Source organism: Pongo abelii, chromosome 11 (genome assembly GCF_028885655.2).
Source record: "Pongo abelii isolate AG06213 chromosome 11, NHGRI_mPonAbe1-v2.0_pri, whole genome shotgun sequence".
Taxonomy (NCBI): Eukaryota; Metazoa; Chordata; class Mammalia; order Primates; family Hominidae; genus Pongo; species Pongo abelii.
This window is the reverse complement of record NC_071996.2, coordinates 6,104,823-6,176,911: the sequence shown is the minus strand read 5'-3', so window position 1 is coordinate 6,176,911 and position 72,089 is coordinate 6,104,823.

Sequence of the window (72,089 nt, the reverse complement as noted above, 5' to 3'; positions counted from 1 at the left end):
TTCCATTCCACATTACATTCCACTCCATTCCACATTCAATTCCACATTACAATTCAAATATCATTCCATTCCATTCCATATTCCATTCCACGTTCCATTCCATTCCATTCAATATACCATTCCAATCGATTCCATTCCACATTCCATTCCTTTCCGTTCCACATTCCATTCCACATTCCATTCCATTCCATTCCACATTGCATTCCAATCCATTCCACATTCCTTTCCATTCAATTTCACATTCCATTCCATTACATTTCAAATTCAATTCCATTCCATTCCACATTCCATTACACTTTCCGTTCCATTCCACTGCGTTCCATTCCCTTCCACATTCCATTCCATTCCATTCCACATTCCATTGCACGTTCCGTTTCAGTTTCTATTCCACGTTAAATTCCACATTCCATTCCACGTTCCATTTCATTCCATTCAACATTCCATTCCATTCCATTCTATATTCAATTCCATTCCATTCCACATTCCATTCCAAATTCTATTCTATTCCATTCCACATTCCATTCCATTCCATTCCACATTCCATTCCACATTCCATTCCATTCCATTCCACATTCCATGCCATTTCATTCCACTTTCCATTCCACATTCCTTGCCATTCCATTCCATTCCACATTCCATTCCTCAGCATTTAACATTCAATTCCATCGCATTCCACATTCCATTCCATTCCTTTACACTTTGCGTTCTATTCCTTTCCAAGTTCCACTCCATTCCATTCCACGTTCCATTCCATTCCATATTCCATTACACCCCATTCTGTTCCACAGTCCATTCCATTGCATTCAAGTCCACATTCCAATCCATTCCATTCCATTTCATATTCCATTACTTTCCATTCTAATCTACAGTCCATTCCATTGCATTCCATTCCACATTCCATTCTATTCCTTTCAATTCCATGTTCCATTCCGCATTCCATTCCACCTTCCTTTCCATTCCATTCCACGTTCCATTCCTCATTCCATTCCATTACATTCCACATTCTATTCCACTTTCCATTACACATTGCATTGCACGTTCCACTCAACGTTCCATTCCACATTCCATTAAACGTTCCATTCAATTCCATTACATGTTGAATTCCACATTCCATTCCATTCCATTCCACCTTCCTTTCCGCACTCCATTCCTCATCACGTTACATTCCACTTTCTATTCCATGTTCCATTCCACGTTCCAATCCATTACATTCCGCGTTCCATTTCACATTACATTCCATTCCATTGCTCATTCCATTACAGGTTCCATTCCATTCCATTCCATGTTCCATTCCCTTCCATTCCACATTCCGTTCCACATTCTATTCCACATTCCTTTCCGCGTTCCATTCCACGTTCCACTTCACATTCCATTGCACGTTCCATTCCACTTTCTGTTCCACATTCCTTTCCATTCCATTCCACTTTCCATTCCACGTTACATTCCATTCCATTACACGTTCCGTTCCACATTCCTTTCTATTTCATTCCACATTCCATTCAGTTCCATTCCACATTCCATTCCACATTCCATTCCATTCCATTCCATTCCACTTTCCATTCCATTCCATTCCATTCCACATTCCATTCCATTCTGTTACCTTCCATTCCACATTCCATTCAACTTTCCGTTCCATTCCAATCCATTCCATATTCCATTCCATTCCCTTGCATTCCACGTTTCATTCCTCATTCCATTCCATTACATTCCACTTTCCATTCCACGTTCTATTACACATTGCATTCCACGTTCCACTCCACGTTCCATTCCACATTCCATTAAACGTTCCATTCAATTCCATTACACGTTGAATTCCACGTTCCATTCCATTCCATTCCAGCTTCCTTTCCGCACTCCATTCCACTTCACGTTACCTTCCACTTTCTATTCCACGTTCCATTCCACGTTCCAATCCATTATATTCCGCGTTCCATTTCACATTACATTCCGCGTTCCATTTCACTTTCCATTGCATTCCATTACTCATTCCATTACAGGTTCCATTCCATTCCATTACACCTTCCATTACACTTTCCATTACATTACACTCCACGTTCCTTTCCACATTCTATTGTCCATGCCCTACCAACTTCCATGCCAGATTCCTTTTCACGTTCCATTCCACGGTCCATTCCAAGTTGCATTCCATTCCATTCCACCTTCCATTCCGTTCCATTCCACGTTCCATTCCACAATCCATTGCACATTCCATTTCGTTCCATTACATATTCCATTCTACATTCTATTTCACTCCATTAAACATTCCATTCCACTTTCCATTCCATTCCATTCCATTACATTCCACTTTCCATTCCTCGTCACATTCCATGCTGCTTTCCACATTCCATTCCACGTTCCATTCCACTTTACATTCCAAGTTCCCTTCCACTTTCCATTCCAATCCATTTCACGTTCCTTTACACATTCCATTCCATTCCATTCCACTTTCTGTTCCACTTTCCTTTCCTCATTCCATTCCTCATTCCATTCCCTTCCATTACACATTCCTTTGCATTCCATTCCACATTCCATTCCACATTCCACTAGTTTGCATTCCACATTCCATTTGACATTCCATTCCATAGCATTCCACATTCCATTCTACATTCCATTCTATAGTATTCCACATTCCATTCTACATTGCCTTGCATTCCATTTCACATTGCATTCAACATTCCATTCCAAATTCCTTTTTAATACATTCCACGTTCCATTTAATGTTGCATTCCACAGTCCATTCCACATTCCATTCCACGTTGCATTCCATTCCATTCCGTGTTCCACTCCAATTTCCATTCCTTTCCATTCCACGTTCTGTTCCACTTTCCATTACACATTCCATTCCACGTTGCATTCTACATTCCATCTCACTTTGCATTCCATGTTCCGTTTCACGTTCCTTTCCAATCCATTCCAAGTTCCATTCCACATTCCATTCCATTCCATTCTGCTTTCCATTCCACATTCCATTCCACATTCCATTCCTTTCCATTCCTCTTACTATTCCTCATTCTACTCCATTCCTTTCCACATTCCATTCCACAATCAATTCCATTCCAACCACATTCCATTCCATTCCATTTCACATTCCATTCCACATTCCATTCCACGTTCCATTCCAAGTTCTATTCCCCGTTCCATTCCATTACATTCCACTTTCCATAGTTCATTCCATTCCACTCCATTCCACTTTCTATTCCACATTCCATTCCACATTCCATTCAGTTCCATTCCACATTCCAATGCATTCCATTCCAAATTCCATTCCACATTCCATTCCGTTCCATTCCACATTCAATTCCACATTCAATTCCACATTCCATTCCACATTCCAATTCATTGCATTCCACATTCCAATCCATTCCATTGCACATTCCATTCCACTTTCCTTTCCACGCTGCATCTCCCCATTCCATTCCACGTTCCATTCCACCATCCATTCCACGTTCCTTTCCGCATTCCACTGCACATTGCATTCCCTTCCATTCTACTTTCTATTCCACAGTACATTCCACATTTCATTCCCTTCCATTGCACATTCCGTTTCTTTCTCTTCCACATCCCATTACACATTCCATTACATTCCATTTTACACTTTGTGTTCCATTCCTTTCTAAGTTCCACTCCATTCCATTCCACGTTCCATTCCATTCCATATTCCATTACACTCCATTCTGTTCCACAGTCTATTCCATTGCATTCAAGTCCACATTCCAATCCATTCCATTCCATTTCATATTCCATTACATTCCATTCTATTCCAAAGTCCATTCCATCGCATTCAATTCCACATTCCATTCCATTCCTTTCAGTTCCATGTTCCATTCCGCATTCCATTCCACCTTCCTTTCCATTCCATTCCACGTTCCATTCCTCATTCCATTCCATTACATTCGACATTCCATTCCACGTTCCATTACACATTGCATTCCACGTTCCACTCCACGTTCCATTCCACATTCCATTAAACGTTCCATTCAATTCCATTACACGTTGAATTCCACATTCCATTCCATTCCATTCCACCTTCCTTTCCGCACTCCATTCCACATCACGTTACATTCCACTTTCTATTCCATGTTCCATTCCACGTTCCAATCCACTACATTCCGCGTTCCATTTCACATTACATTCCATTCCATTGCTCATTCCATTACAGGTTCCATTCCATTCCATTCCATGTTCCATTCCCTTCCATTCCACATTCCGTTCCACATTCTATTCCACATTCCTTTCCGCGTTCCATTCCACGTTCCACTTCACATTCCATTGCACGTTCCATTCCACTTTCCGTTCCACGTTCCTTTCCATTCCATTCCACTTTCTATTCCACATTCCATTCCATTCCATTACACGTTCCGTTCCACATTCCTTTCCATTTCATTCCACATTCCATTCAGTTCCATTCCACATTCAATTCCACATTCCATTCCATTCCATTCCATTCCACTTTCCATTCCATTCCATTCCATTCCACTTTCCATTCCATTCCATTCCATTCCACATTCCATTCCATTCCATTACCTTCCATTCCACATTCCATTCAACTTTCCGTTCCATTCCAATCCATTCCATATTCCATTCCATTCCCTTGCATTCCACGTTCCATTCCTCATTCCATTCCATTACATTCCACATTCCATTCCACGTTCTATTACACATTGCATTCCACGTTCCACTCCACATTCCATTCCACATTCCATTAAACGTTCCATTCAATTCCATTACACGTTGAATTCCACATTCCATTCCATTCCATTCCAGCTTCCTTTCCACACTCCATTACACTTCATGTTACATTCCACTTTCTATTCCACGTTCCATTCCACGTTCCAATCCATTACATTCCGCGTTCCATTTCACATTACATTCCGCTTTCCATTTCACATTCCATTCCATTCCATTACTCATTCCATTAGAGGTTCCATTCCATTCCATTACACCTTCCATTACACTTTCCATTACATTACATTCCACGTTCCTTTCCACATTCTATTGTCCATGCCCTACCAACTTCCATGCCAGATTCCTTTTCACATTCCATTCCACGGTCCATTTCAAGTTGCATTCCATTCCATTCCACCTTCCATTCCACATTCCATTCCATTCCTTTCCATGTTCCATTCCACAATCCATTGCACATTCCATTTCGTTCCATTCCACATTCTATTCTACATTCTATTTCACTCCATTAAACATTCCATTCCACTTTCCATTCCATTCCATTCCACTTTAAATTCCACGTCGCATTCCATGCTGCTTTCCACATTCCATTCCACGTTCCATTCCACCTTACATTCCAAGTTCCCTTCCACATTCCATTCCAATCCATTTCACTTTCCTTTACACATTCCATTCCATTCCATTCCACTTTCTGTTCCACTTTCCTTTCCTCATTCCATTCCTTATTCCATTCCGTTCCATTACACATTCCTTTGCATTCCATTGCACATTCCTTTCCACATTCCACTAGTTTGCATTCCACATTCCATTTGACATTCCATTCCATAGCATTCCACATTCCATTCTAAATTGCCTTGCATTCCATTTCACATTGCATTCAACATTCCATTCCAAATTCCATTTGAATACATTCCACGTTCCATTTCATGTTCCATTCCACAGTCCATTCCACATTCCATTCCATGTTCCATTCCATTCCATTCCGTGTTCCACTCCAATTTCCATTCCTTTCCATTCCACATTCTGTTCTACTTTCCGTTACACATTCCATTCCACGTTGCATTCTACATTCCATCTCACTTTGCATTCCATGTTCCATTGCACGTTCCTTTCCAATACCTTCCAAGGTCCATTCCACATTCCATTCCATTCCATTCTGCTTTCCATTCCACATTCCATTCCTTTCCATTCCTCTTACTATTCCTCATTCTACTCCATTCCTTTCCACATTCCATTCCACAATCGATTCCATTCCAACCACATTCCATTCCATTCCATTTCACATTCCATTCCACATTCCATTCCAGGCTGCATTCCCCATTCCATTCCACATTCCATTCCACTTTCCATTCCAAGTTCTATACCCCGTTCCATTCCATTACATTCCACTTTCCATAGTTCATTCCATTCCACTCCATTCCACTTTCTATTCCACATTCCTTTCTGTTCCATTCAACATTCCAATGCATTCCATTCCCAATTCCATTCCACATTCCATTCCATTCCATTCCACATTCAATTCCACATTCCATTCCACATTCCATTCCATTCAATTCCACATTCAATTCCACATTCCATTCCACATTCCAATTCATTGCATTCCACATTCAAATCCATTCCATTGCACATTCCATTCCACTTTCCTTTCCATGCTGCATCTCCCCATTCCATTCCACGTTCCATTCCACCTTCCATTCCAAGTTCCATTCCGCATTCCATGGCACATTGCATTCCCTTCCATTCTACTTTCTATTCCACAATACATTCCACATTCCATTCCCTTCCATTGCACATTCCGTTTCTTTCTCTTCCACATTCCATTACACATTCCATTTCATTCCATTCCACAGTTCATTTCAGATTTCATTCCATTCCATTCCACTTTACTTTCCACATGGCCTTGCATTCCATTCCACATTCCATTCCACATTCCATTCCATATTCCATTTTCATCCATTCCAGGTTCCATTTCACTTTCCATTCCACTGTCCTTTGCACTTTCCTTTCCACCTTCCATTCCATTCCATTCCATGTTCCACTCCACTTTTCTTTCCTTTCCTTACCACGTTCCATTCCACATTCCTTTCCACCTTACATTTCGTGTTCCATTCCACATTCCATTCCATTCCATTCCACGTTGCACTCCACATTCCATGCTATCGCATTCCAGGTTCTGTTCCATTGCATTCCACGTTCCATTCCACTTTCCATTCCACAATGCTTTCCACAATACATTCCATTGCATTCCATTCCGTTCCAGGTTCCATTCCACTTTCCTTTCCACATTTCTTTCCACATTCCATTCCATTCCATTCCGTTCCATTCCACTTTCCATTCTGCCTTCCATTCCACATTGCATTCCACCTTCCATTGCATTCCATTCCATGTTCTATTCAACATTGCATTACACATTCCATTCCATGTTCCTTTAAATTCCATTCCACGTTCCATTCCACTTTCCATTCCATTCTATTACACGTTTCGTTCCACATTCCATTCCACGTTCCATTCCACTTTCCATTCCATGATCCACTCCACATTCCATTCCATTCCATTCCACGTTCCATTACACATTCCATTGCACATTCCATTCCACGTTCCATTCCATTCCATTCCACGATCCATTCCACATTCCATTCCATTCCATTCCACTTACCATTCCACGTTCCATTCCACGTTCCATTCCATTCCAATGCATGTTCCATTCCACATTGCATTCCATTCCACTTTCCATTTCATATTCCATTCCACATTCCATTTCACATTGCACTCCATTCCATTCAACGTGCTTCTCCACATTCCATTCCACATTCAATTCCACATTCCATTCCATTCCATTTCATATTCCATTCCATTCCATTCCACATTCCATTCCACTTTCCATTCCACGTTCCGTTCCACGTTCCACTCCATTCCATTCCATTCTGAATTCCTCTCTAATCCATACCAAATTTTATTCGATATTCCATTCCATTGCATTCAACATTCCATTCCATTCCAATCGACATTCCATTCCATTCCATTCCATTCCACATTCCATTCCTTTCCGTCCCACATTCCATTGCCCATGCCATTCAACGTTCCATGTCACATTCCATTTCACGTTCCATTCCATGTTCCATTCCAAATTCGAATCCATTCCATTCCACATTCCATTCCACACTGCATTCCGTTCCACGCTGCATTCCATTCCTTTCCACGTTCCATTCCACATTGCTTTCCACATTCCATTCCATTACATTCCACATTCTATTCCACATTCCGCTCCATTCCATTCCACATTCTATCCAACATTCCATTCTACTCCATTCCACATTCTATTCCACATTCCATTCCATTCCATTCCATTTTCCATTCTACATTCCATTCCAAGCTGCATTCCACATTCCATTCCACGTTCCATTCCACGTTCCATTCCAAGTTCCATTCTCCGTTCCATTCCACGTTGCATTCCACATTCCATTTCACGTTCCATTTAATTCCATTCCATGTTCCATTGCACATTCTATTCCATTTCATTTCACTTTCTATTCCACATTCCATTCCTTTCTATTCCACATTCCATTCCATGCTACATTCCATTACACATTCCATTCCATTCCTTTCCATATTCCATTGCACATGGCTTGCATTCCATTCCACATTCCATTGCACATTCTGTTGCTCATTACATTCCAATCCATTGCACTCTCCTTTTCACGTTCCATCCCACAGTTCATTCCACATTTCTTTCCACGTTCCATTCCATTCCATTCCACATTGCATTCAGCATTCCAATGCACATTCCCTTCCATACACCATTACATACCATTACACTTTCCATTCCACGTTCCATGCCACATTCAATTCCACATTCCATTCCACATTCCATTTCATTCCATTCCATTCCATTACACGTTCCATTCCACATTTTTTTCCATTGCATTCCACTTTCCATTCCACATTCCATTCCACGTTCCATTCCACATTCCATTCCACGTTCCATTCCACATTGCATTCCACGTTATATTCCACGTTCCATTCCATTCCATTCCACGTTCCGTTTCACTTTCCTTTCCATTCCATTCTACGTTCTATTAGATATTCTGTTGTACATTCCATTTCAAGTACCATTCCACATGCCATTCCACGTTGCATTCCACGTTCTATTCCACGTTGCATTCCACATTCCATTCAATTCCATTCCACGTTCCATTCCACATTGCATTCCACATTGCATTCCACGTTACATTCCACATTCCATTGCACATTCCATTCCACGTGCCATTGCACATTCCATTTCAGTTTCCATTCCACGTTCCATTACATGTTCCATTCCATTCCATTCCACGTTCCATTCCACCTTCCATTCCATTCCATTCCACTTTCCATTCCACGTGCCATTGCACATTCCATTTCAGTTTCCATTCCACGTTCCATTACATGTTCCATTCCATTCCATTCCACGTTCCATTCCACATTCCATTCCATTCCATTCCTCTTTCCATTCCACATTCCATTCCACTTTCCATTCCACATTTCATTACATTCCATTGCACATTCCATTCCAAATTCAATTCCATTCCATTCCACATTTCATTCCACTTTCCATTCCATTCCATTCCACATTCCATTCCATTCCATTCCACATTCCATTCCACTTTCCATTCCGCATTCCATTCCACTTTCCATTCCACATTCCCTTTCACGTTCTATTCCACATTCCATACCACATTCCATTCAACATTCCATACCATTCCATTCCACAATCCATACCACATTGCATTCCATTCCATTCTACTTTACATTCCATTCTATTCCACCTTCCATTCCATTCCATTCCACGTTTCATTCTACTTTCCATTAGATTTTGCTTTCCATTCCATTCCACCTTCTATTCTACGTTCCATTAGAGGTATCATTCCGCATTCTATTGCACATTACATTCCACATTCCATTCCATGTTCCATTAGAAGTTCTATTCCACGTTCTATTCCAGTCTATTCCACGTTATATTGCATATTCCATTCCTTTCCATTCCACAATCCATTCCATTCTATTCAACATTCCATTCTGTTTCACATTCTATTCCACCTTCCATTCCACTCCATTCCATTCCACTTTCCAATCCACTCCATTTCACATTACATTTCATTCAATTCCACATTCCCTTCCATTCTATTTCGTTCCATTCCACTTTCCATTCCATACAATTTTGGATTCAATTCCATTCCATTACACTCCACATTCGATTCGATTCCATTCCAGATTCCATTCCATTACATTCCACATTTCATTTCATTCCATTCCATTCCAAATTCCATACCATTCCATTGCATTCCACATTCCATTCCACATTCCATTCCACATTCCTTTCCATTCCATTCCTAATTCCATTCCACTGCGTTCCATTCCATTACACATTCCATTCCACATTCCCTTACATTACATTCCACGTTCCATTCCATTCCATTCCGCATTCCAATCCACGTTCCATTCTATGTTCCATTCTAAGTTCCATTCCATTACATTCCGTTACATTCCAATCTGGATTCCTTTCCATTCAATTCCTTTCCACATTCCATCCCATTTCACATTGCATTGTATTCCTTTCCACATTCCTTTCCTTTCCATTCAATGTTACATTCCACTTTCGTTTGCACATTCAATTCCACATTCCAGTCTAAGTTCCACTCCATTCCATTTCACTTTCCATTCCACAATCCGTTCCACATTCCATTCCATGCTTCATTCCTTGTTCCATTCCATTCCGTTCCACGTTCCATTCCACATTCCATTCCATGACTTTCCACATTCCATTCCACATTCCATTCCATTCCATTCTATTCCAAATTTCATTCCATTCCACATTCCACTCCATTCCATTCCACACACCATTCCACATACCCTTCCATTCCATTCCACATTCTTTTTCATTCCATTCCACATTCCATTAGATTCCATTCAACTTTCCATTCCACGTACATTCCATGTTGCATTCCGCATTCCTTTCCATTCCATTCCACGTTCATTTCCACATTGCATACCACCTTCCATTCCGTTTCATTCCACTTTCCATTCCCCATTCCATTCCACATTCCATTCCATTCCATTCCACATTCCATTCCACGTTCCAATCCATTCTTTTCCACGTTCCATTCCACGTTCCATTCCATTCCATTCCACATTCCATTCCATTCCATTCCACATTCCATTCCACAATCCATTCCATTCCATTCCACATTCCATTCCATTCTATTCCACATTCCATTCCAAGTTATATCCCTCGTTCCATTCCACATTCAATTCCACGCTGCATTCCAATACATTCCTTGTTCCATTCCACGTTGCATTCCACATTCCATTCCATTCCATTCCACTTTCAATTCAACGGTCTATTCCATTCCATTACACGTTCCATTCCGCATTCCTTTCCATTACATTCTACATTGCATGCCACATTCAATTCCACATTCCATTTCACATTCCATTCCACTGCATTCAACATTGCATTCTCATTCCATTCCACATTCCCTTCCATTCCATTCCATTCCACTTTCCATTGCACATCCCCATCCACGTTCCATTCCATGTTCCATTCCACCTTCCAATACAGGTTCCATTCCACGTTCGATTCCACCTTCCATTTCATTACATTCCTGTTTCTATTCCACATTCCATTCCACATTCCATTCCAAATTACGTTGCGTTCTATTCCACTTTCCATTTCACTTTCCATTCCACATTCGATTGCATTCCATTCCACATTCCATTCCACATTCCATTCACATTCCATTCCACTTTCCATTCCACATTCCATTCCATTGCTTTCCACATTCCATTGCAGTTTCCATTCCACATTCCATTCTCTTTCCCTTGCATTTCATTCCACATTTCATTACACTTTCCACTGCATTCCAATTCACTTTCCATTCCACATTCCATTCCATTCCATTCCATTCCATTGCACCTTCAGTTCCACATTCCATTCCACATTCCATTCCGCAGTACATTCCACATTCCATTCCACATTCCATTCCGAATTCGATTCTCATTTCATTGCATTTCATTCCTCATTCCATTCCACATTCATTGCATTCCAGTTCACATGCCATTCCACATTGCATTCCATTCCATTCCACGTTCCATTCCATATTCCATTTCACATTCCATTCCACAGTCCATAACATTCTATTACACATTTCATTCCATTCCAATCCACATTCCTTTCAACATTTCATTCTATTCCATTCCATGTTCCATTAAAAATTCCATTCTTCATTCCATTCCATTCCATTCCACATTCCATTCCTTTCCATTTAATTCTATTCCGCATTCCATTCCACTTTCCATTAAATCCTATTCCGCTTTCCATTCCTTTACATTCCACATTCCATTCCATTCCAATCCATGTGTCATTCCACATTTCATTCCATTCCATTCCACAATCAATTCCACATTCCATTTCATTCTATTAAACATTCCATTCCATTCCATTACACATTCCATTCCATTCCATTCCTTTCCTTTCCCCGTTCCATTCCACATTCCATTCCTTTACATTGCACGTTCCATTCCACACTGAAATCCACATTCCATTCAACATCCATTCTGTTCCATTCCTCATTCCATTCCACATTGCATCCCACTTTCTATTCCACATTCCATTCCACGTTACATTCGAAATTTCATTCCTTTCCATTTCACTTTCCATTCCACATTCCATTCCATTCCATTCCAAGTTCCATTCCACATTCCATTTCTTTGCATTCCAAGTTGATTTCCACACTCCATTCCGCATTCCATTACACATTCCATTCCTTCCTATTCCACATATCATTCCACAATCAATTCCACATTCCATTCCACTTTCCATTCCACATTCCATTAAATTCCATTCCAGCTTCCATTCAATTCCACACTCCATTCCACATTCCATTCCACTTTCCATTCCATTTCTTTCCTCATCCCATTACTTTCCACATTCCATTCCACATTCCATTCAACATTCCATTCCACTTTCCATTCCATGTTCCATTCCATTTCTTTCCATGGTCGATTCCACATTCCTTTCTCATTCCATTGCATTCCATTCCACATTTCATGCCACATTCCATTCCATTCCATTCCACATTCCATTCCACTTTGCATTCAACGTTCCATTCCATGTTCAATTCCACGTTCCATTCCATGTTAAATTCCATTCCATTTTACCTTCCATTCCTTTCCATTCCACGTTCCATTTCGTTCCATTCCATATTCCATTCCTCCTTCCATTTCACATTATTTTTCATAATCTATTTCTCTTTCCATTTCCATTCCATACCATTCCATTACACATTCCATTCCATTCCATTCCACATTCCGTTCCATTCCATTCTACGTTCCATTCCATTCCACATTCCATTCGATTTCATTCCACATTCCATTCTAATCCAGTCCACATTCCATTCCATTCAATTCCAAATTCCGTTCCGCATTGCATTCCATTCCTTTCCACATTACTTACCACATTCCATTCCATTCCATTCCACGTTACATTCCATTACATTCCACATTCCATTCCACATTCCATTCCACGTTCCATTCCATTCAATTCCACGTTCCATTTCACTTTTCATTAGAAGTTCCATTCCATTCCATTCCACGTTCCATTCTACTTTCCATTAGTGGTTCCATTCCACGTTCCACTCCACGTTCCATTTCTTTCCATTCCACGTTACATTCCACAATCCATTCCATTCCATTCCACATTCCATTCCATTCCATTCTACATTCCATTCCATTCCACGTTCCATTCCACATTCCCTTCCACATTTCATTCCATTCCATTCCACCTTCCATTCCACATTCCATACCAGATTCCATTCCAATCGATTCCACATTCCATTCCATTCCATTCCATATTCCAATCCACATTCCATTAAACTCCATTCCACATCCCATACCACATTCCATTCCACGTTCCATTTGATTCCGTTCCACTTTCCAATCCACTTTCCATTGGACGTTGCATTCCACTTTCCATTCCACCTTCCATTCCATGGTCCATTCCACGTTCCTTTCCCTGTTCCATTCCTTTCCATTCCATGTTCCATTCCATTCCATTCCACTTTCCATTTCATTCCATTGCACGTTACATTCCACATTCCATTTTACATTCCATTCCACCTTCCATTGCATTCCTTTCCTTTCCATTCCACATTCCGTTCCATTCCATTCCACTTCCCATTCCATTCAATTCCATATTCCATTCTATTCCTTTACTTTCCATTCCTCTACTTTCCATTCCTCTACTTTCCATTCCACATTCCATTCCAAATGATTCCGCATTCCATTCCATTCCATTCCTTTCCATATTCCATTCCATTCCATTCCATTCCATATTTCATTGCTTTCCATGCCACATTCCATTCCATTCGATTCCATTCCACATTCCAGTCTACTCCATTCCATTCCATTGCACATTCCATACCTTTCCATTCCATTCCACATTCCATTCCACATTACATACCACATTCTATTCCCTTCCATCCCACATTCCATTACATTCCATTGCACAATCCATTCCACATTCAATTCCACTTCCCATTCCACGTTCTATTCCATTCCATTATATTCCGCAATCCATGACATTCCATTCCATTCCATTCCTGATTCCTTTCCATTCTATTTCACATTCTATTCCACATTGCCTTCCATTCCATTCCACTTTCCATTCCACATTCCATTCCACATTCCGTTCCGTTCCATTCCATATTCCATAATTTTCCAATCCACATTTCATTCCACAATCCACGCCGCCTTGCATTACATTCCATTCCACGTTCCATTCCACTTTCTATTCCACATTCCCTTTCATTCCATTCAACGTTCAATTCCACATACCTTTCCATTCCATTCCAGGTTCTCTTCCAGTTTCCATTCCACATTGTTCTCCACACTCCATTCCTCATTCCATTCCACGTTCTTTTCCACGTTCCATTCCACTTTCCATTCCACATTCCATTCCACGCTCCATTCCGCATTCCATTCCACGTTCCATTCCAGATTCCATTCCAAGTTCCATTCCACATTCCATTCCACATTCTTTTCCACATTCCCTTACGTTCCATTACACATCCTATTCCACGTTCCATTCCACATTCCATTACACATTCCATTCCATTTCATTCCACCTTCCTTTCCACATTCCGTTCCACATTCAATTCGATTCCATTCCACATTACATTCCACATTGCATTCCATTTCAGTCCGCATTCTAATCGTCATAATATTCCTTTCCTTTCCATATTCCATTCCATTCCAGTGCACATTCCATTACACATTCCATTCGATGTTCCATTACACATTCCATTCCAGAATCGATTCCACATTCCATTCCATTATATTCCACATTCCTTTCCAGATTGCATTCCATTCCAGTCCACATTCCATTCCATTCCATTCCACTTTCCATTCCACATACATTTCCAGATTTCCTTTCGCTTTCCATTCCTTTCCGTTCCACATTCCATTCCACATTCCATTCCACATTCCGTTCCATTCCATTCCACATTCCATTCAACATTCCGTTCCATTCCATTCCACATTCCATTCCACATTCCATTCTTCTCCGTTCCACACTCCATTCCACGTTCTATTCCATTCCATTCCACATTCCATTCTATTCTATTTCACTTTCCATTCGTTTCAATTCCTTATTTCTTTCCATTCCAGTTCCAATCCATTCCATTCCATTCCATTCCACATTCCATTGCAAATTCTATTCCACATTTCACTCCACATTCTATTCCACATTCCCTTCCATTGCATTCCATATGCCATTCCGTTGGATTCCACATTCCTTTCCACATTCCATTCCACATTCCATTCCGCATTGCATTCCATTCCATTCCACGTTGCGTACCACATTCCATTCCATTCCATTCCACTTTCGTTTAAACATTCCATTCCACATTATATTCCTTTCCATTCCACATTCCATTCCAAATTCCATTCCACATTCCATTCCATTCCATTCCACATTCCATTTCATTCCTTTTCACACTTCATTCCACATTCCATTCCGTTCCATTCAACTTTCCATTCCACATTCCATTCCATTCCATTCCTCATTCCATTGCATTCCATTCTCCATTCCTTTCCACATTCTACTCCATTCCATTCCACATTTCGTTCCATTCCATTCCACATTATATTCCACATTATATTCCACATTCCATTCCACCTTCCATTCCATGCCATTTCAGGTTCCTTTCCACATTCCATTCCATTGCATTACACATCCCATTCAATGTTCCATTCAATTTCATTCCACGTTCCATTCTACGTTCCATTCCATTCCATGCCACTTACATTTGCACATTCCATTCTTCCGTCCATTCCACATTACATTCCGTTTCATTCCACATTCCATTCCACATTCCATTCCTTTCCATTCCACTTTCCATGAAACATTCCATTCCATTCCATTCCACAATCCATTCCACTTTCCATTCCATTAGATACCACATTCCTCTCCACATTCAATTCCATTCCATTCAATTTCATTCCACATTCTTATCCATTTCGTTCCACATTCCATTCAATTCCATTTCAGATCCCATTCCATTACATTCCACATTCCAATCTATGTTCCATTCCATTCCATTCCACATTCCATTCCATTCCATTCCAACTTACATTCCATTCCATTCCGTTCCATTCCATTCCATTCCACATTCCATACCCCATTCCATTCCACTCCACTCCACTTTCCAGTCTATTCCATTCCTCATTCCATTCCATTCCATTCCAGGTTCCATTCCATTCCATTCCATTCCACCTTCCATTCAAGTTTCCATTCCATTCCATTCCAATTCCATTCTATTCCACATTCCATTCCAGAGGGCATTCGAATCCATTCCACATCCCTTTCCACATTTCACTCCATTCCATTCCACATTCCATTACATTCAACATTCCAGTCCATTCCATTACACATTCCTTTCCATTCCATCCCCCATTCCACATACCATTCCATGTTCCATTCAACGTTCCTTTCCACGTTCCATTCCACGTTCCATTCTATTCCATTCCACATTCCTTTCCTCATTCCATTCCATTCCCTTCCATATTCCATTCCATTCAATTCTGCATTGCATTCCATTGCACATTCAGTTCCATTCCTTTCCTATCCACATTCAATCCATTCCATATTCCATTCCATTCCATTCTGTTTCCCACTCCATTCCATTCCGTTCCACATCCATTCCATTCCATTTCACATTCCATTCCATTCCATTCCTTTCCATTCCACTTTCCTTTGCATATACCTTTCCATATTCAATTTCACTTTCCATTCCTTTCCTTTCCCCATTCCATTCCACTCCATTCCACATTCTATTCCATTCCATTCCATATTCCAAATTCCATTCTAATTTCCATTCCACGTTCCATTCCATGTTATATTCCATTCCATTCCGAGTTCCATTCCATAGTCCATTCCATTCCTTTTCATTCCACATTCCATTCCGTTACATTCCATTATCCATTCCATTCCACATTCCATTCCACATTTCATTCCTATCCATTCTACATTCCGTCGCATTTTCCATTCCATTCCATTGCACGTTCCATTCCGTTCCATTCCACGTTCCTTTCCATTCCATTCCAGGTTCCATTGCACTTTCCATGCCAGGTTCCATTCCACGTTCTATTCCACTTTCCATTCCACGTTTCATTGCATTCCATTCCACTTTCCACTGCACGTTCCATTCCACGTTCCATTCAACGTTCCAATACATTCTATTCCACATTCAATTCCATGCCATTCCACATTCCATTCCACATTCCATTCCTTTCCATTCCACATTCCATTTCATTCGATTCCACAGTCCATTCCATTCCATATTCAATCCCACATTCCATTCCATTCCATTCCATTCCATTCCACTTTCCATTCCACATTCCATGCCATGCCATTCCAGTTTGCATTCAACAATCCATTCCATTCCACTCCACTTTCCATTTCATTCAATTACATTCCAGTCCACATTCCATTCCATTCAATTCCACTCCATATTCCATTCCATTCCATTCCACATTCCATTCCGCATTCCATTCCATTCCATTCCACTTTCAATTCCATTCGTTTCTTCATTCCATTCCATTCAATTCCATAGCAGACCTCATTCAATTCCATTCCATTCCATTCCACTTTCCTTTCCATTCCTTTCCACATTTCATTCCATTTCATTTCTCCTTCCATTCCATTGCATTCCACGTTCCATTCCGTGTTCCATTCCATTACATTCTACGTTCCATTCCACATTCCTTTATATGTTCCATTACATCCCATTCTACTTTCCAATGCACGTTCCATTCTACTTTCTATTCCACTTTCTATCCCATTATATTCCACGTACCATTCCACTTTCCTTTCCATTCCATTCCACATTCCTTTCCACAATACATTCCATTCCATACCATTCCACATTCCATTCCATTCCATTCTGCATTCCTTTACTTTCCAATCCACATTCCATTCCATTCCATTCCACATTCCATTACATTCCATTGTGTTCCACTTTCCATTCTATTGAATTCCATTGTACATATCATTCCAAAGCATTCCATATTCCATTCCAATACATACCATTGCATTCCATTCCATTCCTTTACACAATCCTTTCCAGTCCATTCCGTTCCAGATTTCACGCCATTCCATTCCATTCCACATTCAGTTCCATGCCACATTCCATTCCATTCCATTCCACATTCAATTCCACTACACATTCCATTCCATTCCACATTCCATTAATAATTCCGTTCCATTCCATTTAATTCTCATCCACATTCCATTCTATTCCACATACCATTCCATTCCATTCCACATTCCACTCCATTCCTCATTCCATTCCATTCCATTTCACTGGAATGTGGAATGGATTGTGTAATGGAATGGAATGGAATGTGGAATGGAATGGAATGGAATGGAATGTGGAGTGGAATGGAATGGAATGTGGAGTGGAATAGAATGGAAACTGGAATGGAATGGAATGGAATGTGGAATGGAATGGAATATAATGAGGAATGGAATGTGGAATGGAATGTTGATAGGAATGAGGAAAGTAATTGAATGGAATGTGGAATGGAATGTGGAAAGGAATGTGAAATGGAATGTGGAATGGAATGAAATGGAAAGTGGAATGGAGTGCAATGGAATGTAACCTGGAATAGAAAGTGGAATGGAATGTGGAATGGAATGGAATGGAATGTTGAATGGAACGTAGAATTGAAGGTGGATTGGAAGGTGGAATGGAATGGAATGGAAAGTGGAATGGAATATGCATTGTAATGGTATGGAACGTGTAATTCAATGGAATGGAATGTGGAATGGAATGTGGAATATAATGGAGTGGAATGGGGAAAGGAATGGAATGGAAAGTGGAATGTAATGCAATGGAATGTGGAAAGGAAAGGATGGGATAGTTAAATGCAATGGAAAGGAATGTGAAATTGAATGTGGGATAGATAAGAAAAAATGTGGAATGGAATGTGGAATGGAATGGAATGCAGTGGAATGGAATGTGGAATGTATTGGAATGGAATGTGGAATGGAATGCAATGCACTGTAAAGTAAAATGGAATGGAATTGATTGCAGAAATGAATGTAATGGAATACGGAATGGAACGGAATGGGATGTGGAACGGAATGGAATGGAAGGTGGAATGAAATTGATTGGAATGTGGAATGCAATGTGGAATGGATTGGAATGGAAAGTGGAATGGAATGTGGAATGGAATGGAATGGAATGTGGAACCGAATGGAAAGGAAAGTGGAATGGAATGGAATGGAATGTGGAATGGAATGGAATGGAATGGAATGTCAAATGGAATAGGCAATGGAATGGACTGGAATTTCATGATATGAGGAATGTAAAGGAATGGAATGAGGAATGCAAAGTGGAATGGAATGGAATGGAATGTGGAATGGAATGTGCAATGGACTGCATTGGAATGTGGAATGGATTGTGGAATGGAATGGAATGGAACGTGGAATGCACTGTGAAATGGAATGGAATGGAATATGGAATGGAATGCCGAATGGAATATGTGATGGAATGTGGAATGGAATGGAATGTGGAGTGGAATGTTGAACGCAAAGGAATGGAATGTGGAATGGAATGTTGAAAAGAATGTGGAATGGAATGTGGAATGGAAGGGAATGGAATGTGGAATGGAACATGGAATGGAACATCGAATGGAACTTGGATTGGAACTTGGATTGGAACATGGAAAGTAATGTGGAATGGAATGCGGAATGGAACATGGAATGGAACGTGGAATGGAATCTGGAATGGAATCGAATGGAATGGAAGATGGAATGGAAGCTGGAATGGAAGGGAGTGGAATGTGGAAAGGAAACTGGAATTCGATGAGAAATCGTACGTGGAATGGAACGTGGAACGGACTGGAATGGAACGTGGGATGGAATGTGGACTGGAATTTGGAATGGAACGTTAAATGGAATGTGGAATGGAACGTGGAATGGAAAGGAATGGAATGTGGAATGGAATGGAATGGAATGGAATTTGAAATGGAATGGAATGGAATGGAATTTGAAATGGAATGGAATGGAATGGAATTTGGAATGGAACTTTAAATGGAAGGTGGAATGGAATGTGGAATGGAAAGGAATGGAATGTGGAATGGAATGGAATGGAATGGAATTTGAAATGGAATGGAATGGAATGGAATTTGGAACGGAATGGTATGTAATGGTATGGAGTGTGGAATGGCATGGAGTGGAACATGGAATAGTACATGGAATGGAAAGTGCAATGGAATGTGGAAAGTAACGTGGAATGAAATGTGGAGTGGATTGGAATTGAACGTGGAATGGAATGGAATGGAATGGGGAATGGAAAGGAATGGAATTTGGAATGGAATGGAATAGAATTTAATGAGTAATGGAATGGAATGGAATGCTCTGGAATGTGGAATGGAATGGAATGGAACATGGAATGGAAAGTGGAATGGAAAATGCAATGGAATGTGGAAAGGCAGGTGGAATTGAATGTGGAATGGATTTGAATGGAATGTGGAACAGAATGAATGGAATGTGGAATGGATAGGAAAGGAATGTGGAATATAGTGGAATGGTATGGAATGAAGAATAGTATTAAAAGGAATGGAATGGAATGTGGAATGAAATGGAATGGATTGTGGAATGGAATGGAATGGAATGTTGAATGGAATGGAATGGAATGCTGAATGGAATGGAATGGAATGTTGAATGGAATTGAATGGCCTGGAATTTGGAATGCAATGGAATGGAATGGAATGTGGAATGGAATGAAATGGAAGGGAATGGATGGTAGAATACAGTGGAATGGATTGTGGAAAGGAATGGAATAGAATGTGGAATGGAATGGGATGGAATGGAATGGAATGGAATTTCGAATGGAAGGCAATGCAATGCGGAAAGTAATGGAATGGAATTTGGAATGTAATGTAATGGAAAAGAATGTGGAATTGAATGGAATGGAACGTGGAATGGAATGGAAAGTAATGTGAAATGAAATGGAATGGAACGTAGAATGGAATGTGGAATGGAATTCGGAATGGAATGGAATGGAATGGAATGTGGAATTGAATAGAATGGAATGGGCAATGGAATGGAATGGAATGTGGAATGGAATAGAAAGGAACGTGGTATGGAATGTGGAATGGAATCAGGAAAGCAATGTGGAATGTAATGGAATGGAATATGGAATGGAATGGAATGGAATGTGGAATGGAATGTAACGTGGAATGGAAAGGAATAGAATGTGGATTCGAAAGAAATGGAATGTGGATGGAAATGGAAAGTAATGGAATGGAGTGTGAAATGGAATTTGGAATGGAATGTGGAACGGAATGTGGAATGCAATGTGGAATGGAATCAAATGCAAAGTGGAATGGTATGGAAAGTAACATGGAATGAAATGGAATGCAACATGTAATGAAACTTAGAATGGAATATGGAATGGAATGTGGACTGGAACGTGGAATGGAATGTGGAATCGAATGGAATGGAACGTGTACTGGAATGGAATGAAACGTGGAATGGAATACGGAATGGAACGTGGTGTGCAATGTGGCACGGAATGTCGTTTGGAATGGAATTGAATGTGGAATGGAATGTGGAATGGAATGTAGAACGGAAAGGAATGGAATGTGGAATAGAATGGAATGGAATGGAATGTGGAAAGGAATGGAATGGAATGGAATGCAATGTGAAATGGAATGTGGAATGGAATGCAATATGAAATGGAATGTGGAATGGAATGTGAAGTGGAATGTGGAATGGAATGGAATGGAATGTGGAATGGAATGTGGAATGGAATGTGGAATGGAATGGAATGTGGAATAGAATGTTAAATGGAATGGAAAGGAAAGTGGAATGGAATGTGGAATGGAACGTGGAATGGAATGAAATGGAACGTGGAATGGAATGGAAAGGAACGTGGAATGGAATGCGGTATGGAATTCTGAATGGAACGTTAAATGGAATGTCGAAAGGAATGTGTAGTGGAAAGGAATGGAATGTGGAATGGAATGGAATTGAACGTGAAACGGAATGTGGAATGGAAAGTGCAATGGAATGTGGTAAGCAAGGTGGAATGGAATGTGGAGTGAATTGCAATGCAAAGTGGAATGGAATGGAATGGAATATGGAATGGAAAGCAATGGAATGTGGAATGAAATGGAATGGGATAGAATGTAGAATAGAATTAATAGGAATGGAATGGAATGTGGAATGAACTGCAGTATGGAATGGAATGGAATGGATTGTAAAATGGAATGGAATGGAGTTTGGAATTGAATGGAATTTGGAATGGAATCGAATGGAAAGGAAAGGAATGTGGAAATGAATGGATTGGAATGTGGAATGGAATGGAAGGGAATGGAATTTGGAATGTAAAGGAATACAATGCGGAATCGAATGGAATGAAATGTGGAATGGAATGGAATGGAATGGAAAGGAATGTGGAATTGAATGTAATGGAATGTGGAATGGAATGTAATGGAATGTGGAATGAAATGGAATGGAAAATGGAATGCAATGTGCAATGGAATTCGGAATGGAATGGAATGGAAATGTATCTGGAATTGAAAAGAATGCAATGTGGAATGGATTGGAATGGAATATGGATTGGAATGTGGAAAGGAATGTGCAATGTAAAGGAATGGAATGTGGAAAGAAATTGAATGGAATGTGGAATGGAATGTAACGTGGAATGGAATGGAAGGGAATGTGGATTCGCATTAAATGGAATGTGGATAGGAATGCAATGTAACGGAATGGAATGTGAAATGGAATTTGGATTGCAAAGTGAAGCGGAATGTGGAATGCAATCTGGAATCAAATGAAATGAAACATGGAATGGAATGGAATGGAACGTGAAATGGAATGGAATGCAATGTGTAATGGTACATAGAATGGAAAGTGGAATGGAATGTGGAAGGGAACGTGGAATGGAACGTGGAATGGAATGTGGAATGGAATGGAATGTAAAATGAAATGGAATGTGTAATGGAATGGAATGGAATCGAATACGAAATGGAAGGTGGAAAGGAATGTGAAGTGGAATGTGGAATGGAATGGGTAATGGAATGGAATGGAATGTGAAATGGAATGTGGAAAGGAATTTGAAATGGAATGTGGATTGGAATGAAGTGGAAAGTGGAATGGAATGGAACGGAATGGAATATAATTTGGAAAGGAACGTGGAATGGAATGTGGAATGCAATGGAATGCAATGTTGAAAGGATTGGGGAATGCAATGGAATTGAATGTAGAATGGAATGTGGAACGGAATGGTATGGCATGAGGAATGGAATTGAATGGAATGTGAAATGGAATGTGGAATGGAATGGAATGGAATGAGGAATGGAATATGGAGTGGAAAGGAACGGAATGTGGAATGGAATGTGGAATGGAATGAAATGGAATGTAAAATGGAATGTGGAAAGGGAGAGGGAATGGAATGTGGAAAGGAATGGAATGGAATGTGGAATGGACTATGGAATGGAATGGTATGGAATATGTAGTGGAAAGGAATGGAATGTTGAATGGAATGGTATGGAATGTGGAATGGATTGGAATTGAAAGGAATGTTGTTTGGAATAGAGTGGAACGAGGAATGAAATGGAATGGAATGTGAAATGGAACGTGTAATGCAATGGAATGGAACATGGAATGGAATGGAAAGATACGTGGATTGGAATGTGAAATGGAATGTGGAATGGAATGTAAAATGGAATGTGGAATGGAATGTGCAATGCAATGAAATGGAACAAGGAATGGAATGGAATGGAACGTGAAATGGAATGGAATGGAATGTGGAATGGAATGGAATGGAATTTAATTTGGAATAGAAAGGAACGGAATGTGGAATGGAATGTGGAATGGAAAGTGGAATGGAATGCAATGGAATGTACAATGGAATATGGAAATGAATGCAATGGAAAGTGCAGTGGAATGTGGAATGGAATATGGAATACAATGTGGAAAGGAATGGAATGGAAGGTGGAATAGAATGCAGATTGGAATGGAATGTAATGTGGAATGGAAAGGAATGGAATGTGGAATTGAATGTGGAATTGAACGTGGAATGCAAAGGAAAGGAATGTGGAATGGAACGTGGAATAGAATGGAATGGAACGGGGAATGGAAAGTGGAATGAAAGGGAATGGATCGTTGAATGGAATGTCGAATGGAATGTGGTATGGAAAGATGAATGGAAAGTAGAATGGATTGGAATGGAAAGTGGAATAGAATGTGGATTGGAATGTGGCATGGAATTTGGAATGGAATGTGGAATGGAATGGAATGGAATGTGGATTTCAATGGATAGGAATGGAAGGTGGAATGGAATGGAAAGAAATGGCAGGGAATTTAATGCGGAATGGAGTGCAAAGGAAAGTGGAAGGGAATATGGAATGGAATGGGATGCAATGTGGAATGGAATGTGGAATAGAATGGAATGGAATGTGGAATGGAATGTGGAATGGAATGGAAAGTGGAATGGAATCGATTGGAATCTGGAATGCAATGGAATGGAACCAAATGTGGAATTGAAGAGAATGGACTGGAATGGAATGTGGAATATAATGGAATGGAATGGAATGGAAAGTGGAATGGAGTGGAATGGAATGTGGAATTGAATGGGATGGAATGTGGAATGGAAAGGAATGTGGAATGGATTGTGGAATGGAATGAGAAATGGAGTGCAATGGAATGTGGAATGGAATGTGGAACGGAAAGTATTGGAATATGGAATGGAATGTGGAATGGAATTGAATGAAATGGAATGTGGAATGGAATTGAATGTGGCATGTTTTTGAATGGAATGGAATGTTTAACGGAATGGAATGGAATATGGAATGGAATTTGGAATGGATTTTGGAATGCAATGTTGAATGGAATGGAAAGAGGAATGGAATGGAATGGAAGGGGTAATAGAATGGAATGAAGTGTGGAATAGAAAGTAATGGAGTGTGGAATGGAATGGAATGTGGAATGGATTGTGGAATGGAATGAGAAATGCAAGGGAATGGAATGTGGAACAGAATGTGGAATGTAATGGATTGAAATGTGGAATGGAATGAGGAATGGAATGGAATGTGGAATGGAATGGAATGGAACGTGAAATGGAAAGTGGAATGGAAAGTGGAACGGAAAGTGGAATGGAAAGTTTAATGTGGAATGGAATGGAATGGAAAGTGGAATGAAATGGAATGAAATGTGGAATGGAATGGAATGGATATCGGAATGGAATGGAATGGAATGTGGAATGGAATGGAATGGATTGCAAAGTGGAATGAAATGCATTTTACAGCGGAATGGAATGGAATGTGGAATGGAACGGATATGAATGGAATTTGGAATGGAGTGGAATGGAATGGAATGTGGAATGGAATGGAATGGAATGAGGAATGTAATATGGAATGGAATGTGATGCAATGTTGAATGGAATATGAAAGGGAATGGAATGGAATGAGGAAAGGAATGGAAGGTAGAATGGAATGTAATGGAAGGAGGAATGTAATATGGAATGGAAGGTGATGCAATGTTGAATGGAATATGAAAGTGAATGGAATGGAATGAGGAATGGAATGGAATGTATAATGGAATGGAATTGAATGTGGAATGGAATGGTATGCAATGTAATATGGAATGGAATGGAACGAAATGAAATGGAAAGTGGAATGGAATAGAATGGAATGGAATGGAATGTTGAATTGAGGGGAATGGAATGTGAAAGATAATGGGATGTAATGTGCAATGGAATCTGGAATTTGATGGAATTTAATGGAATGTGGAATGGAATGGAATGGAGTGGAATGGATTGTTGAACGGAATGGAAAGGAATTTGTAACGGAATTTATTTGAATGTGGAATGGAATGGAATCTGGAATCAAATGTGGAATGGAATGGAATGGAAAGTGGAATGGAATGTGAAATGGAATGGGATGGAATATGGAATGGAATGTGGAAAGCGATTTAATTGATTGGAATGTGGAATGGAATGGAATGGAATGGAATATGAAATGGAAAGTAATGGAATGTGGAACGGAATGGAATAGAATGTGGAATGAAATGTAGAATGTATTGGAATGGAATTTGGAACGCAATCGAATTGAATGTGGAATGGAATGGAACGGAATTTGGAATGCATTGTAGACAGTATTAAAATGGAATGTTGAATGTAATGTGGAATGGAATGGAATGGAATGTGGAATGCAATGAAATGGAATGTGGTATGGTACTGAATGGAATGGTTTGGAATGGAATGTGGAATGGAATGGAATGGAATATGGAATAGGATTGAATGGATTGCAATGTGGAATGGAATGAAATGTGCAATGGAATGGAACGGAATGTTGAATGGAAAGGAATGGATTGTGGAATGGAATGGAATGGAACGGAATGCGGAATGGAATGGTATGGAAAGGAATGGAATGTGCAATGGAATGGAACGGAATGTGGAATGGAATGTGGAATGGAATTGAAAGGAATGTGGAATTGAATATGGAGTGGAATGGAATGGAATGTAATATGGAATGGAATGGAATGGAGTGGAATGTAATGTGGAACGGAATGCAATGGAATGTGTAATGGAATAGAATGTGGAATGGAATGTGGAAAGGAATGGAATGCGATGTGGAATGGAGTGCGGAATGGAAGAGGATGTAATGAGGAACTGAATTTCGAATGGAATGGAATGGAATGGAATGTGGAATGGAATGGATAGTAATGGAATGTGGAATGCAATGGAATGGAATGTGGAACGAAATGGAATTGAATGTGGAATGGATGGAAGAAGATATTGGAATAGAATGCGAAATGGAAAGGAAAGTGAAATGGAATGGAATGGAATGTGGAATGTGAAATGTAATGTGGAATGGAATGTGCAATTGAATGTGGAATGGAATGTGGAATGTAATATGAAACGGAATGTGGAATTGAATGAGAAATGCAATGTAGAATGGAATGTGGAATGGAATGGAATGGAATACGGAATGGAATGTGTAATGGAATGGAATGGAAAATGGAATGCAACGTGGAATGGAACGTGCCATTGAATGTGCAATCTAACGTGGAATGGAAAGTGGAAAAGAATGAGAAATGGAATAGAATGGAATGTGAAATGGAAGGGAATGCAGAATGGAATGTGGAATGGAATGTGTTAAGGAATGTGGAATGGAATGCGGAATGAAATGTGTAATGGAATGGACTGGAACGTGAAATGGAATAGAATCGAACATGTAATGGAAAGGAATGCAATGGAATGTGGAATGGAAGGAAAAGGAATATGGAATTGAATGGAATGCAATGTAGAATGGAAAGGAATTTGGAATTTAATGGATTTGAATGCGGAATGGAATATAATGGAAATTGCAATGGAATGGAATTGAATAGAATGTGGACTGGAACGGAATGAAATGAAATTGAATGTGGAATGGAATATGGAATGGAATTGCATGGATTGTGGAAAGGAATACAATGGAATGTAAAATGAGATGTGGAATGGAATGGAATGGAATGTGGTGTGGAAAGTGGAATGGAATGGAATGGAATGTGGAATGTAATGTGGAATTGAATGTTATATGGAATCTGGAATGGAAAGTGGAATTGAACTTAATGGAATGTGGAATCGAAGGGCACGGAATGAGGAATGGAATGGAATGGAATGTGGAATTGAATGTGGTATGGAATGGCTAGGAATGTGGAATGGAATGGAATGTGGAATGGAAAGGAAAGGAATGGAATGTGAAATGGAATGGAATTTAATGTGGCATGGAATGGAATTTAAACTGGAATAAAATGGAATGGAATGTTTAATGGAATGGAATGTGGAGTGGAATGGAGTGTAATATGCAATCAAACGTGGAATGGAATGGAATGGAATGGAATGGAATGTGGAATGCAACGGAATGGAATATGGAAAGGAATGGAATGGAGTGGTATGTGGAATGGAAAGGTATTGAATGTGGAATGAAATGAAATGGAATGTGCAATGGAAGGAAATGGAATGGAATGTGGAATGGAATGCAATGGAATGCAATGTGGAATTGAATGGAATGGAATGCAATGTGGAATGGAAAGGAATGTAATGTGTAACGGAATGGAATGGAGTGTGGATTGTAATGCAATGTAATGGAATGGAATGTGAAATGGAATGTGAAATGGAATTTGGAATGGAATGTGAAATGGAATGTGGAATGCAATGTGAAATGGAATGTCACGCAACGAGGAATGGAATGGATTGGAAAGTGGAATGGAATGGAAAGCAACGTGTAATAGAACGTAGAATGGAAACTGGAATGGAATGTGGAATGGAATGGAATGGAATGGAATGTGAAAAGAAATGTGGAAAAGAATGTGAAATGGAATTAAATGGAGAGTGTAATGGAATGGAATGGAATGGAATTAATCGGGGAATGGATCATGAAATGGAAAGTGGAGTGGAATGGAAAGCAAAGTGAAATGGAATGTGAAAAGTAATGTGAAATGGAATGTGGACTGGAATGTAGAATGGAATGAAATGGAAAGTGGAATGGAACGGAAAGAAATGGAATTTAGTGTGGAACTGAACGTGGAATGTAATGTGGAATCGAATGGAATGGAATGTGGAATGGAATGTGGAATGGAATGGAATGGAATGTGGAATGCAATGGGGAATGGAAAAGAACGGAATGTGGAATGGAATGTGGAATGGAATGTGGAAGGGAATCTGGAATGGAATCTGGACTGGAATGGAATGGCATGTGGAAAGGAATGAAATGGATTGTGGAATGGAATGGAATGGAATGGAATGTGTAATGGAATGAATGGGATAGTGAAATAAAATGGAATGGAATGTGGAATGGAGTGTGGAATTGATTGGGTTGGAATGTGGAATGGAATGTGGAATGGAATGGAATGGAATGTGGAAGGGAAGGTGGAATGGAATGTGGAATGGAATGTGGAATATAATGTAGAATGGATTGGAAAGTAAAGTGGAATGGAATGTGGAATTGAACGGAATGCAGTGGAATGGAATGTGGAATGGAATGGAATGGAATAGAATATGGAATGGATTGGAATTGAATGCAATGCAAAGTGGAATTTAAAGGAATGGACTGCAGAATTGAATGGAATGGTATACAGAATGTAATGTAATGGAATGTGGAATGGAATGTGAAATGAAACGGAATGGAAGGTTTAATGAAATTGAATGGAATGTGGAATGAAATGTGGAACGGATTGGAATGGAATGTGGAATGGAATGTGGAATGTAATGTAGAATGGAATGGAGTGAAATATGGAATGGAATGCGGAATGGAATGGAATGGAATGTGGAAGGGAATGTGGAATTCAATGTGGAAGAGAATGTGGAATGGAATGGAATGGAACGGAATGTGGAATGTATTGTGAATTGGAACGTCGAATGGAATGGAATGGAATGTGTATTGGAAAGTGGAATGGAATGGAATGGAATGTGGAAAGGAATGTGGAATTGTCTGTGAAATGGAATGGAATCGAATGTGCATTGGAATGTGTAATGGAATGAAACAGAATGTGGAAGGGAATGTGCAATGGAAAGTTGAGTGGAATGGAAGGAAATGTGGAATGCAATGTGGAATTGAATGGAATAGAACGTGGAAGGGAATGTGTAATGGAAAGTTCAGTGGAATGGAAGGAAATGTGGAATGCAATGTGGAATGGAATGGGCAATGCAATGTGGAATGTAATGTGGAATGTAATGCAATGGAATGTGGAATGGAACGTGGAATGGAATGGAATGGAACGTGGAATGGAACATGGAATGGATTGTGGAATGGAATCTGGAATGAAACGTGGATTGGAAAGGAATGGAATATGGAATGTAATGTGGAATGGAATGGAATGGCATACGGAATGAAATCTGGAATGGAATGTGTAAGGGAATGGAACGGAATGTCAAATGTGATGTGGACTGGAATGGAAGGCAAAGTGGAATGGAATGTGGAATGGAATGGAAAGAATGTGAAATGGAATGTGCAATGGAATGGTATGGAATACGGAATGGAATGCAATGGAATGTAGAATGGAATGTGGAATGGAATGTGGAATGGGAATTAATGGAATGTGTAATGTAATGTGGAATGGAAAGTGAAATGGAAAGGAACGGAAAGTCGAATGGAACGTGGAATGCAACGGAATGGAATGTGGTGTGGATTGTGGAATGGAATATGGAAAGGAAAGCAGAATGTAATGGAATGGAATGTCGAATGGAATGTTGAATGGAATTGAAAGGAACGTGTAATGGAACTTGCAATGAAACGTGGGATGGAACATGGAATGCAAAGTGGAATGCAGCGTGGAATGTAATGTGGAATGGAATGTTTAATGGAATGTGGAAGTGAATGGAATGGAATGTGGAAAGAAACGTTTATTGGAAAGGAATGGAATGGAATGTGGAACGGAAGGTCGAATGGATTGTGGAATGGTAAGTGAAAAGGAACGTGGAATGGAATGGAATGGAACTTGGAATGGAACTTGGAATGGAACGTGGAACGAAACATGGAATGCAATGTGGAAAGTAATGTGGAAAGGAAAGGAATGGAATGTGGAACGGAATTGAAAGGAATGTGGAATGTAATGTGGAATGGAATGGAATGGCACGTGGAATTGAATGGAATGGAAGGTGTAATGAAATGGATCAGAAAATGGAATACAATATGGAATGAAATATGAAATGGAATATGGAATGCAATGGAATGGAATGTGGAATGGAATGGATTGGAATGTGGAATAAAGTGGAATGGAATTGAATGGAATAGGAATGGAACGGAATGTGGAATGCAAAGGAATGTAAAGAAATGAGGAATTGAATGGAAAGGAATGTGGAATAGAATGCAATGGAATGGAAAGTAGAATGGAATGTTGAATGGATTGGAATAGAATGTGGAATGAAATGGAATGGAATGTGGAATAGAATGTGGAATGAAACGTGGAATGGAATGTGGAATGGAATGGAATGGAATGTGGAATGGATTGTAATAGAATGTTGAATAGAATGGAATGGAATGGAAAGGAATGCGTTGTGGAATGGAGTGGAATGGTGAATGCAATGCAATGGAATGAAATTTGGAATTGAATGGAATGGAAGGGAATGGAATTTGGAATGGAAAGGAACATGGAATGGAATGTGGAATGGAATGTGGAATGGAATTAAATGGAATGTTGAATGGAATGGAATGGAATGTGGAAAGGAATGGCATGGAATGTGGAATAGAATGGAATGGAATGTAATTTGCAATGGAATGTGGAATGGAAACTGGAATGGAATGGAATTTAATGTGGAATGGAATGTTGAATGGAATGTGGAATGGAATGAAAAGGAAGGTGGAATGGAATGAAATGGAATGTGGATTGGAATGGAAGTTAACGTGGAATGGAATGGAAAGAGAGGTGCAATGTGGACTGGAATGTGAAATGTAATGGGGAATGGAATGTGGACAGGAATGTGGAATGGAGTGTAATGAAAGGGGGAAAGGAATGGAATGGAACGTGCAATGGAATAGAATGGAACATGAAATGCAACATGGAATGGAAAGTGGAGTGGAAAGTTATAGTGAAAGTAGAATGGAATGGAAGGCAAAGAGGAATGGAATGTGGAATGGAATGGAAAGAAAGTGAAATGGAATGTGCAATGGAATGGTACGGAATATGGAATGGAATGCAATGGAATGTAGAATGGAATGTGGAATGGGAATTAATGGAAAGTGTAATGTAATGTGGAATGGAAAGTGAAAGGGAAAGGAATGGAAAGTCGAATGGAATGGAATGGAAATTGGAATGGAATGTGGAATGAAATGGAAGGAATGTGTAAAGGAATGTGGTATGGAATGTGGAATGGAATGGAATGGAACGTGGAGTGCAAGCAAAAGGAATATGGAATGGTATGGAATGGAATGTGGAATAGAATATGGAATGGAATGTGGAATGCAACGTGGAATGGAAAGGAAAGTAATGTGGGAAGGAATGTGGAATGGAAAGGGCAATGAAAACTGGAATGTAATGGAAAGGAATGTGGAATGCAACGTGGAATTGAATGGAATGGAACGTGGAATGGGAAGTGGAATGGAACGTGCAATCGGAATTCGAATGTAAATTTTAATGGAAAGTGGAATGGAATGTGGAAAAAAATGGAATGGAATGTGGAATTGAATAGAATCGAATGTGGAATGGAATGTGAAATGGAATGTGGAATGGAATGTGGAATGGAAGGGAATGGAATGTGGAATGGAATGTGGAATGGAAGGTGGACGGGAACATGGAATGGAATGGAATGGAATGTGCAATGGAAAGGAATGGAAAGTGGAAAGGAATGTGGAATGGAACGGAATGGAAAGTAGAATGCAAAGTGAAATGGAAAGTGGAATGGAATGGAATGGATTGTGGAATGGAATGGAATGGAATGATATGGAATGTGGAACGGAATGTGGAATGGAAAACGGAAGGCCACGTTGAAGGCAATGGAATGGAATGTACAATGGAATGTGGGATGGAATGGAATGGATAGAGGAGTGGAATGTGGAATCAAATCTGTAAAGTAATGGAATGGAATGTGGAATGGAATGTGAAACGGAATACAATGGAATGTGAAATGCCATGTGGAGTGGAAAGTGGAATGGAATGTGGAATGGATCATGGAATGGAAAGTGGAATGGAATGTGAAATGAAATGAAATGGAATGTGGAATGGAATGGAATGGTATGTGGAATGGAATGCGGAACGTATTGTGGAATGTAATGGAATGGAATGTGGTATGGAATGCGGAAGGGAATTTGGAATTGAATGTGCAATGGAATGCAATAGAATATGGAATGCAATGTGGAATGGAATGGAATGGAATGTGGAAAGGAATATTCAATGGAACGGAATGGAAAGTGAAATGGAATGGAATGGAATATGGAATTGAAATTGAAATGGAATGGAATGGAATGTGGAAGGGAATGTGGAAAGGAATGGATTGTGGAATGGAACGTGGAATGGAGTGTAGAATGTAAATTGGCATGTAACGGAATGGAATGTGGAATGGAATGTGGATTTGAATGTGGAATGGAATTGAATGGAATGTGGAATGCAATGCAATGGTATGTGGAATAGAATGGAATGGAATGGAATGTGGAATGGAATGGAATGGAATGTAGAATTGAATGGAATGCAATAGAATGGAATGTGGAAGAGAATGGAATGGAATGGAATGTGAAATTGAATGCAGAATGGAATGCAATGGAATGTGGAATAGAAAGGAAAGGAATGGAATGTCGAATGGAATGTGAAATGGAATGGAATGGAAAGTGGAATGGAATGTGAAATGGAATGAGGAATAGAATGTAATGGAGTGCAATATAATGTGGAATGGAATGTAGAATGGAATGTGGAATTGAATGGAATAGGATGTGGAATTGAATGGAATGGGATGTGGAACACAATGTGGAATGGAAAGGAATGGAATGTGGAATAGAATGGAATGGAATATGCAATGGAATGGAATGGAATGTGGAACCGAATGTGGAATGGACTGAGGAATGGAATGTGGAATAAAATGAAATGGCATGTGAAATGGAATGGAATGCAAAGTGGAATGAAGTGGAATGGAACGAGGAATAGAATGCACACGGGAATGTGGAAAGGAATGTGGAATGTAATGTGGAAGGGAATTTGGAAAGGAATGAAATGGAATTTGGAATGGAATGTGGAATGGAATTTGGAAGGGAATGTGGATTGGAATGGAGTGGAATGTGGAATGGAATTGAATGGAATGTGCAATGGAATGGATTGGAATGTGGAATAGAATGGAATGGAATTGAATGGCATGGGAATGGAATGGAATAGAATGTGGTATGCAAAGGAATGGAATGAAATAAGAAATTGAGTGGCATGGAATGCGGAAAGGAATGGAATGGAAAGTGGAATGGAATGGTATAGAACATGGAATGCAAAGCAGAATAGAATGGAACGGAATGGAAAGGAATGTGGAATGGAATGTGGAAAGGAATGTGGAATGGAATGGAATGTGCAATGGAATGGAAAGGAATGTGGAATAGAATGGAATGGAATGAAATGTGGAATGGAATGTGGAATGGAATGGAATTGAAAGCGGAATGGAATGTGGAACGGAATGGAATGGAATGGGGAATGGAATGTGGAAGGGAATGTGGAATGGAATGTGGAAAGCTAAGTGGAATGGAATGGAATTGGACGTGGAATGGAACGTGGAATGCAATGGAATGGAATCTGAAATTGAAAGGAATGGAATGTGGAATGGAACGGAATGGGATGTGGAAAAGAATGTGGAATGGGATGGAATGGAATGTGGAATGGATTGTGGAATGGAACGGAACGGAATGTGGAAAGGAATGCGGAATGGAATAGAATGGAAGGTGAAATGGAATGTGGAACAGAAACTGGAAAGTAATGTGGAATGGAATGCAATGGAACGTGGAATGGAATGGAGTAGAATGTGGAAAGGAATGTGGAAAGGAAGGCATTGGAATGAGAAATGGAACAGAATGGAATGTGGATTGGAATGTGGAATGGAATGTGGAATGTAACGGAATGCAATGTAGAATGGAGTATGGAATGGACTGGAATGGAATGTGGATTGGAATGTGGATTGGAATGTGGAATGGAATGTGGAATGGAAAGGAATGTAATGTGGAATGGAATGTGTAAACGAAAGTGGAATGGAAAGGAATGTAATGTGGAATGGAATGTGGAAAGGAAAGTGGAATGGAAAGGAATGCAATGTGGAATGAAACGTGGAATGGAATGGAATGGAATTTGGAATAGAATGCGGAAAGGAATGTGGAAAGGAATGAGAAATCAAATGGAATGGCACGTGGAATGGAATGGAATGGAATGTGGAATGAAATGGAATGGAACCTAGAATAGAATATGGAATGGAATGTGGAATGGGATGTGCAAATTAATAGAATCGAATGGAATGGAATTCGAATGGATTGGAATGGATTGTGGAATGCAATGGAATGGAATCAAATAAGCAATTGAATGGAATGGAATTTGGAATGGAATGGAATGGAAGGTGGAATGGAATGGAATAGAACATGGAATGGAATATGGAATGGAATGGAATGGAATGTGGAATGGAATGTGGAAAGGAATGGAATGGATTGTGGAATGGAATAGAATGGAATGGGGAATAGAATGGGATGGAATGAAATTTAAAGTGGAATGGTATGGAATGGAATGTGTAATGCAATGGAACGGAATGAAATGCGGAATTCAATGGAATGGAATGTGGAATGGAATTTAATGGAATGTGGAATGGAATGGAATGGAATGTGTAATGGCATGGATTGGAACATGGAATGGAATGTGGAATGGAATATGGAATGGAATCAGGAATGGAATGGAATAGAATGTGGAATGGAATGGAATGGAAGATGGAAAAGAATGGAATGAAATTGAATGTAGAAGGGAATGTGGAATGCATTGTGGAATGGAATCAAACGGAATGTGGAATCTAGTGGAATGGAATGTGGAAAGGAGAGGAATGGAATGTGGAATGGAATGGAAGATAGGATGGAATGGAATGTAATGTGGAATCAAATGGAATGGAATGGCATGGAAGGCAATGGATCGAGTAATGGAAAGGAATGGAACATGGAATGGAATGGAATGGAATGTGGAATGGAATGTTGAATGGTATCTAGTGGAAAGTGGAATGGAATGGAATGGAAAGTGGAATGGAATGTGGAATGGAATGGAATGGAATGTGGAATGGAAAGTGGAATGGAATGCAATGGAAGGTGCAATGGAATGGATTGGAATGGAGGGGAATGTGAAATGGAATGCAATGGAAAGTGGAATGGATTGTGGAATGGAATGGAATGCAATGTGGCATAGAATGTGGAATGGAATGGAAAGAAATATGGAATGGCATGTGGAATGGAATGGAATGGAATGTGGAAATGACTGTGGAATGGAACGTGAAAAGGAATGGAATGCAACGTGGAATGGAACGTGGTTTGGATCGTGGAATGTAACTTGGAATGGTATGTGGAATGGATTGTGGAAAGGAATATGGAATGGACCGTGATATTGAAAGGAACGGAATGTTGAATGGAAAGTGGAATGGAATGGAATGGAAAGTGGAATGTAATTTGCAATGGAATGCCGAATGGAAAGTGGAATGGAACGTAGAATGGAATTGAATCCAACGTAGAATGGAGTGAGGAATGGAATGGAATGTAAGGTGGAATGGAACGTGGAATGTAATGGAAAGGAATGTAGAATGCAATGCAGAACGGAATGGAATGGAATGTGGAACGGAAGGTGGAATGGAATGTGGAATGGAATGTGGAAAGGAAAGTGTAATGGAATGAGATGAAATGTGGAATGGGAAGTGGAAATGAATGGAGTGGAACGTGGAATGGAACGTGGAATCAAATGACGAATCGAATGAGGAATGGAACGCGGAATGGAATGTGGAATAGAATGGAATGGAATGTGGAATGGAATGTGGAAAGGAATGGAATGGATTGTGGAATGGAACAGAATGGAATGGTATGGAATGTGGAATGGAATGGATTGTAATAAGTAATGGAATTTCGTTGGGAATGTGGAATGGAAAGTTGAATGCAATGGAACGGAACGTGGAATGGAAAGTGGAGTGGAAAGGGAGTGAAATGTGTAGTAGAACGTGGAATGGAATGGGCTATAGAATGTGGAATGGAACGTGGAACGGAATGGAATGGAAAGTGGAATGCAACGTGGAATGGAATGGAATGGAACACGGAAAGGAATGGAATGGAATATGGAAAGAATGGAACGAGGAATGGTATGTGGAATGTATTGTGGAACGCAATGTGCAATGGATGGTGGAATGGAAAGGAATGGAAAGTGGAATGGAAAGAGGAATGGAAAGGATTGGAATGTGCAATGGAATGTGGAATGGAATGTGGACTGGAATGGAACGCAAAGTGCAATTGAATGCGGAATGGAATGTGGAGTGAAATGGAACGGAATTTGGAATGGAATGGAACGGAATGTGGAATGGAAGTCGGGCTGGAAAGGAATGAAATGTGGAATGGAATGTGAAATGGAATGCAAAGGAATGTGGAATGGAATGTGGAACGGAATGTTTTGGAATGTGGAATGGAATTTGGAATGGAATGGGGAATGTAATGTAGCATCTAATGGAATGCAATGTTGAATGGAAAGTGGAATGGAATGGAATGGAACGTGGAATGGAACTTGGAACAGAACATGGAATGGAATGTGGAATGGAATGTGGAATGGAATGTGGAATGCAGTGTGGAAAGGAAAGTGGAATGGAATGGAATGGAATGTGGTAAGGAACGTGGAATTGAATGGAATGGAACGAGGAATGGAATGTGGAAAGGAATGTGGAATGGAACGTGGAACACGATGTGGAATGGAAAGTGGAATGGAATGTGGAATGGAGAGCAATGGAATGTGGAATGGAATGGAATGCAACGTGGAATGGAAAGCAATGAAATGTGGAACGGTATGTGGAATGGAATGGAATGGTATGATTAATAGAACGTGGAATGAAATGGAATGTGCAGCAGAAAACAATGGAATGTGCAACGGAATATGGAATGGAATGGAACTGATTGGAATGGAAGGTGGAATGGAAAGGAATGAAATGTGGAATGGAATGGAATAGTATGTGGAACGGAATGGAATGGAATGTGGAAATCAATTGAAAGTATAGTGGAATGGAACGTGGATTTGAAGATGGAACGGAACGTAGAATGGAATGGAATGGAACTGGAAATGGAACGTGGGGTGGAACGTAGAATTGAATGGAATGGAATGGAATGGAATGAAATGGAATGGAATGGAATGTGGAACGGAATGGAATGCAATGTGGCGTGGAATGGAATGGAATGTGCAATGGAATTTGGAATTTAATGGAATGGAACGGAAAGGAATCTGGAATGGAATGAAATGTGGAATGGAATGGAATGCAAAGTGGAATGGAATGGAATGGAATGTGGAATGAAATGGATTGGAATGTGCATTGGAAAGTAATGGAAGGTGAAATTTAACGTGGAATGGAAATGAATGTGGATTGGAATGGAATGGAATGTGGAGTGGAATGGAATAGAATGCGGAAGGGAATAGAATGGAATGTGGAATGGAATGGAATGCAACGTGGAATGGAATGTGGAATGGATTGGTAGGGTATGTGGAACGGAATGTTGAATGGATTGGAATGGAAGGTGGAATGGAATGAGGAATGGAATGGAATGAATTTTGGAATGGAATGGAATGGATTGTGGAATGGAATGTGGAATGCAATGGAATGGAATGTGGAATGGAATGTGAGGTGGAATGTGGGAAGAATTGTGGAATGGACCGAAATGGAATGTGCAATGCAATGTGGAATGGAGTGTGGAAAGGAATGTGGAATTGAACGGAATGGAATTTAGAATAGAATGTGGAATGGAATGTGCAATGAAACGTAGAATGGAGTGTGGAATGGAATGTGGAATGGAACGGAATGGAATTTGTAATGGAATGTGGAATGGAATGTGTAATGGATTGTGAAATGTAATGCAATGGAATGTGGAATTGAATATGGAATGGAATGGAATGGAATGTGGAATGGAACGTGGAATGGAACGTGTAATGCAATGTAATGGAACGTGGAATGGAATGTGGAATGCAATGTTGAAGGCAATGGAATGGAAAGTGGAATGGAAAGTTGAAAGGAATGTTTTGGAATGGCGAAGGAAATGCAGTGGAATGTGAACTGGAATGTGGAACGGAATTTGAAAAGTAATGTGGAAATTAATGGAAAGGAATGTGTAATACAAAAGAATGGGATATGGAATTTAATGTGGAATGGAATAGAGTGGAATGTGGAATGCAGTGGAAAGGAATGTGGAATAGAATGTGCAATGGAATGGAATGGAATGGAATCTGGAATGGAATGGAATGTAAAGTGGAATGAAATGTAGAATGGAAAGTGAAATGGAAAGTGGAATGGAAAGAAACGGAAAGAGGAATGGAATGGAACGGAATGGAACGTGTAATGGAACGTGGAATGGAATGTGGAACGGAATGTGGAAGGGAATGAAAAGGAATGCGGAGTGGAATGTGGGATGGATTGGAATATGGAAACGAATGAGGAATGGAATGGAATGGAATGTAGTTGGAATGTGGAATGGAATGTGGAATGGATTGTGGAATGAAATGTGGAATGGAATTGTGTCACGGAACGAAATGCAATTTGGAATTGAAAGAGGAGGAAATGTGGAATACAACCTCTAATGGAATGAAACGAGGAATGGAATGTGGAATGGAATGGAAAGGGATGTGGAATGGAATGTGGAATGGAGTGGAAAAGAATGTGGAATGGAATGCAATGTGGAATGGAATGGAATGAAATGAAATGAGGAATGGATTGCAATGGAACTTGGAATGGAATGTACTGGAATGTGAAATGGAATTCAATGTGGAATGGAATGGAATGGAATGCAATGTGAAATGGCATAGAATGGAATATTTAATGGAATGGAATGCAATGGAATGGAATGCGGAATGGAATGGAATATGATTTGGAATGCAAAGTGGAATGGAATGGAATACAAGGTGGAATGGAATGGAATTGAATATTGAATGGAATGGAATAGAATATGGAATGAAATGGAATGGAATGTGGAATTAAATTAAATGGAATGTGGAATGGAATGGAATGGAATGTGGAATGGAATGGAATCGAATGTGTAATGGAATTGAACGGAATCTGGAATGGATTGCAGAATGGATCGGAATGGAATGTTGAATGGAATGTGAAATGGAATGTGGAATGGAATGTGGAATGGAATGTGTAATGGAATGTGGAATGGAATCTGGAAAGGAATGTGGAATGGAATGGAATGGAATGAGGAACGGAACGTGCAATGCAATGTGGAATGGAATGGAATGGAAGGTTGAATGGAATGGAATGAAAAGGGGAATGGAATGCGGAATGGAATGGAATGGAATGTGGAATGGAAAGTGAAATAGAATGGAATGGAATGTGAAATGGAATGTGGAATGGAATGGAATGGAATGTGGAATGGAATGGAATGGAAAGTGGAATAGAATGGAATGGAATATAATGTGGAATGGAATGTGGAATGGAATGGAATGGAATCTGTAATGGAATGGAATAGAATGTAGAATGGAATGGAATGTGGAGTGCAATGGAATGGAATGTTAATGATTGAGAAATGGAATGTGGAAAGGTATGTGAAATGGAATCTGAAATGGAAACCAGAATGGATTGAAATGGAAAGTGGAATGGAATGCAATGGTACATGGAGTGGAATGCAATGGAACTTGGAATGGAACGTGGAATGGAATGTGCCATGGAATGTGGAACGGAATGGAATAGAATGTGGAATGCAATGGAATGGAATGTGGAATGGATTGCAATGGAACGTGCAAAGGAATGTGCAATGGATTGTGCAAAGGAATATGGAATGGAACGGAAAGGAATGTGGAATGGAATGGCATGGAATGTGAAATGGAATGTGAAATGGAGTGTGGTATGGAATGTGGAATGGCATGTGGAATGGAATAGAATGGAAAGTGGATTGGAACGTTTAATTGAAAGTGGAATGGAACGAGAAACGAAGCGTGTAGTGGAATGGAATGGAATGTGGAATGGAATGTAATGGTATGTGGAATGCAATGTGGAATGGAACGGAATGGAATGGAATGTGAAATGGAATGTGAAATGCAATGAGGAATGTAATAGAATGTGGAATGGAATGTGAAATGCAAAGAGCAATGGAATGTGGAATGGAATGTAAAATGGAATGTGGAATGAAATGTGGAATGGAATGTAATGCAATGTGGAATGGAATGTGGAATGGAATGGAATGTTATGTGGGTGGAATGTGGAATGGATTGTGCAATGGAATGTGGAATAGAAGGTAATGGAATGGAATTAAATGTGGAAAGGAATGTGGAATATAAAGTGAAATGGAACGGAATACAATGGAATGCGGAATGGAATGGAATGGAATGTGGAATGCGATGGAATGGAAACGAATGTCTAATGGAATGGAATGGATTGAAGAATGGAATGGAATAGTATATGGAATAGTATATGGAATGAAATGGAATGGTACGTGGAAGAGAATGTGGAATGGAATGTGGAATAGAATGTGTAAAGTAATTGTATGGAATGGGCAATGGAATGGAAAGGAATGTGTAATAGAATGGAATGGAATTGAATGGAATGCAGAATCGAATGGAATGGAATATGGAATGCAATGTAATCTAATGGAATGCAAAATTGAAAGGAATGGAATGTGGCATGGAAAGGAATGGAATGTGGAATGGAATGTAATGGATTGTGGAATGCAATAGAATGTAATCTGGAATGAAATGGAATGGAATGTATAATAAAATGGAATGGAATGGGATGTGCAATAGAACGGAATGGAATGTGGAATGTAACGGAATTGAATGTGGGATAGAATGTAATGGATTGGGTTGTGGAATGCAACATGGAATGGAAAGTTGAATGTAATGGAATGAAATGTGGAATGTAATGGAATGGAATGTTGAATGGAATGGAATGGAATGTGAAATCGAATGGAATGGGATGTGAAACGGAATGGAAAGTGGAATGGAATGGAATGGAATTTGGATGGAATGGAATGGAATGTGCAATGGAATGGATCAGAACATGGAATGGAACGTGGAATGGAATGGAATGGAACGTGGAATGGAATGGAATGAAAAATGGAAAGGAATGTGGAACGGATCGTAGAGTGCAATGAGGAATTGTATGTGGGGTTGAATGGAATTGAATGTGGAATGGAATCTGGAAAGGAAAGGAATGGAAGTTGGAACGAAATGGAATGGAATGTGGAATAGAATGAAATGCAATGGAATGTGGAAAGGAATGGAATGGAATGGAATGCAATGTGAAACGGAATGTGGAAAGGAATGTGAAATGGTATGTAGAATGGATTGTGAAATTGATTGAAATGGAACGTGGAATGGAATGGAATGGAATGGAACGTGGAATGGAATGGAATGGAAAATGGAACGGATCGTGGAATGGAATGGAATGGAACGTGTAAAGGAAAGTGGAATTAGTCGTGGAATGGAAGGTAGAATGGAATGGAATGGAAAGTGGAATTTAATGTGGAATTGAATGGAATGGAATATGGAATGGAATGTGCAATGGAATCGAAAGGAATGTGGAATGGAGTGTGGATTGGAACGTGGAATGGAATGGAGGGCGGAATGGAAAGTGGAATGTAATGTTAAATGGAATGGAAAAGAATGGAATGTGGAATGGAATGGAATGGAATATGGAATGGAATGGAATGGAAAGGAATGGAATGTGGAATGGAATGGAATGGAATATGGAATGGAATGGAATTCAATGGAATGTGGAATAGAATGGAATGGAATGTGGAAAGGAGTGTGGGATGGAATGGAATGTGGAGTGGAATGTGGAATGGAATGGACAGCGGATTGGAAAGTGGAATGGAATGTGCAATGGAATGGAAAAGAATGGAATACGGAATGGAATGGAATGGAATATGGATTGGAATGGAATGGAAAGGAATGAAATGTGGAATGGAATGGAATGGAATATGGAATAGAATGGAATAGAATGGAATGGAATGTGGAATGGAGTGTGAAATGGAATGGAATGTGGAGTGGAATGTGGAATGGAACGGATCGTGGAATGGAATGTGTAATGGAGTATAATGGAATGTGGAATGGAATGTGGAATGGAATGGAATGCGGAATGGAATGTGGAATGGAATGAAATGGAATGTGGAATGGAATGTGGATGGAATGTGGAATGGAATGGAAATGAATGTGGAATGCAATGTGGAATGGAATGTGGAATGGAATGGAATGGAATGTGCAATGGATTGGAATGGAATGTGGAATGGAATGGAATGGAACTTGGAATGGAAGGTGGACTGGATTGGAATGCAATGTGGAATGGAATGTGGAATGGTATGGAATTGAATGGAATGGAATGGAATATGGAATGGAATTGAGTGGAATGTTGAACGGATTTTGGAATGGATTGGAATGGATTGTAGAATGGAATGTGAGATGGAATGGAATGGAATGGAATGTGGAATTGAATGGAATGGAATGTGGAATGAAGTGTGGAATGGAATGGAAATGAAAGCTGAACGGAATGTGGAATGGAAAGGAATGTAATGTGGAATGGAATGTGGAATGGAAAGGAATGGAATGAAATCGAATTTGGAATTGAATGGAATAGAATGGAAAGAATGTGGAATGAAATGGAATGTGGAATGGAATGGAATGAAATGGAATGTGGAATGGAATGGAATGAAATGTGGAATGGAATGCAATTTTGAATGGAATGGAATGGAATGGAATATGGAATGCAACGCAATGGAATGTGGAATGGAATGTGGAATGGAATGAAATGTGGAGTGGAATGGAATGGAATGTTGAATGGAATATGAAATGGAATGGAATGGAATGGAATGGAAGTTGGAAATGAATGGAATGGAATGTGGAATGGATTGTAATGGAATATGGAATGCAATGTGCAATGGAACAGAATGGAATGGAATAGAATGTGGAATGGAATGGAATGGAATTGAGTGTGGAATGGAATGCAAAGGAATGCGGAATGGAATGGAATGGAATGTGGATTAGGACGTAATGGAATTAAATGTTAAATGGAATGGAAGGAAACGAATGTGGAGTGGAATGCGGAATGGAATGAAATGGAATGTGGAATGGAAAGCGGAACGGAATGTAATGGAATGTGGAATGGAATGGAATGGAATGTGGTATGAAAAGGAATGGAGTGCGGAATGGAAAGGAATGCTATATGGAATGGTAAGGAATGTGGAATGGAATGTGGAATGTAGTGGAATGCAAAGGAATGTGGAATGGAATGGAATGGAATGTGGAATGGAATGTGGTTTGGAATGGAATGGAATGTGCAATGGAATGTTGAACTGAATGGAATGGAATGCAGAATGGAATGTGGAATGGAACGAATTTGAATGTGGAATGGAATATGGAATGGAATGTGGAATGGAGTGGAATTGAATGTGAAATGGAATGTGGAATGGAATGGAATGGAATTGAATGCAATGTGGAATGGCATGGAATGGAATGTGGAAAAAAAGGAATGGAATGTGGAACGGAATGGAATGGAATGCAATATGGCATTGAATGGAATGGAATGTGTAAAGGAATGCAATGAAATACGGAATGGATTGGAATGTAATGGAATGTGAAATTGAATGGAATTGAATGTGGAGTTGAACGGAATGGAATGTGGAATGGAATGTGGAATGGAATTTGGTATTGAATGAAAAGTAATGTAAAGGAATATGGAATGGAATGGAATATGGAATGGAATGGAATATGGAATGGAATGGAATGTGTAATCGAATGGAATGTGGAATGGAATGCAATGAAATATGGAATGGAGTGGAATGTAATGAAATGAGAAATTGAATGGAATTGAATGTGGGGTTGAATGGAATGGACTGTGGAATGGATTGAAATGTAAAGTGGAAATGATTGGAATGGAATGGAATGGAATCGAATCGAAAGAGTAATGGAATGGAATGGAATGCAATGTGGAATGGAATGGAATGCCATGTGCAATGGAATGGAATGGAATGCAATGTGGAATGGAATGGAATGGAATTTGAAATAGAATTGAAAGGAAGGTGGAATGCAACGTGGAATTGAATGGAATGCAGTGGAATTTAATGTGGAATGGAATGGAATGGAATATGGAATGGAATGGAATGGAATGCAGAATGGAATGTAATGGAAGGTGGAATGAAATGGAATGGAATGCAGAATGGAATTGAATGGAATGCAGAATGGAATGGAATTGAATGTGGAAAGGAATGGAATGGAATGTGGAATGGAATGTAAAGGAACGGAATGGAATGCAATGTGGAATGGAATGGAATGGAATGTGGAAGGAAAGGTGGAATGGAATGCAATGGAAAGTGTAATGGAATGTGGAATGCAAAGGAATGTAATGTGGAATGGAATGGATTGGAATGGAATGAAATTTGGAATGGAATAGAATGGAATGGAAATGAATGTGGAATGGAATAGAATATGGAATGGAATACAATGAAATGTGGAAGGGAATGAAATGGCATGTGGAATGGAATGGAATGGAATGTGGAGTGGAATGTAATGGAATGTGAAATGAAATGTCTAATGGAATGGAAAGTACAGCGCAAATGAATGGAATGTGGAATGGAATACGGAATGGAATGGAATGGAATGCAAGGTGGAATGGAAAGGAAGGGAAGGTGGAAAGGAATGGAATAGAATGTTTAACGGAATGGAATGGAATGTGGAATTCAAAGGAAAGGATCGTGGAATGGAAGGTGGAATTGAAGATGGAAAAGAATGCGGAATGGAATGCAATGGAACATGGAATGGAACGTGGGATGCAACGTAGAATGTAATGTAAAGGAATGGAATGGAACGTGGAATGGAATGTGGGATAGAACATAGAATGGAATAGAATGGAATGGAAAGGAATGGAACGGAATGGAATGGAAAATGGTATGGAATGGAATGGAATGGAATGGAAAGTGGAAAGGAATGGAATGGAATGTGGATTGGAACGGAATGGAATGTGGAATAGAATTAGGAATTCAATGGAATGGATTCTGGAATGGAAAGGATTGTTGAATGGAATGGAATTGAATGTGAAATGGAACTCAATGTGGAAAGGAATGGAATGGAATGCAAAGTGGAATGGAATGGAATGGAATGTGGAATGGAATGGAATGCAATGGAATTTAATGTGCAATGGAATGGAATGGAGTATGGAAGGCAAAGTGGAATGGAATGGAATGCAATGTGGAATGGAATGGCATTGAATGTTGAATGGAAAGGAATGGAATATGGAATAGAATGGAATGGAATGTGTATTTAAATGGAATAGAATGTGGAATGGAATGGAACGGAATATTGAATGTAATGGAATGGAATGTAGAATGGAATGGAATGGAATGTAGAATGGAATGGAATGGAATGTAGAATGGAATGGCATGAAATGTGGAATTCAAAGGAAAGGAACGTGGAATGTAACGTGTAATGCAATGGAATTTAAAGCGTAAAGTAACGTGGAATTGAACGTGGTATTGAATGGAATGGAATGGAATGGAATGGAATGGAATGGAATTGAGTGTAATGGAATGAGGAATAGAAAGGAAGGCAATGTGAAATGGAATGGAATGCAATGTGGAATGAGATTTGGAATGGAATGGAATGGAATTTGGAATGCAATGGAATGTGGAAAGGAATGGAATGCAATGTGGAATGAAATTTGGAATGGAATGGAATGCAATGTGGAATGAGATTTGGAATGGAATGGAATGGAATTTGGAATGCAATGGAATGTGGAAAGGAATGGAATGCAATGTGGAATGAAATTTGGAATGGAATGGAATGCCATGTGGAATGGAATGGAATGTGGAATGGAAGGGAATGCAATGTGGAAAGGAATGTAATGTAATGTGGAATGAAATGGAATGGAATGTGGAATGGAATGGAATGGAATATGGAATGGAATGGAATGGAATTTGGAATAGAATGGAATCTAATGTGGAATGGAATTGAATGGAATGTGGAATGGATAGTGGAATGGATCGCAATGGAACGTGGAATGGAATGTGGAATGGAATGTGGAATGGAATGTGGAATGGAATGTGGAATGGAAAGTGAAACGGAATGTGTAATGGAATGTGTAATGGAATGTGGAATGGAATTTAGAATAGAATGGAATGGACGGTGGAATAGAATGTGGAAAGGAATGTGGAATTGAACGAAATGGATTGTGGAATGGAATGTGGAATGGAGTGTGGAAAGAATGTAGAATGGAATGGAATGGAATGTGGAATGGAATGTGGAATGCAATGGAACGGAATGTAGAATGGAATGGAATGGAATGTGGAATAGAATGGAATGGAATATAATGTGGAATGGAAAGTGGAATGGAATGGAATGGAATCTGGAATGGAATGGAATGGAATGTGGAATGGAATTTAACATGGAATGTAATTGAATATAAAGTGGATTGGAATGGAATTGAATGTGGAGTGGAATGGAATGGAATGGAAAGAATTGTGAAATGTAATGTGGAATGGAATGTGAAATGCAATGTCAAATGGAACGTGGAATGGAATGCAATGGAACGTGTAGAGGAATGCAAGGGAATGTGGAATGGAAAGTGGAATGGAATGCGCAATGGAAAGTGGAATTGAATGGAGTGGAAAGTGGAATGGAATGTGGAATGGAATGGAATGGAATGTGGAATGCAATGGAACGTGCGAAAGAATGTGTAATGTAATTTGTAAAGCAATATGGAATAGAACCAAATGGAATGTGGAATAGAACGTGGAAAGGAATGGAATGCAACGTGTAAAGGAATGGAATGGACCGTGGAAAAGATTGGAAAGGAATGTGGAATAAAATGTAGAATGGAATGTGTAAGGGAATGGAATGAAATGGAATGTGAAATGGAACGTGAAATGGAATGTGGAATAGAATGAAATGGATCATGGAATGGAATGCAATGGAATTTAATAGAACATAGAATGGAAAGTTGAATGGAATGTAGAATGGAATGGATTCGAATATGGAATGGAATGTGGAATGAAATGCAATTTAGTTTGGAATGGAATGTGGAATGGAATGGTTTGGAATGTGGAATGGAATGTGGAATGGATTGGAATGGAATGTGTATGGGAATGTGGAATGGAAAGTGGAATGCAATGTGGAATGGAATGGTTTGGAATGTGGAATGGAATGTGGAATGGATTGGAATGGAATGTGTATGGGAATGTGGAATGGAAAGTGGAATGCAATGTGGAATGGAATGGAATGGAACGTGGAATGGAATGGAATGGAACGTGGAATTGAATGGAATTGAATGTGGAAAGGAACATGGAATTCAAAGTGGAATATAATGGAATTGAATCTAAAATGGAACATGAAATGGAACGAGGAATGGAAATTGGAATGGACTGTGGAATGGAATGGAATGGAATGTGGAATGGAATGTGGAAGGGAATGGAATGGAAGATGCAATGGAACTTTGAATGGAATGGAATGGAACGTGGAATGGAATGGAATGGAACATGGAATGGAACGTGGAATGCAACGTGGAATATAATGGAATTGAACGTGAAATGGAACATGAAATGGAACGTGGAATGGATATTTCAATGGACTGTGGAATAAAAATGGAATGGAATGTAAAATGGAATGTGGAATGGAATGTAATGGAAGATGCAATGGAACTTGGAATGGAATGGAATGGAACGTGGAATGGAATGGAATGAAACGTGGAAAGGAATGTGGTAAGGAATGTGGGGTGTAATATTAACTGGAATGTGCAATGGAAAAGAATGGAATGCGTAATGGAAAGGAATGGAATGTGGAATGGATTTGGAATGGAATGTCGAATGAACGTTGAATGGAACGTGGAATGTAAAGTGGAATGTAACGTGCAATGGAGCATGGAATGGAATGTGGAATGGAATGAGGAATGGAATGGAATGGAATGTGGAATGGAAAGGAATGGAACTGGGAATGGAATGTGGAATGGAATGTGGAATGGAATGGAATGGAAAGGAATGGAATGTGGAATGTAATGGATTGTGGAATGGAATGAAATGTGGAAAGAAATGTGGAATGGAATGGAATGGAATGGAATCGAATGGAACGTGGAATGGAATGCAGTAGAATGGAGTGGAATGTGGAATGGAAGGGAATGAAATGGAATGTGGAATGGAATGGAATGGAATGGAATGTGGAAGGAATGGAATGTGGAAATAGATGTGCAATAGTATGGAATGGAATGCAATGGGGAAAGGAATAGAATGGAAAGTATAATTGAATGTGGAATGGAACGGAATGGATTGTGGAATGGAATGGAATGGAAAGAAATGGAATGCGAAATGGAATGTGGAATGGAATGTAGAATAGAAAGAAATGGAACGTGGAATTGAATGGAATGGAACGTGGAAGGGAATGTGGAATGGAATGTGGAATTGAATGTATAATGGAATTTAATGGAATGTGGATTGGAAAGAATGGATAGTGGAATGGAATGGAATGGAATGCAATGGAATTCAAAATGGAATGTGGAATTGAACCTGGAATAGAATGAAATGGTAGGTGTAATGGAATGGAGTGAAAAGTGGAATGGTATGGAATGGAAAGTGGAATGGAACGTGGAATGGAACGTGGAATGTAAAGTGAAAGGGAATGTGCAATGGAATGGAATGGAACGTGGAATGGATTTTGGAATGGAATGGAAAGGAATGTGGAATGGAATGTAGAATTCAATTTGAAATGGTATGGAATCGGATGTGAAAAGGAATGTCCAGTGGAATGTGAAATGGAACAGGGAATGGAATGTGGAATGGAATAAAATGGAACATGGAATTTGAGGCAATGGATTTTAACGGAACATGGAATGGAACATGGAATGGAATGTGGAATGAAATGGAATGGAATGTGAAAATGAATATGGAATGGAATGGATTGGAATGCGGATTGGAATAGAATGGAATATGCAAAGGAATGTGGAATGTAATGTTCTATGGAATGTGTAATGGAATGGAATTGAACGAGGAATGGAACGTGGAATGGATTGTGGAATGGAACATGGAATGCAAAATGGATTGGAATGGAAAGGAACATGGAATGGAACATGGAATGGAATGTGGAATGGAACGTGGAATAGAATGTGGAATGGAATGGAACGGAATGTGGAAGGCAATGTGTAATTGAATGGAATGGAACATGGAATGGAATGGAATGAAACGTGGAATGGAATGTGGAATGGAATGTGGGGTGAAATGTGGAATGGACTGTGCAATGGAAAGGAATGGAATGTGGAATGGAATGAAATGGAATGTGGAATGAAATGTGGAATGGAATGTGGAATTGAACGTGGAAAGGAACGTGGAATGGAACGTGCAATGGAAAGTGGAACAGAACGTACAATGGAACGTGGAAAGGAACGTGGAATGGAAAGAGGAATGGAATGGATTGGAATGTGGAATGGAAAGGATTGGAACGTGGAATGGAATTGGGAATGGAATGTGGAATGGAATGGAATCGAATGGAATGGAATGTGGAATGGAATGGAATGTGGAATGGAATGGATTGTGGAATGGAATGGAATGGAACGTGGAATGGAATGGAGTGCAATGGAATGGAATACAATGTGGAATGGAATGCGATGTAATTTAGTAGAATGTGGAATGTAAGGGAATGGAATGAAATGTGGAATGCAATGCAATGGAATGGAAGATGGAATGGAATGGGATTTGGAATGGAATGTGCAATGGAATGGAATGGAATGGAATGGAATGTGGAATGGAATGGAATTGTATATGGAAGGAAATGGAATGTGGAATGGAATGGAATGGAATGCAGAACGGAATGCATTGGAATGTGTAATGGAATGGAATGGAATTATGAATGGAATTAAAAGGAACGGAATGGAATGTGAAGTGGACTGGAATGGAATATGAAATTGAATGGAATGGAATGTGGAATCGAATGTGAAATGGAAGAGAAAGGAATGGAATGGAATGCGAACTGTTATGTGAAATGCAATGTGGAAATAAAAGGAATGTGGAATGGAATGTGGAATGGAATGGAATGGAAGGTTTAATGGAAGTGCAATGGAATGTGGAATGGGATGGAATGGAATGTTTTATGGAATGTGGAATGGAAAGTTTAATGGAATGGAATGGAATGTGAAAAGGAAAGTAGAATGGAATGGAATGGAATGTGGAATGGAACATGGAAAGGAAAATGGAATGGGACGTGGAATGGAATGGCTCAGAAGATGGAATGCAATGGAACGTGGAATGGAATGGAATGGAACGTGGAATATAATGTGCAATGGAACGTAGAATGGAAAGTGGAATAGATTGTGGAATCTAAAGGAATGTAATGTGGAATAGAAGGGAATGTGATGTGGAATGGAATGTGGAATGGAATGGAATGGAATGGAATGTTTAATGGAATGCAATGGAATGAGCAATGGAATGGAATCGATAGTGGAATGGAATGGAATGCAATGCAATGTGGAATGGAATGAAATGGCGTGTAATGGAATGTGGAATCGAATGAAATTGGACATGGAATGGGACGTGGAATGGAATGTGAAATGGAACTTGGAAGCGAATGTGCAATGGAACCTGGAATTGAACGTGGAATGGAATGTGGAATGGAATGGAATGGAATGTGGAATGGAACGTGGAATGGAATGTGGAATGCAATGAAATGAAAATTTTAATGGAATGAAATAGAATGCAATGAAATGTGAAATGGAAAGTAGAATATAATAGAATGGAATGTGAAATGAAAAGTGGAAAGGTATGTGGAATGGAATGGAATGGAATCAGGAATGGAGTGTGGAATAGAACGTGGAATGCAATGTAATGGAAGATGGAAAGGAAAGTGGAATGGAATGGAATGTAACGTAGAATGCAATGGAATGGAAGACGGAATGTAAAGTGGAATGGAATGTAATGGAACTTGGATTGGAAACTGTAATTCAATGTGGAATGGAACATGGAAGGGAACTTGGAATGGAATCCAATGGAGCGTCGAAGGAATGGAAAGGAACCTGGAAAGGAATGTGGAATGGAAATGTGAATGGAACGTTAAATGGAATGTGAAATGGAATGTGGAATGGAAAGGAATAGAATGTGGAATGGAATGGAATGGAATGGAATGTGGAATGGAATGGAATGTGGAATGGAATGGAATGGAATGGTATGGAATGTGGAATGCAATGGAGTGAAACATGGAATGCAACGTGGAATGGAACGTGCAAAGGAATGTGGAAAGTAACGTGGAATGGAATGTTTAGTGGATTGGAATCGAATTTGGAAATATATGGAATGGAATGTGGAATGGAATGGAATGGAACGGAATGTAGAATAGAATTAAATGGAATGGAATGGAATTTGGAATGAAATGTAATGGATTGTGGAATGGAATGGAAAGGAATGTGGAATGGAATGGGATGGACTGTGGATTGGAATGGAATGGAATGGAATTTGGAATGGAATGGAATGGAATGCGGAATGGAATGGAATGGAATAAGGAATGGAATTTAATGGAAGGGAATCGAATGTGGAATTGAATGGAATGGAATGTGGAATGGAACGTGGAATGAATTGTGGAATGGAATGGAATAGGATGCGGAAGGGAATGTGGAATGGAACGGAATGGAACATGGAACGGAATGGAATGAAACGTGGAATGGAATGTGGAATGGAAATTGGGGTGTAATGTGGAATGGAATGTGGAATGCAAAGGAATGGAATGTGGAATGGAATGGAATGGAATGTGGAATGGAGTGTGGAATGGAACGTGGAATGGAACTTGGAAACGAAAGTGGAATGGAACGTGCAATGGAACATGGAATGGAACGTACAATGGAACGTGAAATGGGAAGTGGAATGGAAAGAGGAATGAAATGTATTGGAATGTGGTATGGAAAGGAATGCAACGTGGAATGGATTGGGGAATAGAAAGTGGAATATAATGGAATGGAATGGAATGTGGAATGGAATGGAATGTTGAATGGAATGGAATGTGGAATGCAATGGAATGGAATGTGGAATGGATTGGAAGGCAACGGAATGGAATTCAATGTGGAATGGAATGGAATGGAATTAAGTAGAATGTGGAATGTAAGGGAATGGAACGAAATGTGGAATGCAATGTAATGGAATGGAAGGTGGAATTGAATTGAATTTGGAATGGAATGTGCAATAGAATGGAATGGAATGGAATGGAAAGGGGAATGGAATGGAATGGTATATGGAATGAAATTAAAAGTGGAATGGAATGGAATAGAATGCGTAATGGAATGCAATGGAATGTGTAATTGAACGGAAACGAGTGACAAATGGAATGGAATGGAATTTGGAATGGAACGGAATGGATTGTGCAATGGAATTTGGAATGGAATGTTTAATGCAATGGAATGGAATGTTTAATGGAATGGAATGGAATGTGAAAAAGAAAGTGGAATGGAATGGAATGGAAAGTGGAATGGAACATGGAATGCAAAATGGAATGCAACGTTCAATGTAATGATACGGAAGATGGAATGGAATGCAATGGAATGAGGAATGGAAAGGAATGGAATGGAACGTGGAACATAACGTGCAATGGAACGTGGAATGGAAGGTGGAATAGATAGTGGAATGGAATGGAATGGAATGGAATGGAATGTGGAATCGAATTGAATTGGACGTGGAATGGGACGTGGAATGGAACGTGAAATGGAATGTGGAAGCGAACATACAGTGGAACAAGGAGTGTAATGTGGAATGGAATGTGGAATGGAATGGAATGGAATGTGGAATGGAACGTGGACTGGAAAGTGGAATGGAATCGAATGGAAAGTGGAAGGGAATGGAAGGCAACCAGGAATGGAATACGGAATGGAAATGGGAATGAAACGTTAAATGGAATGTGGAATGGAAAGTGGAATGGAAAGGAATGGAATGTTGAATGGAATGGAATGGAATGGAATGGAATGGAATGGAATGGAATGGAATGGAATGGAATGGAATGGAATTCGGAATGCAATGGAATAGAATGGAATACGGAATGGGATGGAATGGAACAATATGGAATGTGGAATGTTATGTGGAATGGAATAGAATGGAATGAAATGACACGTGAAATGTAATGTGGTATGGAATGTGAAAAGGAATGTGGAGTGGAATGTGGAATGGAATGAATTGGAACGTGGAATTGTATGGAATGGAACGTGGAATTAAATGGAATGGAATGTGGAATGGAATGAAATGGAACGTGGAATGGTATGGAATGGAACGTGGAATTAAATGGAATGGAATGTGGAATAGAACATGGAATGGAACGTGGAATGAAGCATAGAATGGAACGTGGAAAGGAACAGAATAGAATGTAGAATGGAATGCAATGGAATGTGGAACAGAAAGTGGAATGGAATGGAATGGAATGTGGAAAGGAATGGAATAGAATGTGGGATTGAATGTGGGATGGAATGGAATGGAATGTGGAATGGAAAGTGAAATACAATGGAATGTGGAATTGAATGTGAAATGCAATGTGGAATGGAATGGATTGGAATGTGGAATGCAATGTGGAATGGAATGGAATGGAATGTGGAATACAATGGAATTGTTTTTTATGGAATGTGGAATGGAAAGGAATTGAATGTGGAATGGAATGTGGAATGGAATGGAATGGAATAAGAAATAGAACGTGGAATGGAACGTGGAATGGAACGTGGAATGGAACGTGGAATCAAATGTGGAATGTAAAGGAAAGGATTTGAAAGTGAAATGGATTGGAATCGAATGGATTTGAATTTGAAATGGTATGGAATGGAATGTGGAATGTAATGTGGAATGGAAAGGAATGGAATGTGGAATGGAATGGAACAGAAAGTGAAATTGAATGTGGAATGGAATGTGAAATAGAATGTACAATGGAATGTGGAATTGAATGATATGGAACGTGGAATGTAATGGAATGAAATGTGGAATGGAACGTGGAATGGAACATGGAATGGAACGTTGAATGGAAGGTGGAATGGAATGGAATGGAATTTGGAATGGAATGGAATAGAATGGAATGAGGAATGGAATGGAATGGAATGGTATGGAATGTGGAGTGGGATGGAAAATGGAATGGAACGTGGAATTGAAAGTGCAATGGAATGTGGAAACGAAGATGTAATGGAATGTGGAGAGGATTGGAATGGAATGTGGAATGAAATGGAATGGATTGTGGAATGGAATGTAAAGGAAAGTGGAATGGAATGGAATGGACTGTGGAATGCAATGGAATGGAATGGAATTTGGAATGGAATGTGGAATGTAATGTGTAATGAAATGGAATGGAATGCGGAAAGGAATGGAATGGAAAGGATTGGAATGTGGAATTCAATGGAATGGAATGTGGAAAGGAATGGAATGCAATGTGGAATGGAATGGAACGGAAAGGAATGGAATTGAATTTGGAATGGAATGGAATGCAATGAGGAATGGAATGGAATTGAATGGAATGTGGAATGGAATGAAATGGAATGGAATGGAAAGGAATGTGGAATTGAATGGATTGGAATGTGGAACGGAATGGAATGAAATGCGCATTGAAATGGAAAGGAATGTGGAATGGAATGTGGAATGGAATTCACAAAGAAATGGAATGGAAGGGAATGTGGAAACGAATAGAATGGAATGTGGAACGCAATGGAATGGAATGTAATGGAATAGAATGTGAAACGGAATTTGATATGGAATTTGAAACGGAATGTGGAAACAAATGTGGAATGGAATGAAATGCAACGTGGAATGGAATGGAATGGAACGTGGAATGTAATGGAATGCAACGTGTAATGGAACATAGAATGGAATGTGGAATGGAAAGTGGAATAGAATGTGGAATGGAACGTGGAATGGAATGCGGAATGGAATGGAACGCAAAGTGGAATGGAATGTGGAATGGAATTGAATGGAATCGAATGTGAAATGGAATGTGGAAAGGAATGTGAAATGGAAAGTGGAAAGGAATGTGAAAAGGTATGTGGAATGGAAAGAAATGGAAAGTGGAATGGAATGGAACGGAAAGGAATTTCACGTGCAATGGAAAATGGAATGGTATGTGGAATGGTATGGATTGAAATTGTGAATGAAATGTGTAATAGAATGGAATGGAATGTTGAAAGGAATGTGGAATGGAATGGAATGGTATGTGGAATGGAATGTAATGTAATGTGGAATGGAATTGAATGGAATGTGAAATGGAATGTGGAATGGAAGGTCCAATGGAATATGGAATGAAACGGAATGGAGCAAGGAATGGAATATGGAATAGAATGGAATGGTATGTGGAATGGAATGTATATGGAAAGGAATGGAATGTGGAATGGAATTGAATGGAATGTGAAATGGAATGTGGAAAGAAAGGTGGAAAGGAACGTGGAATGTAATGGAATGGAACGTGGAATGGAGTATGGAATGGAGTGGTATGGAATGTGGAATGGAATGGAATGCAATGTGGAATGGAACATGGAATGGAAAGTGGAATGGAATGTGGAGTTGAACGTGGAATGGAATGGAATGCAATGGAGTGGAATGCGGAATGGAATGGAATGGAATGAGGAAAGGAATGGAATGGAAGGTGGAATTTTATTGAATGGAATGTATAATGGAATGGAATGGAACGTGGAATGGAATGTGAAATGGAATGTAGAATGGAATGTGGAATACAATGGAATAGAAAGTGGAATGCAATGGAATGGAATGTGGAATAGAATGGATTGGAATGGAATGTGTAATGGAATGTCTAATGGAATGAGGGATGGAATGGAATGGAATGTGGAAAGGCTTGGAATGGAATGGAATGGAATGTAACGGAATTTGTAATGGAATGGAATGGTATGGAATCTAATGCTTTGCGGAATGGAATGGAATTGAATGCGGAATGTAATGGAATGGAATGCAATGGAATGTGGAATTGAATGGAATGGAAAGTGGAATGGAATGGAATGGAATGTGGAATGAAATGGAATGGAATATGGAATGAAATGGAATGGATAGTGGAATGGAATATGGAATGGAATTCCAAATGGAATAGAATGGAATGCAATGTGGAATTTCGTAGAATGGAATGTGAAATGGAATGTGGAGTGGAATGTGGAATGGAATGATCTGGAACAGGGAATGGTATGGAATGCAACGTGGTATTGATCAGAATGGAATGTGGAATGGAACGTGGAATGGAAAGTGGAATGGAACGTAGAATAGAACGTGGAAAGGAATGGAATGGAATGTGAAATGAAAAGGAAAGCAATGTGGAATGGAAAGTGGAATGGAATGCAATGGAATGTGGAAAGGAAAGTGGAATGGAATGGAATGGAATGGAATGTGGAAAGGAATCGAATGGAATGTGGAATGCAACATCGGATGGAATGGAATGGATGTGGAATGGAAAGTGGAATGCAATGGAATGTGGAATGGAATATGGAATGCAACGTGTAAGGAAATGGATTGGAATGTGGAATGGAATGTAGTATGGAATGTAATGGTATGTGGAACGGATTGGAACTGATTTGTATGGAACGTGGAATGGATTGGAATTGAATGTGGAATGGAATGTGGAATGGAATGGAATAGAACATGAAATGGAACGTGGAATGGATCATGGAATGGAACGTGGAAAAGCAAGTGGAATGGAAAGTGGAATATAATGGAAATGAATGTGAATTGGAAGGGAATGGATTGCGGAATGGAATGTTTAATGGAATTGAATGGAATGTGGAATGGAATGTGGAATGAAATGTGGAATGGAATGTGGAACGGAACGCGGAATTGAATGGAATGGAACGTGGAATGGAATGGGATGGAATGTTTAATGAAATGGAAGGGAATGTGGAATGGAATGGACTGGAATGTGGAATGGAATTGAAAGGAATGTGGAATACAATGTGCAATGGAATGAGGAATGGAAAGTGGATTGGAATGGAATGTAATGTGGAATGGAATGGAATGGAATGGAATGTGGAATAGAATGGAATGGAATGTGTAGTAATGCGGAATTGAATGGAATGTTATGTGGAATGCAATGGAATGGAATGGAATGAGGAATTGAATGGAATGGAATTTGGAATGTAATGGAGTAGAATTTGGAATGCAATGGAAGGGAAAGTGGAATAGAATGTGGAATGGAATGTGTAATGGAATTTGGAATGTATTTGAATGTAATGTGGAATGAAATGGAATGGAATGTGGAATAGAATGGAATGGAATGGAATGTGGAATAGGATGGAATGCAATGCAATGGAATAAGGATGGAATGGAATGGAATATGGAATGCAATGGAGTGGAATGGAATGTGATATTGTATAGAATGGAATGTGGAATTGAATGGAAAAGAATGTGGAATGGAATGGAATGCAACGTGGAAGGGCATGTGGAATTGAATGTGGAATGGAATGCGGAATGGAATGAAATGGATTGTGGAATGGAATGTAATGGAATGTGGAATAGAAAGGAAGGGACTGGAATGAGGAATGGAAAGTGCAATGGAATGTGGAATGTAATGGAATGGCATGTGGAATGGAATGGAATAGAATGTGAAACAATATTGAACGTGGAATGGAATGTAATTGAAGGTGGATTGGAGTGGAATGGAATGTGTAATGTAAAGGAATGGAATGGAATGGAAAATGAAATGGAATGTGGAATGGAAAGTGAAATGGAATGTGGAATGAAATCTGGAATAGAAAGTGGAATGGAGTGAAATGGAAAGTGGAATGGAATGGAATGGATCGTGGAGTGGAATGGAGTGGAAAGTGGAATGGAATGTGGAATGGAAAGGAACGAAATTTGGAATGGAATGTGGAATGGATTTGAATGAAATGTGGAAGGGAATGAGGAACGGAATGGAATGGAACGTGGTTGGAATGTGTATTGGAATGTGCAATGGATTGTGGAATGAAACGTGGAAAGGAATGTGAAATGGAACGGAATGGAATGTGGAATGGAATGTGGAATGGAACGTAGAATGGAATGTGGAATGGAATGAGGAAAGGAATGTGGAATGGAATGAAATGGAATGTGGAATGGAATGGATTGAAATGTGGAATACAATGGAATGGAATAGAATGTGGAATGGAATGGAATGGAATGTGGAATAGAATGGAATGGAATGGAATGTGGAATGCAATGGAATATGGAATGGAATGGAATGGAATGTTGATTGGAATTGAATGGAATGTGCAATGGAATTGAATGGTAAGGAATGGAAAGTAGAATGGAATGTGAAATGGAATGTGGAATGCAAATTGGAGCAGCATGAAATGGAAAGTGGAATGGAATGGAATGGAACGTGGAATGGAATGGAATGGAACGTGTAATGGAAAGTGAAACGGAACGTGGTATAGAATGTGGAATGGAATGTGGAATGGAATGGAAAGGAAGTTAGAATGGAACGTGGAATGGATTGTGAAACGGAATGTGGGAAGGAATGGCATGGAATTTGTAACTGAATGTGGAATGGAAGGTGGAATGGAAGGGAACAGAATGTGGAATGGAATGTGGAATGGAGTGTGGAATGGAATATGGAATGGAATGGCATGGAATGTGTAATTGAATGTTGAATGGAATGTGGAATGGAATGTTGAATGGAGTGTGGAATGGAATGTGGAATGGAACGGAATGGAGTGTGGGATGGAATGTGGAATGGAACGGAAAGGCATGTGGAATAGAATGTAGAATGGGACGTGAAATGGAATGTAATGAGATGTGGAATGCAAACTGGAATGGAAAGTGGAATGGAATGGAAAGGAAGTGAAAGGGAATGTGGAATGGAATGTGGAATGGAACGGGGAAGGGGATGTTGAATGCAATGAAATCTGGAATGAAACGGAATGGAATGTGGAATAAAATGTGAAAATGTTTGTGGAATGGCATGTTGAATGGAATGGAAAGGAATGTGTAATGGAAAGTGAAATGGAATGAAAATGAAAGTAAAATGGAATGGCAAGTGAAATGGAATGAAATGTGGAATGGAATGTGGAATACAATGTAGTGGAATGGAATTTAATCTGGAATGGAATGTGGAATGGATTGTGGAATGGAATGTGGAATGAAACGGAATGGACTGTGGAATGGAATGTGGAATCAAATGTGGAATGGAATGGAAAGGAATGTGCAGTGGAATGGAATGGAACTTGGAATGAAATGTGGAATGGAATGTCGGGTGGAATGGAATTCAATGTTGAATGCAATGGAACGGAATGTGGATTGGAATGAGTAATGCAATGGAATGGAAAGTGGAATGCAATGTGAAATGGAAAGTGGAAAGGAATGTGGAAAGGAATGGAATGGAATGTGGAGTGGAAAGGAATGGAATATGGAGTAGAATGGAATGGAATGTGGAGTGGAATGGAAAGGAATGTGGAATGGATTGTGGAATGGAATGGAAAGGAAAGTGGAATGGAATGGGGAATGGATTGTGGAATGGAATGGAAATGGAATGTGGAATGGTACATGGAACGGAATGGAATGGAATGTGGAAAGGAAAGTGGAACGGTATGCAAGGAACGTAGAATGCAACGTTGAATGGAACGTGGAATGGAATGTGGAATGGAAGACACAATGGAATTATGCAATGGAATGTGGATTGGAACATGGAATGGAAAGAAATGGAACATGGAATGCAAAATGGAATGGATTGGAATGCAACGTGGAGTGGAATGTGCAATGGAATGTGGAATGGAACATGGAATGGAATGTGGAATGGAATGTAATGGAATGTGGAATGGAATGTGGAATGGAATTGAATGGAATATGAAATGGAATGTGGAATGGTATATGGAATGGAAAGGAATGAAATGTGGAATTTAATGTGAATTGGAATTGAATGCAATGTGGAATTGAATGGAACAGAATATGGAATTCAATGTGGAATGAAATGTCCTAGAAAGTGGAATGGAATGTGGAATGGAATGGAACGCTTAATGGAACGTGGATTGGAACTTGGAATGTAATGGAATGGAACGGGGAATGGAACATTGAATGGAAAGTGGAATGGAACGTGGAATGGAACGTGTAATGGAAAGGAATGGAATGTGGAATGGAATGGAATGGAATGTGAAATGGAATGTGGAATGGAATATAATGGAATGTGGACTGGAATGGAATGGAATGGTATGGAATGTGGAATGGAATAGAATGGAATATGGAATGGAATGTGGAAGGAAATGTGGAATGGAAAGGAATGACATGTGGAATGGAATGTTGATTGGAATTGCAGGGAATGTGGAATGGAATGGAATGTGGAATGGAATGTGGACTGGAATGCATTGGAAAGTGGAATGGATTGTGGGATGGAATGGAATGGAATGTGGAATGGAATGTGGAATGGAATGTAGAATGGAATGTGGACAGGAATGCAATGGAATGTGTAACGGAATGTGGAATAGAATGGAAAGGAAAGGGGAATAGATTGTGAAACGGAGTGGAAAGGAATGTGGAATGGAACATGGAATGGAATGTGAAATGAAATGTGGAATTGAATGGAATGCAAAGTGGAATGGACCGTGGAATAGAAAGGAATGGAACGTGGAATGGAAATTTTAATGGAATATGGAATGGAATGTGAAATGGAACGCGGAATGGAATGTGCAATTGAATTTGGAAGGGAACGTAGAATGTAATGTAAAGGAACGTGGAATGGAACGTGTAATTGAAAGGATGGAACGTGGAGTGGAACGTGGAATGGAATGTGGAATGGAATGTGGAATGGAACGTGGAATGGAATGTTTTGGATTGTGGAATGGAATGTGGAATTGAATGGATTGGAATGTGGAATAGAATTTGGAATGGAATGGAATAGATCGCGGAATTTATCATGGAATGGAACGTGCAATGGAATATAGAATGGAATAGAAAGGAATGTGGAATAAAAGGGAATGGAATGTGGAATGGAATGTGGAATGGAATGTATTGGAATGGAATGTGGAAAGGAATGGAATGGAATGTGGAATGGAAAGAATGGAACGTGGAAAGGAATGGAATGGTATGGAACGTAGAATGTAATGTAATGGAATGGAATGGAATGGAATGTGGACTGGAATGGAATTTAGTGTGGAATGCAAAGGACTGGAATCAGGATTGGAAAGGAATGGAACGTGGAATTGAATGGAACGGAATTGAATGGAATGTGAAATGAAATGTGGAACTGAATGTGAAATGGAATGTGCAATGAAATGTGGAACAGAGTTAAATGGAACGTGGAATGCAATGGAATGGAATGTGGAGAGGAATGTAATGGAAGCTGGAATGGAACGTGGAATGGAACATGGAATGGAACATGGAATGCAATGTGGAAGTAACGTAGAATGGAAAGGAATAGAATGCGGAAAGGAACTTAATGGAATGCAGAATGGAATGTGGAATGGAATCATATGGAATATGGAATGGAATGGAATGGAATTGAATGGAATGTGGAATGGAATGGAATGGAATTGAAAGGAATGTGGAAGGGAAAGGAATTTTATGTGGAATGGAATGAAATATGGAAAGGAATGTGGAATTGAAGTTGGAATTGAATGGAATGGAATTTTGAAAGAAATGTGGAAAGGAGTGGAGTGGAATGTGGAATGGAAGGTGGAATTGAATGGAATGGATTGTGGAATGGAATGGAATGGAACGTGGAATGGAACGTGGAATGGAAAGAGGAAAGGAACGTGGAATGGGATATGGAATGGATTGTGGAATGGAATGGAATAGAATGGGGAATGGAATGGAATGGAATGGAGTGCAATGTGAAATGGAAGATGGAATGGAATGTGGAATACGATGCAGAATGGAAAGTGGACTGGTTTGGAATGGAACGTGAAATGGAATGGAATGGGACATGGAAAAGAACGTGGAATGGAATGTGGAATGGAATGGAATGGAACGTGGAATGGAATGTGGAAATGATTGGAATGTGAAAAGTAATGGAACGGAATGTGGAATGGAAGGGAATAGAAAGTGAAATGGAATGTGGTTTGGAATGTGGAATGTAATGTCAGATGGAATGGAATGCAATGGTGAATGAAATGGAATGGTATGTGGAATAGAATGTGGAATGGAATCGAATGGAAAGTGGAATGTAATGTGGAATGGAATGTGGAATGGGATGTAAAGTGGAATGGAAAGGAATGTGGAATGGACGGTGGAAAGGAAACTATTGCATTGTGGAATGAAATGTGGAATGGAATGTGGAAACGAATGTGGAATAGAATGTAATGTAATGGAATCTATTGTGGAATGGAATGTGGAATGGAATGTGAAATGGAAAGTGTAATGGAACGGAATCCAATGTGGAATGGAATGTGGTATGGGACGTGCTATGGCATGAAATGGAAAGTGGAATGCGACTTGGAATGATATGGAACAGAACGCGCAATAGAACTTGGAATGGAACGTGGAAAGGACCTTGGAATGGAATGTGGAATGGAACATGGAGAGGAATGTGCAATGGAATGTGGAATGGAACGTGGAATGGAATGCAATAGAACATGGAATGGAACGGGGAATGGAATGGAATGCAACGTGGAATGGAATGTGGAAAGGAATGTGGAATGGAAAGTGGAATGGAATGGAATGGAACGTGGAATGGAATGGTATGGAATGTGGAATGGAATGGAATGGAAAGAGGAATGGAATTGAATGGAATGGTATGGAATGTGGAATGGAATGGAATTGAAAGTGGAATGGAATTGAATGGAATGTGGAATGCAATCGAAAGGAACATGGAATAGAATGCAGAACGGAATGTGGACTGGAATGCGGAATGGAATGTAATGGAATGTGGAGTGGAATGGAATGGAGTGTTAAACAGAATGGAATGGAATTGAATGGAATGCGGAAACCAATGGAATGGAATGTGGAATGCAATGAAATGGAATGGAATGAGGAATTGAATGGAATGGAATGAGCAATGGAGTAGCATAGAGTGTGGAATGCAATGGAATGGAACGTGGAATAAAATGTGGAATGCAATGTGTAATGGAATGTGGAATGTAACTGAATGGAATGTGGAATACAATGGAATGGAATGTGGAATATAATGGAATGGAATGGAAAGAAGAATGGAATGTAGAATGGAAGGTGGAATGTAATCACATGGAATGTGGAATGGAACGGAATGGAATGTGAAAACAGATGGAAAGTATAATGGAATGGAATGGATTGTGGAATGGAATGGAATGGAATGTTTAATCAAATGGAATGGAAAGTGAATTCGAATTTGGAATGGAATGTGAAATGGATAGTGGAATGGAATGTTTAATGGAAAGTGGAATGGATTGTGGAAAGGAATGTGGAATGGAACTGAAAGGAATGTGGAATTGAATGTGGAATGGAACCGCATGGAATGTGGGAAGGAATGTGGAATGGATCAGAATGGAATTTGGAATGGAATGTAGAATGGAACGTGAAATGGAATTGAATTGATTGTAGAATTGAACGTTCAATGGAATGTAATGGGCAAGGAATGGAAAGTGGAATGGAATGTGGAATGGAATGCAATGGATCCTGAAATGGAATGTGGAATGTAATGAGGAAAGGAATGGAATGGAATGTGCAATGGAATGTGGAATGTAATGGGGAATGCAATCGAATGGAATGTGAAAAGGAATGTGTAATGGAATGTGAAATGGAAACTGGAATTGAATGTGGAATGGAATGGAATGGAACATGGAATGAAATGGCATGGAACATGGAATGGAACGTCAAATGGAACGTGGACAGCAGTGTGGAATGGAACGTGGAATGGAATGAAATTCAATGTGGAATGGGGAGGAATGCAATGTGGAATCATATGTGGAATGCAATGGAATGGAATATGGAATGGAATGTGGAATGTAATGTGGAATGGAATGGAATGGAATGCGTAATGGAAGGGAATGGAGCGTGGAATGGAATGGAATGGAATGGAATGCGAATTGGAATGTGCAATGGAACGTGGAATGGCATGAAATGGAACATGGAGTGGAATGGAATGGAACTTGGAACGACAGGAACTGGAACGTGGAATGGAATGTGGAATGGAATGGAAAGGAATGTGCCAAGGAATATGGAATGGAATGTGGAAGTTAATGTGGAATGGAAGGCAATGGAATGTGAAATTGAATGTGAAATGGAACGAGGCATGGAAAGAGGAAAGTAATGGAATGGAAAGTAGAATGGAATGTGGAATGCAACGTGGAATGGAAAGTGGAATGGAATGGAATGGAACGCGAAATGGAATGTGGAATGGAATGGAAAGGAATCTGGAAAGGAATGTAAAATGTAATATGGAATGGAATGGAATGGAACGGAATGGAATGTGAAATGGAATGTGGAAAGGAATGTGAAATGGAACGTGGAATGGAATGTGGAAAGGAATGAAATGAAATGTGGAATGGAACGTGGAGTGGAATGTGGAATGGAATGGACTGGAATGTGGAAAGAAATATGGAATGGAATGTGGAATGGAATGAAATGGAGCGTGGAATTCAATGGAATGGAATTTTGAAATAAACGGAATGGAATGCGGAATGGAATGTGTAATGGAATGGAATGGAATGTGGAATAGAATGGAATGGAATGTGGAATGGAATGGAATGAATTGTGGAATGGAATGTGGAATAGAATGGAATGGAACTTGGAATGGAATGTGAAATGGAACTTGTAATGGAAAATGCCATGGAACGTGGAATGGAAAGTGGAATGTATTGAGTAATGGAATGGAAGGGAATGTGAAATGGAAGGGAATGGAATGCGGAATGGAATGTGGAATAGAAAGTGTAATGGAATGTGTAATGCAATGGAATGGAACGTGGAATGGAATGCAATGTAAAGGAATGAGGAATGGAATGGAATGGAATGTGGAAATGAATGGAACGAAATGTGGAATGGAATGGAATGGAATGTGGAAAGGAATGGAGAAGAATGTGGAATGGAATGGAACGGAATGTGCAATGGAATGGAATGCAATGAAGAATGGAATGGAATGGAATGTGGATTGGAATGGAATGGAATAGAATTTGGACTGGAATGGAATGGAAAGGAACGGAATGTGGAATGGAATGTGGATTGGAATGTGGAGTGGAAGGTGGAATGGAATGGAATGGAATGTGGAATGGAACAGTATGGAATGTAGAATGGAATGTGGAATGGAACGTGGAATGGAATGAGAATGGAATAGAATGGAACGTGGAGTGGAATGGAATGGAATGGTACGGAATGTGGAATGGAATGGAATGGAATGTGGAATGGAATGGAATGGAATGTGGAATGGAAAGTGAAGTGGAATGGAATTGAATGTGGAATGGAATGGAATAGAATGGTATGGAAAGTGGAATGGAACGGAATGGAATGTGGAAAGGGATGTGCAATGGAATGGAATGAAATGTTGAATGGAAAGTCTGATAGAACGTGTAATGGAACTTTCAAAGAAAGTGGAATAGAAAGTGGAATGCAATGACTAATGGAATTGAATGGAATGCAATGTGGATTGGAAGTGAATGTAATGAAGAATGGAAAGTGGAATGGAATGGAATGGAGTCAATTGGAATGTGGACTGGAATGGAATTGAATGTGGAATGGAATGTGGAAAGGAATGGAATGTAGAATGGGATGTGGGGTGGAATATGGAACGGAATTCAATGGAATGTTGAATGCAAAGAATGGACTGTGGAATGGTATGCAACGCAATGTGGAATCAAATGCAACTTGAAAAGGAATGGATTGGAATGTGGAATATGAAATGGATTGTGAAATGGAATGTTAAATGGACTGTGGAATAGAAAGTGGAACGGAATGAGAAATGGAATGGTGAATGGAATGTCAAATGGAATGTGGAATGGAATGTCAAATGGAATGAAAGGGAGCGTGGAATGGAACGGATTAGAAAGTGGAATATAATGGAATGTAACGTGGAATGGAAAGTGGAATGGAATGGAATGGAATGTGGAAAGGAATGGAATGGAATGTGGAATGCAGTGGAATGGAACGTGTAATGGAATGGAATGGAATGTGGAATGGGATGTGGAACGGAATGGAACGGAAAGTGGAATGCAATGGAGTGCAATGTGGAATGCAATGGAATGGAATGGAATGTGGAATCGAATATGGAATGGAATGTGGAATGGAATATGGAATGGAATGGAATGGAACGTGGAACGGAACGTGGAATGGAACATTTAATGGAAAATGCAATGAAACGTGGATTGCGACGTGGAATGGATTGAGTAATGAAATGGAATGGAATGTGAAATGGAAGGGAAAGGAATTCGGAAAGGTATATGGAATAGAATGTGGAACGCAATGTGGAATGGAAAGGAATGGAACATAGAATGGAATGGAATTTAATGGAATGTGTAATGGAATGGAATGGAATGTGGAATTGAATGGAATGGAATGTGGAATGGAATGGAATGGAATGGAATGTGAAATGGAATGGAATGGAGGATGGAATAGAACAGAACTTGGAATGGAACGTGGGATGTAACGTAGAATGCAGTGGAATGGAATGGAATGGAATGGAATGGAATGGAATGGAAAGGAATTGAATGGAATGTGGAATGGAATGGAATGGAATGTGGAGTGGAATGGAATGGAATGTGAAATGGAATTTGGAACTTAATGGAATGGAATGGAATGGAATCTGGAATGGAATGGAATGTGGAATGTAATGGAATGCAATGTGGAATGGAAAGGAAGGAAATATGGAATAGAATGTGGAATGGAATGGAATTTAATGTGAAATGGAATGGAATTAAATGGTAAATGGAATGCATTGTGGAATGGAATGTGGAATGGAATCGAATGGAATGTGGAATAGAATGTGGAAAGGAATGTGGAATGCAACGGAATTGATTGTGGACAGGAATGTTGAATGGAAAGTGGAATGGAATGGAATGGAATGTGGAATGGAATGGAATGGAAAGTGGAATAGAATGGAATGCAATATAATGTAGAATGGAATATGGTATGAAATGGAATGGAATGTGGAATGGAATGGAATGGAATGTGGAATGGAACAGAACGTGGAATGTAATTGAATGTAACGTGGTTAGGAATGGAATGGAATGTGGAGTGGAATGGAATGGAATGGAAAAAATTCCGAAATGGAATGTGGAATGTAATGTGAATTGGAACGTGGAATGGATTGAAATGGAACGTGGAATGGAATGGAATGGAACCTAGAATGGAATGCAATGGATCATGGAATGGAACGTGGAATGGAATGTGGAATGGAATGGAATGGAAAGGAATGTGGTTTGGAATGCAATGGAACTTCCAATGTAATGTTTAATGGATTGTGCAATGGAATATGGAATGGAACGGAATGGAATGTGGAATGGATTGTGGAATGGAACATGAAATGGAATGGAATGGAAAGTGGAATGGAATGCAATGGAATATCGAAAAGAATGTAGAATGTAATTTGGAATGGAATGAAATGGAATTGAATGTGAAAAGGAATGTGGAATGGAATCTGAAATGGAACGTGGAATAGAAAGTGGAATTGCATGGAATGCAACGTCGAATGGAATGTGGAATGGAAAGTGGAATGGAATGGAATAGAAAGGAATGGAATGTGGAATGGAATGGAATGCGGAATGGAATTAAATGTGGAATGAAATGTGGATTGGAATGGAATGGAATATGGAATGGAATAGAAAGGAATGGATTGTGTAATGAAATGCAGGGGAATTGAGTGGAATGTGGAAAGGAAGGGAATGGAATGTGGATAGGAATGGAATGGAATGTGGAATGGAATGGAATGGAATGCAATGGAATGAGAAATGGAATGCTAAATGGAACGTGAAGTAGTATGAAATGGAATATGGAATGGAACGTGGATTGGAACTTGGAATGAAATGTGCAATCGAATGTGGAATGGAATTGAATGGAAAGGAATGGAACCTGGAATGGAATGGAATGTTTAATGGAATGAAACGTGGAATGAAATGTGGAAAGGAATGGCATGGAATGTGGAATGGAATGGATTGAAATTGATTGTGGAATGGAATGCAGGGGAATGAAGTGGAATGTTGAATGGAAAGTAATGGAATGTGGATTGGAATGAAATGGAATGTGGAATGGAATGTAATGGAATGCAATGGAAAGCGAAATGGAATGCGGAATGGAACGTGTAATAGAATGAAATGGAACATGGAATGGAATAGAATGGAATGTGGTATGCATCGTGGAATGGAATGTGGAATGGAATGGGAAGGAATGTGGATTGCAGTGGAAAGGAATGTGGAATGGAATGGAAAGGACTGCAATGGAATGAGAAGTGGAATGTAGAATTGAACGTGGAATAGAATGAAATGGAATGTGGAATGGAATGGAATGGAAACTGGAAAGGTATGGAATGTAACGAGTAATGGAATGTGGAATGGAACGTTTAAAGGAATGTGGAATGGAATGCAATGGAATGCGGAATAGAATTTGCAATGCAATGGAATGTGGAATGGAATGGATTGGAAGGTGGACTGGAATGTGAAATGGAATGTGGAATGGACTATGAAATGGAACGTGGAATGGAATGTGGAATTGAAAGAATTGGAACATGAAATGGAATACAATGGAATATAATGGAACATGGAATGGAACGTGGAACGGAAAGTGGAATGGAAAGTGGAATGGAATGGAATGGAATGAGGAATGGATCGTGGAATGGAATGTAATGGAACATGGAATGGAAAATGAAATGGAACTTGGAAAGGAATGTGGAATGGAACGTGGAATGGAATGTGCAATGGAATGTGGAATGGAATGTGGAATGGAATTGAATGGAATGCAATGGAATGGAAGTTGAGGTGGAACGTGGAATTGAAAGCGTAATGGAATGAGGAATGGAATGGAATGGAATGTGGCATGGAAGGGAATTGAAAGTGTAATGGAATGTGGAATGGAATGGAATGGAATGTGGCACGGAAGGGAATGGAAAGTGGAATGGAATGTGTAATGGAATGGAATGCAATGGAATGGAATGGAATGTGGAATGGAATGGAATGTCGAATGGGAAGTTGAATGGAATGTGGAATGGAATGGAAGTGCATGGAATGAGGAATGGAATGGAATTGAAAGTGGAATGGAATGTGGAATGGAATGGAATGGAATTCAGAATGGAATGGAATTGAATGTAGAATCTAACGTTGAATCGAAAGGAATGGAATGTAGAATGGAATGCAGTGGAATGTGGAATGGAATTGAAGGAATGTGGAATGGAATGTGGAATTGAATGGAATGGAATGTGGAATAGAATGTGGAATGGAATCAATTGAATCTGGAATGGAATGGAATGGAATGGAACTTGAAATGCAACGTGGAATGGAACTTGGAATGGAATTTGAAATGGATTGCAAAAGAATGAGAAGGGAAGGTAATGGAATGTGGAATGGAATGTGGAATGGAATGGAATGCAATGTGTAATGGAATGGAATAGAATGTGGAATGGAAGGTCATGGAATGGGAAATGGAATGTGGAAAGGAATTGAAAAAATGTGGAATGGAAGGTAATGAGAATGGAACGGAAAGTAAAGGAAAGTGGAATGGAATGGAATGGAATGAAGAATGGAACATGGAATGGAATTTGGAATGGAGAGTAGAATGGATAGTAGAATGTAATGTGGAATGGAAAGGAATGGAATGTGGAATGGAATGGAATGGAAAGTCGAATATAATTTGGAATGGAATGGAAAGGAATCCAGAATGGAATGGAGTGGAAAGGAATGGAATGGAACGTGGAATGGTACGTGGAATGGAATGTGAAATGGAATGTGGAATGGAATGGAATGGAATGTGGAATGGAATGTGGAAATGAATGTGGAATGAAACGTGGAATGGAACGTGGAAAGAAATGGAAAGGAATCTGGAATGGAATGTGGAGCGTTATGGAATGGAGTGTGGAATGGAATGAGGAATGGAATCTGGAATGGAACATGGAATGGATGTAATTGGAATGTGGAATGGAAGGGAATGGAATGTGGAATGGAATGTGGAATGGAATGGAATGGAATGGAATGTGGAATGTAATGGAATAGACTGTCGAATGGAATGTGGAATGGAATGTGGAATGAAATGGAATGGTTTGGAATGTGGAATGGAATGGAATGGAATGGATTGTGGAATATAATGGAATAGAAAGTGGAATGGAATGGAATCGAACTTGGAAAGGAATGGAATGGAATGGAATGAAATGGGATTTGGAATGGAACGGAATGGAATCTGGAATGGAAAGTGGTGCAAAGTGGAATGGAATGTGGAATGCAATGGAATGGCATGTGGAATTGAATGTGGAGTGGAAAGTCGGATGGAATGGAAAGGAATGTGAAATGGAACATCGAATGGAAAGGAATGGAGAGTGGAATGGAAAGTGGAATGCAATGGAATAGAATGTGGATTGGAATGTGGAATCGACCATGTAAAGGACTGGAATGGAACGTGGAATGGAAAGTGGAATGGAACGAGGAATAGAAAGTGGAAAGGAATGTGGAATGGAATGGAATGTGGAATGGAATGTGGAAAGGAATGTGGAACGGAATGGAATGCAGTGTGGCAGCGAATGTGAAATTCAAAGTGGAATGGAATGGAATGGAAAGTGGAATGGAACGGAATGGAATATGGAATGGAATGTGTAATGGAATGCTGAATGGAATGGAATGGAATATGGAAAGGAATGAAATCGAATGTGGAATGGAATTGAATGGACTGTGGAATGGAATAGAATGGAATGGAATGTCATGTGAAATGGAATGTGGAATGCAAAGTGGAATGGAATGTGGAATGGAAGGTGGAATGGAAAGTGCAATGGAATGTGAAATGTAATGTGGAATGAAATGTGGAAAGGAACATGGAATGGAAGGTAATGGAAAGTGGAATGCAACTTGAATGGAATAGAACGTGGAATGGAACTTGGAATGCAACGTGGAATGGAATGTGGAATAGAATGTGGAATGGAAAGTGGAATGGAAAGTGGAATGGAATGGAATTGAATGTGGAATGGAATAGAATGGAATGTGGAATGGAATGTGGTATGGAATGCGAAAATGAATGGAATGGAATTTGGAGTCGAATGGAATCTAAAGTGGAATGGAAGATGGAATGGAATGTGGATTGTAACGTGCAATGGAAAGGAATGCAATGTGGAATGGAATGATGTGGAAGGTGGAATGGAATGGCAAGGAAAGTGGAATGGAATGTGGAAAGGAATTGAATGGAAAGTGGAATAGAATGTGGAATGGAATGGAATG